The following is a 72,089-nucleotide window of genomic DNA, read 5'->3' as shown; positions in this document are numbered from 1 at the left end:
ACAAAAAAAAAAGTACAACAGAAAGTCAAGAAAGTCAAGTCAGAAAGTCAAGCACAACATGTTAATTCCGGGAACGGCCAACCAGGAGGAGGCCTCCGGGAAGGCACGCTGGAAAGACTATTTCACTCAACAGGCCTGGGAATGCCTCGGGATCCGCTTTCTTCCAGTGGATATTTCCAGACACTTCTGTGCCAGAATTCTAATGATACAATAGCAATAGTGCATATACTACTTTCCTATAGTGACTGCAAAGTATTAGCACCACCAGAGACAAGCAGAACTGGTGTTCCGTGGCTGCCAGCTGCAAATCAGTCCAACAAGTGATGTTACATTTCTTCTTGGGGCATTAGAAGCCACTTAGACCAGATCTTTTGAACTGTAAAGGAATGTAAATGAAGCTGCAACCCCAACACAAGCCTGCTCCTATTCCGGCGAATTAATATTCCGACAAAGAAGCCATTTTCAATTACTTAGGGGGAGTTCTTCTGTAACTCAGGCCAGCTGGTTAATAAATGCAATGCCTCAAGTCTGCAAAGATGCAGATTGAATATTATGGCCAGACACTCTAAAAGCAATGGCTTTCATTTCTCATAAGTGAAGGAGGAACGTTGGTTCTCAAGTAGTATCGATGACCACATAAAACAAGAAGCCGCCATCAAGCCCAGCTCGGTGAATTGTGAGTGTGTTAATGTGCGCTTTTGTTTCAAAGTAAATGTAATGCTTATCAAATTAAGTTACCACTCTGGTTGGAAACATTCCCAGCGATATAAACCGTGCGAGAGCTTTTCCTCTTCCTTCAGGGGAGAAATTTGAAATGGTATTCTTGTAGATGTAAATGGAGTTGAATTTTCAGTATTACAGAAAGTCCTGTACGTCTGACAGACCTATAACAACAACGACTTGGTAATGCAGAAGTCAGCGTGGCTGTTCTTTCACACGCATTACGGGTTAGAGTTCATGTCCGGCGACCTGACCTACATATGAAGAAGTAGAAGTCTGCGCCAGAAAAAGAAAAACCCTCGTTGGATTCTTCCTCACAACACTCGACCTGGTTGAACTGTTATTATTTGACACGGTCCACCGCTACCTCCTCCTGCCCAGCACTCATGCAGAACTTGGACACTGAACTTGGCACTGTCAATATGGAACTTTGGCTTTAAGTGTTTTTCTTTTTTTTAATTCTATTAAGTACTGGCTGCTATGACTATTCATACTGCTGAAGTCTTTAGAGGGCAATATGCCACATGACATTTATTAGATTGGGAAAAAGATATCCCAGTTGTAGCTCCATGTTCTTTTTTTTAACATTTTCTATTCAACATAACACCCCAGACACTTGTGCTTATGGCAGCCACTCATGAATTGGCATGTATGCTCTTCATTCTCCATAGTTCTTTTTTTGCCATTGCGGCTACCGTGATATATTTCCCATAAACACAGTCTGACAGCGCTGATTTCCCCGGTGTCATTACATGAGGTGAAATTGGTTCAAATTCCCTCGAGTATCACAACACCATTCTCCTCGTGTTCTCCACCCGACCTCATCTAATAACTCCTGTATGCACATATATACAAATATACAAAATAAACTTCTTCCAAATGCAAACCCACTCGGACAGCCAGATATGTCCAAATGTTGTTCACTTTAAGTCAGATTCCCCCAGTAAATAAAACAGTGGATCTAAATTTCAATAAAACAAAGACATAACTTTGCACCGCGGGAGATGTTCTTCTGTACCAAGTATGACCTCATCATTGCCGAGCAAAGGTCACAGTCCCACCAGTAGCAGTGACGCAGTGTTGGGGGGACGCCGCCTGCATTGCTGAAGGCATTGTATCGCCAAATGAGATGTGACAGCTGAACGACAAAACAGGCACATCTGCCGAGGCTAAAACGAGAACACTTGGTCCTTTGTATCCGATGCGCAGATGTACAGTGTGGACCATTTGTAATTATTGAGCATCTGCAAAGAGCATAAAGGTTTCATTTGTTTGAATCCTCATTATCGTGAGGAACAAGCAGGCAGCACATCAGCTCGGGGGCCGGACTTTGGTCGCCATGGCGTTTCTGAGCTTTGCTCAAACAAAAAAGCACCGTCCTGCTCACATACCAGAAACACAACGACGAGATGCACATGACCACACACACACACACACACACACAAGTTAGACACGTCCAGCTCCTCTCTTATATACGGGAGGCAAATCTGAAGGGCTTCCGTCAGTTTCCCGATTCTGAGACCGTCCTTGCACCTTTTTTGACAGAAGCGAACCGTTATCCTGTTTTAAAGTCTGGAGCCTCTCTTGCGTTTCTCCTTCCTGTCTGTCGCCTCGTTGGATCTCTTCTTTTGCTTCTCAGAGAATGGATTTGTCAGGCAGATGGTCGTTCAGGTGCTTATACCTCCAGACTTTAGGTTTACAGTGTGTCTGCCAGTTTCTTTTGGTACCAGCTTGTGCAGCATTCTGCATTCATCCCATACTACAAAACAAGAAATCACTATTATTTATGCGAAGTGGCCCATGGCCAATCTCTTGGCTCTGCAATCTTAAATCACATCTGGAAGTGCCTTACATCAAAAGCATGCTTAAAAGGGGGAGCACATGAGAGACGATTGATTTCCTTCAACCTTTCTTCAAAAATTGATGAGATAAAGAGGCTTTTATATGGACAGCTTTTGCGTAGGTGAGAGACGGGATATAAACCGGAAGCATCTCATCTTGTGGCTCAGCTCGGAAGCAGATTCCTGGCAGTTCACAAGAGCGAATTCTTTCTGAAGGTCAAACAGAGTTCCTTTTGCAAAATGCACAACACGACGAAGCTGGTAGGCAAGTCCGACTGCCACTGACCTAGGCCCAAATTACGCAGTCCAGTGATTATTGGACAGCGGTGCAAAATGCCCTCTGACCTTTTGTTCTTCAGCTTTTCAGCCTCATGCGCAAAATGTGGAACCACTTTGTATGGAATTATGGGTTTGCTACTCAAACTGAAGAAGCTATTTTTGTGAAGGTGAATATAAAACATTTTTGCAACATTTTTAGGAAATCTCTGCACCATTTTTTGGTCTGAAATAAGATACAATAAAATGATATAATTTTCATAGATTATGACCTCCAGAGGTAAGAACATATTCAGAGGTTTGTTTTTGCTATAATTAATTAGGGTAGCTCAGTCATGGTGGCATTGTTTGAGTGTGGATGCACACACACACACACACACTAAAAAATAGAGGTTATATATCAGTATATTATTAATAATTGATAATCATTTTCATCCAAGTACATTCGGTTCATTATTTTCCAACCGCTTTTAATCCGTAACAGAGTCAAGGTTGATGCTGGAGCCCGTCCCAGCCGTCTACTCCTCCCAGAAAGGCACCAAGTTGGATTTGAACCTGCGACCTTCTTGTTGTGAGGCTACCAATGTCCCACTGCCGGACAAAGGGATGAATACAGTTTTTGAGCGTTGGTTAGCAGACAAAGTGCTGGACAGGTAGCATGAAACACCCTGAAGAGAGCTGCAGAACCGGGGATTCCTCAGCTATTCTCATCTGACGCATTACTCATGTGAAAATATTGATTATGGGCCTCTACTCGAATACGCTGCATCACATGTCCTTGTGGCTGTGTTTACAGCGCAGGCCAACAGACTGCATCCGAGAGCTCAAGTAGTCCGTCATGGCAAACTATTGCAAATGGCCACTGGCCAAACATTTTCATGCAGCACATTAAAGGTCATGAATCTCGTGTCGTCCAACGAGCAGGGAGGAGAATCGATATCAGGGAGAGACTTAAAGCTCCCAATCCTGCGTCGGCATCACTGATTTTGAGTCACGACACCAGAAACCCGCAGAGTCGGCTTTTAATGCACGAAACTAAAAAAGATTATGAATGGAAAGCCTGACTTTTTCATAAACATTAACGTCCACATTACCATCAATGTGCCGCCCATGGATCGCTTGCTTGACTCCAGTTCTTGTAACAGATGTTTTATTCATTGTGACATCGTAGAACTAAAATAGATAAATTAGAAAGGCAACATTATTGTGAGAAAAGAAATTAATAATACTCAAACTCGAACAGAGACAATACTGACCACTTTGGCCTGCTTCAATACGATAAATGGGCAGTTTTATTCCGGTAGTAGTCTTAGAGTAATGAAAAATAAATCGAAGAACTATCAGCGTTGCAACTGAGCAACTGTCGCTCAGTTCCTCTCTGCCGCTAACTCTCGTACAGCAACTTCTCCTTGCGCTACAAAATAAGAGCGCACACGTCAAAATAAACGTAACGCAACTGCGCTGCATTTACAATCAACACACGGGATTGTCTTCCGGGGTGAACGAGAAGTGTCATGTCACCACACGACTGATTTAAAATAAATAAAAGGTTTGAGCTCTTGGTTTGGAAGCTACCAAGCTGGAGCCAAAGTGAAGACGTAGGCTCTATGACGGGAGCGATGACGCTCTGTCCGGTATGAAAAGGCAACCAACCAATGGTGGTTTAGCTGTTTTCTCACAGAGCGGCCCTGCAGCTTGAAAGCTTGTTTTTCCCTCACGCCACCCACCGCCTTACCAGTGACTATCTACCACTTGCACCAATTCAAACCCGGGAATGCTCTCATCAACTCATCCCCCCCCTCGTGTGAATGTTAGCTCGTGTTCACTATTGATGCGGATCGATGACTGTGCCATTGTGAGGCCTGGGAGACAATATCTCAGTGTTCTGAAACCCCAGTGGATCATGTGCTATCAGATTAGTGGCTCCTGTGGGAGCACAGGCGGTGTTTTAATAATTTCATGTGACTTTGTGTGGTAAATTGTACACACATACAATCCTAAATATATGTGAGGACAGTGATTACAAAATAACAGGCAACCTTGACTTATAAGACCAAGAAAAACTCTATTTTTGGAGTTGTGCTGCATGAGTGCTGTGACGTTGCCATGGTGAAAAATTGTGACATTTCTATCAACTTTGAGCAACATGAAGCATTTTACAACATGAATACATTTTGACATGTCATATTTTAATGGAAGTTAAACAACAGAAACAATAACGCCAACTGTCTCCAAATGGCTTCCCTGTGTCATGTGGAATGATTTACAATTATAATTTGTGACAATTGACGCCGTCATTATGAAACAAAAAGCGGACGCAAACGCTGATCTTCAATAGCTGCTAAACTGAAGCTTAATTTTCACGACCAATTTGACTCGGATAATTGCAATCCATCATTCCGATCGCCTCTGGGATCGCCGGGGAGAACAGAGCAGGGATGTTGTCTATAATGGCGGCAGGCATGCCGTTATGATGAATGGCTCAATCAGTTGAAGTTGGGGGGGGGGGGGCAATGCCACGTGAGATCAGAAAAGTTACGGAAGTTTAGCCACAACTTCATCTTGTGTTACGAAAAGTGTGATAAATGCGTCGCCTCGAGGGAATCACGGAAACGCCATCAAAAAGACGCTGTCGCCCTGAGCAGCAGATTGTTTGAAGGATTTGGTGCCATGTTTTTATTGGAACCAATGAAACATGATTTAATACATCAGAAAACATTATTTAACTTCAGAAACTTCCAATAGTGGCTCTACTTATATGAAACGAGAAAACAAGAAGACCGATGGAATTCAATTCAAGGATCACAAGGACCTATTTTAAATGATCCTAACGGCCCTCTGCCTCCACTTTCTACTCTCCCTGAGTTCGAACTCCGGCCTGCTGCGCATAATCTTTAAGAGGGTGTGTAACAGGAATTGCCATTAATCATTCTAATTAGTAGCAGATGGGACGCAGGTGGGGGGGGGGGGGGATAATACATAATGGTGTACAAAAATGAAAGCATTATTTATGATGAAATACCTTTGATAAGGAAAGTATTAATTACCTGCAGTGAATTCACAGCAGAGAAAACAGTAAATGCATCTCTGCCATCTGCGCCAGGGACAGCAGCTTCAGTTCATTCATCATTTAAAGCTCTGATGTGCCAGAAAGATCTAATAGTTCATAAATGTTCCTCCACGCATCCATGAAGTTACACGCACAGTCCGATTAGTGAAATAGTCTGGAACGAAGCGGGCCGTCCGCCGGAGTAATCCCGGGCAACTAACAGAGATGCAGTGGCACGTCTGCGTGGGTTTGAATCTCTAAAGCACACCAGGCAGGTGAAGGTACAGGGGGGGCGTCGACTTCCGACCACAATTGGTTCCGAGGGTTTTGTCGTAAGCCGGCTCGGTCGTAAATCAGCCCACGATAAATTACCGTAAGTAGACAGGAAGCTCCTTGGAATATGATGTTTGCAGATGACATTGTGATCTACATTCAGAGCAGGATGAGGAGAATTTAGAGAAGTGGAGGTCTGCTCTAGAAAAGAGAGGAATGAAGGTGAGCAGGAGTCAAACGGGGGAGGGGGGGGGGGTAGACGTAAAGCAGGTAGAGGACTTCAGGTACCTCGGGTCAACAGTGCAGAGTGATGGAGAGAATGTGGAGCAACGTGAAATGTCAAACAGTGGTTGAAAGTCTACGTGGTTCACCGTCGGCTACTAAAGTTCCACAATGAGAACAACAAGCCAGACCAGAATCATTCCTGAACCTGAGGTTGTGTGGTGACAAAATATCTCAATCAGAGCCCCCCCTCCCAAAAAAAGCTTCATTGTGATTATGTTGATGTGGTTTATCTGCCTCTGTGTGTGTGTGTGTGTGTTCATAAAGCATGTCTGCGTTGTTGTTGTTAAAGGGCACATATATTACAGGAGTAACCCGGTGAGCAAACAAGCAGCTCGAGCAGCAGGAGGTTCCACCTCGGGGGGGGGCAGAGACAAACATTTACCCCCAGCTGTGTGGCTCCAGATCGTGGCCTTTCTATTTACTGATTAATTCCGTTTGTCTTCATTCTTCTCGTGGCATTTTCAAGAAAAGCCCAAATCCTTCTCGCCTCATGGAGTCTGATTTGACTCTTGAAAAAAACAAGGTGGATGAAGCGGACATGAAAATGAACGACACAAGTTTATACTTGCATGCATATAGGCCATTTCTATTTTACATATATACATACACAATCATAATTTGTTGTCAAGAAACACATGCTTGTAAATTTCGGAAAGCCCCGTCATACCTCTGAGTCGTTGTAAAAAAAAAAAAGTACTTCTTTAGGTGAGGACCCACCTGTACACCTAAAAATGTTATTGTTCAATAGAGGAAAGAAAATCACTCGGTCACTGCACATTTCACTATTTATCTTAATTTTCCTATTATTAGTGTGTACGATATGGACAAAAGGTTAAAAACAATCCTGGGGAAAGTGAAAAAGTGATTTGGATCCACATCATTGATCTGCCTTCAAATCGAATCAACAGGTCCAACATCTACACCAACGAATAACAGCTGGAAGGAGAGAGTTGGGCTCTGCCGCCAGTTCTAAACTGCTGATCCAGGTTGGAGCCACGTAGCGGTTACAAGCATCTGTGTGTAACACACCCTGATATATTTGAGTTAAGGATCCCTAAAGCACTTGTTAGGACTCGGTAGAATAAAAGATAAACCGCATGCACCCTGCTGCATCACATTATTTTCCTCTGCATAATCTCCCCCAACATAATCCCTTCGAGAAGAGAAAACATTTCTCTCACTTCAGGTGCTCCCGGCACAGATTTGCATGTTCAGATGTCAGGCTCGTTTTAGGACACCACAGCTGGAACACCTTGTCTTCGGTGTCACCATATTGAGAATGGAGGTCAAAGGGCAATGCTGTCATTACACTATGGACACGAATCAATGCCAACAGCCACTAAGCACTTCCTGGTTGTCCATCAAGGACATGCTCCTTCGATATTATTGGCATCTGCGTACATTGTTGAAAAAAAAAAAAAAAACTTAATCAATATTTATTTCAAATTGCAGCTAATAAAAATTGATTTTTAGATAAACCCACAACAGATGCTGACTCTGAGGAAAGAAAAACTGCAGGTCACTTTATGCAAGCTGGTAAATGTATGTTAGGGAACCAGCCGGGGGTCACACAGAAAGCCCCTCTTATCACTGCATGTAGGAAGGACCCTCAGAGTTACACTGACAGAGAGTCGGAGTGTGAGCATCCAGTCCGTCTCAGTCGAGGACCCCTCTGCAGACGGGGGTGACGTAAACGCAGACATGCACACAACAACGCTAGAGCAGAGGAGAAGTCTTACCTGGGAACACGAGCTCAGCGAAGACCCACGACAGGATGATGAAGCACACCGAGTTATGCATGCCTCCAGAGCGGCTGGTCCTGACCTGCTCCTTTGCTGTTGTATCTTCCTTCAACAGGGTTTCAGAGAGCTGCCCTCTTGCTTCCCCCCCCCCTCCCTCCCTGAATGTCAGTCTGGACAGCTCTGCTTTCCCACTTGCAAGCTCCAATGGATATGCTTTAAATCCAGAGCAAGTAGTAGTTGGCAGAGCGCACACACAGAGGTTCTCCCTCTCCTCCACGTACTACAGTGCACAGAGGGACCAGCACTCTGCAAGATGGGGGGGGGGGGGGGGGGGGACCTAGAGGGCAGGCTCTGCTCCGCTGGCATTGGTGGAAGCTTCTGTCAATCGTGCAGGAACAGTCCTGGCTCTGTTTTTCCTTGCGTTCCTCTCTCTGCCCTCTGACAGAACTGGGGCAGGATTCAAATAGGCAGCACAAGCAATTCATAAAAAATATATAAAGCAGACTCCTAATTAATGCAGAACATGATCTTGGAGTAGAGCTTTTTAAAAACCATTCTTGATGCGATTTTTGGTGTTTTCTTAAAGGAAATTGCTTTATAATTTCAGTTACAAAACCGCAGTGCTGTTTGATGAAACTTATAAAACCCCAAAACAGTTGAGATGCTGTGAATAATTTCAGTAGAAACACATTCTGATGATTTGCAAAACACTGATATGAACATTAGGAAAGGACACATGGACGTAGTGAGGAAGGACATGAGCGACTGTTGGAGGACAATGCGAAGGACAGGGTGAAGTGGAGAAGGCTGATTTGCTGTGGCGACCCCCTGAAGGGACAAGCCGAAAGTAGAGTAGCAGTAGTTAGCAGCTCAAAGTCAAATTAAGTGCTGAAAATAGGAAATGTCACTGTTTCAAAATTGCATGGCCATTTTGAATTTGATGCAAATAGCACCGTATCAAAGACATGTAGACAGAAATGTATCTGCGCCTCCTCGTAGCCGCAACAACAGAAGTGTGTGAACGATTTCCTGTGTGTATTGTGCAACCCCTTGATGGTGATTCTCTCCGACCAGTCCGGTGGTCAGCACTGTTTGTCTGTTGGCGCATTCGAAGCAGATTTTTGCGGCGGTTGTTTTGTCTGCTCTTTGCATTTCATTTGCATGATCTAAATATATAGATCAATAAAGCAAATTTTCAATCTGCAGATAATTCTACAACTAATTCCGAGGATGGTGGAGTTTCAAGATTTGCCGACGCTAACGACTGAAGCTGCCCACGAGGCAACAAACATAATGAGCGTGTTTCCCCACTGCTTGGCTAATGTTAGCACGGGGAGCATGTGCCGCTAATTACACACATCCGCAAATCTAGCAGGCTCCATTTGTCATTAAAATGGAAATCATATTTGATTAACGCCATTTCCTGTTTGATAGGGGAGTTAGTGAATTAAGAAAAGCCTTCTCTACTACTGAGAAGCGTTGTTTTGTTTTCAGCATCGGTGGATGGGGAATGAAAACCAGTGTGAATGACCAGTTTGTTCCCAAATTTGTAGAAGATATGAATAGTGTGTTTTTGAGCTAAAGAATAAGCAACGAGCGAGCTCCCTGCAGGCTGTGTGTGGACGGCGCGGCGCAGCGTCTGGGATCGTAGGCAGGAGATAGAGACACCTAGCTTGGTCCATAGAGGTAAACCATCCGTTTGGCATTGATGTATTTATCATTACATAATGTCTTTATTCCAGATTATGCATGCGGCAGGTTGTAAGCGTTCGGCTGAAGGGACATGCTGGTCGGCTGATTTGCTGTCTCTGTAAGTTAATTGAAATTTACTCTGTTATCTGCAGGTCTTATAATTACCTCCCTCAGATTGCTCAAAGCAGTATGAGCTCGGCTGTGCGACTGTTTGATTTGGCCACGTGTGTGTGGGGAGGGGGGTTTGAACTGGGACAGCCACTCCTCCTCCCTTATAAATTAACTGCTGAACTGGCTTCCAAGATGTAATCGAAAGCCATCTCCCAAAGGGAGGGATTAGTTAAAGGTTTGTGTGAGTAATCCAAATAATAATGAAAATAATCCAAATCTTTTTTAATACGACAGGAAGAAGGGTCTGGAGGGCAGAGCTGGGATTGTGGGGGGGCAAAAGGTCTCGTACTTCACTAATCTGCATGTGAGTAGGGAAGACAGTAATTCTGTATGCAGATGGGGAAGCCATGGGAGGAGATTAATTTCATTATAAAAGCAATTCTACTCCAATGAAGGCGGGCTCGTGCTGTAACGTGTGAATTAGTTGTCTGACGGTCACATTTCGAATAAACTGGAGCTAAAAGAAATAAATGAATTAGCTGATGAGCAAAGGGGGGGGGGGGGGGGGGGGGAATGAAATAGGGTTTATTTATATTTCACGTACTGTTATTTTGATATAAACACACGTTAATTAGGAGAATTCATTTTAACATTCCAACATCTCCTAATTAGCAGGAAACGCAAAGTATGACTGATGCTGATGGAATTGTCATTACCGTTAAATGTATTAAATAATAAACATTTTAATTTGGGTTGAGAGTAGAACTATCAACTCTCTCCACCAGAGATTTCAGCCATTGCAGCTCCTCCTGCATCATTCGTTGGCACCATAATTTAATAATCAAATCAGCAGAAACGAATGTGATGCCTGAGTGATAATCATATTGAGATTATTCTTTCTTTTCTTGGCTGTCGTACTCCTGAGTGGCAACAGGAACACAAGGAGGTGCAACACGCTTCGGCTTCCAGCTGCATTTCTTCGCACAATTGAAGCCTGATGGTCTGCAGCAGCGTATTTAGAGAGTCTTCTAATCCTCCTCTCTAATTTGCCACCTCATTACCACTATAAAAGGAAATGCTCTCATTGTCTAAAAATAGAAAAACAAAATAAGAAAATGGCTTGCAGCAAGAAGGTCACAGGTTCGAATCCAACTTGTGGGCACCTCCTTTGAGGAGTTTGCATGTTCTCCCGGTGTCAGTGTGGGTTCTCTCCGGGTTCTCCGGTTTACCAAAATCATACAACTTAGGTGAATTGGTTGCACTAAAGTGAGTGCGAGTGTGTGCGTGAATGATATTCTGTCTATGTGTGGCCCCTGCTATGAACTGGCGGCTTGTCCAGGGTGTACCTTGCCTCTCGCCCGTTGACTGCTGGGATGAGGCTGCAGCAGATCCTGATTACATCTCTATTTATAGTTATTATTTGCCAGAACTCGGCTCACTGGGTTGACAGCGCCTGATGCTTTCTGTGTGAGGTAGGAGAATGGAAGTCCACAGCCTCACTATTGGCCTTTGTAGAGTTTTGCTCCTGGGAGAAGAAGCTCTCCTGATTTCCCATCAGCAACACTCCAGACCAACAGAACCAGGGGAGGCAGCCGAGAGCAGAATGTTAATGCCAACCTATTGAAATGTGCTTTTGTGTGTGTGGTAGAAAGACAGCATGCCAGTCCATCACAGGAAAACTTGACAACACCTTTACGAAGTACAAGGTAAATACAAGGATCGGGGGGGGGGGGGGGGGGCAGTCACTGTCAACCAAAAACAATGACAACATTCAGATTTGCGACTTTGTGTTTGAGTCTTCCTCAGTAACGATACAATCCAAAGTTTTTTTCAGAATGGAGCTTCATCAATCCCAGAGCCTCGTTCCGCTTCTCTGGGCAGCCGCGCATTGGAAGCAAATTGTTTGTCCAACTGAGGAGTCCATTCACAACTTGGCTCTTTCTTCACGGGTTCAAGAGTGATGAGATTTTGATCCCCTGTGCGGAACTATTAGCTCCACTCTACCCCCCCTGCACAGATGGGAGCGTGCACTTCACTCTCCATTTGGCCACAGAATGGGAAGCTGGAAGACGTCCAGACGAAGACAGGAAATTGAGAGCATGTGAAATGGAAGCATAGGGAAACACGACTTGCCTTTCTCCTTCACCTTTTGACACCGCAGATTGATCCACACTGATGGGAATGATGGAGGCTGCTGTGACGAGGTGATCCATCATGCCATGGTGTGTTGAGCTTCCCTGCTCGGCTCCCAATCTGTAGATATACTCGCCTGCAAACAGCAAACGCACGATTTTATCCGAAATCTAAAGTCTGGCTAATTCCATTGAAACAGTTTTATTATAATATTATTACAGTGCGTCCAATCTGTGATATCAGAAAATCATCTGCTACATCGATTACATTTTAACATTGGAAGTGGTCGATAAGGTGTTTGAATGAAAATGAAAAGTATATTTTGAGTCTTTGCGTTATTCAATTGAGATCAGGTCCAGTTATAAAATAAAAATGGAGTCACCTTTGAAAGTGGATGCAGCTGTATTTTCCTCACTCAGCTTGCCTGACTGAAAGCATAATGTGGCTGTTTTACGCCCCCCCCACCCCCTCCCTGCAGAGCCTATTTGCAGTCATTATTGTCATTATTCATTGTGAGCAATAATGGTCAAGAACAGCTCGAGAGCCGATGGGAGATGGCGGAAAATTTGATCCCCCCCCCCCAAAAAAATAGGACATTTGGAATGTATGCTATATTTACGAGCCGATGAAAATAAATTCACCAGATAATTTTCTTTTGTTTAAGCCACAGAAGCGTTCAACATATTTTCCTTCTCTCAGCTGTGTTGGCGCTAATCCCTGAAACCAATATGTTCTTTTATTCTTCACCCTGTGTGCACACACACACACACACACCAACACACACACACACAATCACACAATCCACTTCACTCTCAGCACTGACTGTGCTTGCACATTATGTGCCTCATGGTATTTACAATTGCAGTTTATAACAAAGGAATTTGCTTACAGAATAATTCCGTGGCATTCCAGTAGGCCGTCTGTGGGAATTGAGAGGGCGTGGCCATTGAGAGGGTGTGGCCATTGAGAGGGTGTGGACCTTAAGATAATTTTCTTCAATGAGAGTGCATGAAGTCATTTTTCGTTCCAGAAGAAAATGCTGACAAATGCCTTCTGACAAATTAGTCAGAAGGTTCCTTTAAGACCTTATTTTCTGGCGAGTGTTCTGGCGATTCATGGGGCGGGCTTTAAAGGGTTAAATATGCTGCATAACAAAACACACACCAGTGTATAAATCGTTCAATGTATGAAATGACTTCAGTTGAGCTTATGACCTATATGACTCGTCCCCTCATCTGGATTCAAACCCACAACCCTGCTGCCGTGAGGGGAAACCATTGACCGCTGCAAATCTGCGTTCTGTCGAACTCCAGAAACTGATAAATATCCAGTGGCGGCCAGCAGATATTGACCGAACTTTTATGCACAAGTGAATTATTCCATTAAAGGTCAGTGCAAATTCAATTTGTCCCTCGCTGCTTTGTAATTGTACTCGAGGAGGAAATAGATCCAGTTTAAAAAGAATTCTGCCAGCCGAATATTATAAAAAAAATAACACAATTATACAGCGAGCAAAACATCCGAATCGCTGCAACATGTAATGAATCTGGGCTGTTCCGTGAAGTTTGGGACCAGCGCCTGCGGAGCCAAGTGGAGGGAGCGCTAATATAATTACATGCACTTCTGTTTCCAGTCAAATGCTTTACAGAACCCCAAACTAGCGCTTATTAAATACGGAACACAAAGCAGATGGAAGCGGGTAATTGTGAAGAGTCACCGAAGCACACGGCCAACGTTTAAAATGGAATGAAATTGTGATCCTACTCTGCAGACAATAAATCCAACAGACCCCCCCCCCCCCCAGCTTCCGGTTTGCGGCTGCAGTGATGCAGGATGTGTTTTCATTCCGTCTCGGATTCCAATATGCATTATTATCACAATTATTCCGCAACAGAAATCACAGAATGATTATTCCTGATGCATTCGTCATATTGAAATATGATTTCAGGAGTTCAGAAAGCAATTTAAGCAGCTCGGCTCTTAAATTGCTGGACCAGAACACGGTTTTCATCCAGCGAGTCCAGCTCATTGTAATAAAGCACATTAATGCTGGAGGAGACGGCTCTCGATCGGAACCCAGGCCTGTGCCAGAGGCCATTACAGGTTCACATGTGGCTGAAGATGCAAAAATAAGTAGGTGAAAGAATCCACTTGGGAAACGCATACATCAAGGTGTGCATGTGTGAAATTACAGCAAATTCTATCCATTGATTTCATTGTTTTTTGTTCTTATATATCCCCTTTGGTAGGGCCATGCATTTTATTTCCAAAGTTTACAATGAGCAAGAACAAAAACACGAATCACATGCCAAAAACTAAATTAAGGTTCATATAACTAAATGCTGCATGCATGCACACGGCATTATCTAACTCGAGATTAATTTGCATTTCACCCGAGGTTGGAACTCGGTTAAGAAGACCGGCCCCCGAGGATGCATTAAGCTGACAGGCGCAGACTCAGCACAATGCGGCAGCGACGTGTCCTGCATGAGTCGTTTAGGGACGGGAGACAGAAGAGCAAAGGAGCGGCACTATTTGGGTACCAAAAACAAATTCCATCAAACTTGTATCAAATAAAGGGGATCTAAACTCAGACATCAAAGTCCCACATCTCGTTATCAGCAAAGCTAAATAGAACACAATAGCAGATTAACACAGCAGACAGCGGCTACGTTTACATGAACAAGATGTCTTTAATCCGATCAAAATTCGGATTAAAATTAAAATCGGATGCACTGTGTTCACGGACCCTAAACATATTGATCCGATTAGGACTTGCTTGTTCATGCCTCACACTTTCGATCGGAATAAATTGACAATTTTACCAAATATACCGGAAATAGTAGTAGAAGAAGAAGCCGTAGCGACTTCCGTTGTAAACAAACCATATAATAATAACAGAAACGCTGACGTCACAGACAAGCGCCACAAGGACGGCGTGTACCGAAACTTCGGAATAAGTGTTTCCATGCACGCTGATCAGATTATCAATCGGCACATACCACCCATCTCAATCGGAATAAAATCTTGATTGGATTGAGCTTGATCGGGTCAGACTATTCCGATTTGGGTGAGTACATGAAGCATTTTCATTCCGATCAGGCTTTTAATCTGATTAAATGTGTCCATGTAAACGCAGCCACTGACATGCTAATAAGATCCATCTTCTCTGAAGAGCAAAAATAATGTCTGTCGTTGCCCATTAGATAAATACAAACCCGCAAACCCAATTAGAGCCGGCTTTTACGATAGATGAAAGCCACGCACCGTAATGGCTTGTTAATAATTTGTGCAACTGCTGGTTGCACAACAATGGTCTCATTATGGGAGACTGTCGGGATGTGACCCATTTGTATCAAACATCTGCAACAGCTCACCATTAGTGCGATTCACTGGTGTCCAAAGTGCCAAAATTCTGAGAGATGAGAGGAAACAACAGTCGGAAGCAGAGAAGTACAGCTTAGAGACAGTGGCTCTCAGGAAAACCAGGTTGGACAGGATTAGAAATGAGGCAATAAGAGGGACAGTGAAGGTTAGATGTTTTGGAGATCCAACTTTGATGGTTTGGACATGTCCAGAGGAGAGACAGGGATTGTATCGGTAGAAGGATGCTGAGGACAGAACTGCCAGGGAACAGGACTAGAGGTCGACCCAGGAGAAGAGACATGGACGTAGTGAGGGAGGACATGAGAGTGGATGGTGTTGGAGAGGACGATGCAAAGGACAGGGTGAAGTGGAGAAGGTTGGGTTGCTGTGGCGACCCCTGAAGGGACAAGCCGAAAGTAGGTATAGAAGAAATTGATCGTGGAAAGTTTCACCCTTTTTATGAAATTGTATTGATTTTTAAATGCTTTCATACAATCATATTGCCTTCACTCCCTGTACTGTGAACACACACACACACACACCTACGCACACACACGTCCCACTCTGTGTCCTAGCAGCCTGCAGAATAATGGGGGGAACTGGGATTCGGTACTTTGAGAGGGTTGATCTGATTACTGTTACTGTCCAGAGGACTAAAGGACATTTCAAACGTCTCACTGTGATTGATGTGGCTCGACATGGTGGACAGCATCACGAGTCGGAGGTTTGAGTCTGTGGCCATTAAGCCAGCATCGTGTTGATTTGATTGGCTGACAGAAATTGTAACTTGTGTTATTGAAAATGCCCTTAGAAGACGAGGTTTTCACGGCGAGACACAATTGTTTCTTTTGCTCGAGACGCACTCTGTCATCCGCTCGCCCCCGTTTCTCCTGTGGAATCCAAAGTCTGGTAATTAGAGCCGAATCCAAGCTCAGCTTTTCGATGTTTCAACACATTTGCCAAATTAGTCCAACAGGTCAAACTACAGGTCTGGATAACTTTATACAACATTATAATTAGTAAGCTGATTTTTTGTATTATTATTATTCATCGCCGATATTGTGCAGATGGAATGTGTTAATTAGCAGTGTCCTTTCATTGAACTCCGTAAACTGATTCATGTGACGTATTTCAAATTGCCAGGAGACCTCCAAAGATCTTAAGACCACTAAAAAATGAAGTGAAAAAGATGCATCTGCACAGCGATGTCAAGAGCTCACATAAAGTTTGTGCATTCCAGTGAATTATATAAGAAGCGTGCAGCTCAGTCCTGCTGTCTGTCACATCACATCATGGTGCTATAGCCGTCATTCGTCGTAAGCAAAGGGGCCTGAATGACACGACAAGGACGAAGGAGGACAAGTGCATCTCCAAGGGAAAGCCGTTTCTGCCATCATGGCATTGGGTGACATCATCATCATCATCGTCACGTCCGTGGGCAGTTCTGCCTGCATTTCCATCAGGAAGTGAAGGCTGAATCCTGTGTCATGGACTATTTGAAGGTCAGCCAGAATAAATAGAGTACAAGAGCATTTTACTCAAGTAAATGTACTTTTACAATGAAGAAATAAAGTCCATATCAGATGCACAAACTATGTACACACTGTCTGGAGCACATAAACACACATTGCGCCGTTGAAATCTTTGCCTTCCAACCAGTCGTTGTCTTTTGGCAGTAGAGCTCTCGGTTGTTTTCTATGAGTGAGAACACTATCTCTCCACCAGCTTAATAACCCAGACCCAGATGCACTGGGAATCTTCACCACTGATAGATAACATGCATAATTTAAGTCACAGCAGCTGCTCTGGCACACATACACCAACGATACCTCGTGTGCGTGTGTGTGTGTGTGTGTGTGTGTTGGCTGCATTTTTAGTAAGAATCCGAAGGCAGGCATCCTTTTGGTCTTTGGAGGCAACTTACCTGTTGCCCTACTAACTAGTGTGCACGTCCTTGAAGGAAAAAGTGATGCAGGGCTTTGCATATTGTCCCAGAAATGAGACACTGCAAGCAGGATGGACAGGCTATCAAAAATTATTCCGAATTGATGCAGAGAAATTAGAGAATCAGTTTTTCCTGCTCGCCAGCATCATAACTGAAATGCCCTTTTCATTTTTGGCTGTCCTCTTTTCATTTCTTTCTGCGCAATGTCGGCTTTAGAGCTTATTTCATATTCCTTCTTCTGCACGTCTTATATGGCCCCTCTTGTTTCTGGGGCAGAAGGCTCTTTGCCTGTTTCCATCTGTGGAGAGCGCGAGATGGGAGCAACATGAAGGATGGAGCAGACGGTGCAGCAGTTAGTTCTCTTCGCCAATAGTTTCTGTCAGCCCCCCCACCACCAGACGGAGACAAAATGTGGGAACCGTATGCTGGTACTTTATAGGACATCGAGTACAGGCACCGACATCCAGGCGGATTTGCAAGCCGACGTTTGGGTGCTGCGCTGCGTATCAACTGATCTGATTTATTAGATGCATTAATACATTAGTTTAATAATCGTATTTGAAACCACTGTTCTGTCCAGAGGTTTTTCAACCAATTGCATAAGATTTGGACTGGCTGACGTCGAGAAATAACGAGAACCAAAATGGGGGCAGGATCCAAGTATAATGACGGCAATGAAGGGGAACCCATGTTCACGACAACCACTTTGTCAGTCTCAAATTTGAGCAGATGAATTTAGAATTTCAAAAAGAAGCCAGAATTATGAGATTAAATAATAATTCGAATTCACAGGGAGTTAGCGCAGATAAGGAAATATGAGCAAATAATGTATATCCTCCTGGGACCCAGCCCATCTGTAACGGACAAATGTCCACTACAGAGGACATGCCAACTGGCTGGGTCTCAGGAGGATATTAAAAGAGAGGTAGATCAGTAACCCTATTTCATCGCTCAGTTTACAATGTTCTACCATGAACTATTGCTCGTGTGGTTCGTCGCAGTGTACCTGAAACAGTGGAAGGAGGTGGATGATGCCAGAAGAGCAGGTAGAACTCCAGGATTATGCAACAAAACGCCATGAGGTGTTGGTGTCCGCTGAACTGAGACATCATAGAGAGGATATGGATGAAAGTAGAGTTTTCCCAGCATGCAGTTAGGCAGTCTCCCCTCGAAGGAATGCAACGTCTCAGAGTCATTTTGGGCTGTGGAAACATTAAAGAAAGAGAACATCAAGCCCCAGGTCCTGCCTCACCTCTGCACATGTGGGCGGGTGGGGGGGGGGGGGGCGCGCATCCTATATACCTGCCTCAAAAGGATTATCTGTGCCGAAAAAAGCATCGCACCTCACAACACAGTTACTGCTTGTTTACCTGGTGCACATTCTGTGCACGTATACAGGTGGATGCAGCCATATTTGTGTGTGCAGGTTTACCCGTGTGTTGTTTTTATGTCACAGGTGAGATTGCTTGAATGAAGGCCGAGCACTGAAACGAAGCAGTGAGTAACATTGAACTCCTCAGTGTGTGGAAATTCTTTCCTTGAGTTTTAAGACGTATCCCCGTCCTACACACCATGTTTAAAAAAATACATGTTGGAATAAACACATTTATTAAAAAAAACAAACAAACAAACAAACAAATCCAGCAGGTTACAAGATATAGGCTAACCCCCCTGTTTATGACAAAGTGAACCTCGGCTGTGCCTCAGGAGGAACAAAAAAACAAAAAAATTAATTGGTGTTTGAAGTTCAGACGTCCTAAGACACTGAACTAACATTAGTCCTCTGTGCCTCCGGGATGGGCAACCAGAGGACCGTTAGCTCGAGTAGCATGTGCGCAGGTCTAAACGCGAGAAAGTCACACATGTAGGAAGCAACACTGTAAAAACACCGAGGTAAAAGCAGCTGTTTGGCTGCAAACCTTTACATTTACAACATGTAGGGTTTCCACACGTGTCCTGTTTTCTGGATTTCAGCACACGTGACACAAATCTGACTCGAGTTTCATCAACCTAAACCTAAACTGGATTTTACAAACTTCACTGCTTTTCTTTTTCAACACCACATCTTGTACTCTAGGAAACTACACCTGCAGATCTACCATTTTACAGACACCCCCCTAAATGGAGTGAAGGAGGTGCTGGGGAGGAGGCGCGAGAACCGCTTGACTGCAATTACTGCTGTTCGACACGAGGGACTGAGCCGCGCTCGTCGATTTGATGGATGAAGCGTAAATATCATAATGTCGATTTCACCGCTCCGAGGAAGGCACGTCTTTATGCTCATCGCACCATCTATTGACGGCAACTATCAAGAGGGCAAGAACAGATTTCCAATTATATCTGGTCCAAAGACTGAACAGATGTCTGGATGTGGGATTTCTTTAAGATGGCTTGGTTCCAAAGTTGTATGTTCACAGATAAGCGGTTAGAACGAGGTGTACGAGTGTCTCTGGAGAATAGTTCAAGCAGAAGTTTAAGTTTGTTTTTTTTTAAGTCGATGTCTCTGTATTGGGGAAAAACATGGAACTAAAAATATCAAAGTTTTTGGCGGTTCAAGTTAGAAAAAATGAGGTCCGCCTCATTAAAACCTTCGTAGATTCATAGACTTCTATCAAATTTGTGACAGTTGTTTTTAAGGAGTCACCGAGTCAGTTGCAGCTGCATGAAAAAGAAGATGAAGCAGTTCATGCAGCAAAAGTCACCAAACTACATGCAAACAAGTGGCAATTAAATAAATACGCTGAAATGAAACGGCCATCTCAATATTCTGCAGAAGTGTATGAGCAGCCGTCAGGACGTGATGAGTATCAGGATCTGACAGCCCCCCCCCCACACACACACAGACAGACACGAACACATTCCTGTGTCCGCAGCATCCCAGCATCTTCAGCCTGGAGGTCAGACATGGCAGGATAGGAAAACCGGAGGGAACAGGGAAAGGTAAGAGAGAGAGATAGACGGACGGACACATACATAAGAAACTTCAAGGTGACCTTGGGGAAAGGTCCCCAGAGACAGACTGGCTGAACTTCCATCTGTCCTCTTGTCCTCATTCCCTCTTCAACAGTCCTGACCTTCGTAGCATGCATGTGAGCATTTCACTGAATTTGTTCAGACTCAGTTGTTTTAAAGAAAAACTGTTCTTGTACAATTTAAATAAACATCTAAATGTGGGTTTTAACCAGCTGATGCATTGCGAGGTCAGCCCCCCCCCCCCCCCGCCACGCACGACGATGCTTCTTGAACACAGAATGATCTAAACTGTACGTCTCATGCTTCACAGGGTTGTTTTTTTCTCCCTCATTTTATTTATTAATTTTGTTTAACCTTTAGAGGTTTCTCATCACTATAGAACTATTTGCTCTTGCATATGTCTCACGAGTCAAGTTAAACTTAAGAGAGTGCAAGGATGAATGTAAGAGAGTGATGAATGGACTCGTAATGAAAGCCACAGCCGGTTTCTAAAAGCCTCCTGACATGCCAAGTGTCAGGGAGGTCTTTGATGAGCTAAATGTGCTTTATTATATTTCATTTTTGTTATATTCAATGGTTGCGGATACTGTGTGAAAGAGCTGAAGGATGACTGCACAAAAAGCCAGGATAAAAGCAAGAAGAAACGTTGCAGTCAGGATTGGTTAACAATATGCTGGGGAGATTTATCTAAGTCATGTGATCACATGAGAACAATGTCAGGTTATTGAACACTGGAAAATATCAAGATGCGAGAGATCCCTCTTTGTCTCGATAGGGATCCCCCCTGTCTCTCAATTAGTCTAGCGGCTGCTGTGTCCCCCCCCCCCCCCCCCACCACCTCACCATCGCTGCCCAACTTGATCATTTCATCAACCTCTTCAGCCTCTGCAGAGTAATCGGCCGCCACCGCCACTACCATCTGGATTACAACTCTAAGGGCTTACCGTTCTTCAGCAAAGCGAAACGTTCTGACGGAATAATTTACACAAATGATCTGCTGCAATAATTACCTCATCTCTCCGGACTGAACGATCCCTCCTCTGTGTAGACAAGCAGCAGCATCCTGCGGTTAGCATCTCGCTGCTAGCTGGGGTATAACTGCACCTGTCTGTCTGTACCTGATGCAGCCTCTTCATCAGCTGACAACACTTAAAGTTTGCACCCAACTACCAGGCAAGGGACTAAGTGGATTATGTAGCTTCCCCTTCCAGGAGTGATGCAACCCTTATGACGAGGATACGGCCTCATGCCGTTATCCGCACAGACCAGAGCGCCAGCGCAGAGCGAGCTAACGATGCCTTTGATATCCTGAAACACTGAGTGGGGTCGAGTGGGTGTCCACCCTGCTGACATGGCTGACATTTTTATTTTTTGTATTCCAAAAGGCATCGCTCCAGTGACGGCAGAACCAGCCTCCTCACATTCAGTGACTCTGGGAAATTGGCCGTGGCCCAGCAGCGTTTAGCGACTCTGGCAGAGGAATCTGGGCCTGCGAAAGGTCTGATAAGGCTGATTTGAATGAGACTGCGTTCCCTTTTGTTTTGATTACAGGAATTATAAATACCGGCAGTGACCCCGCTTGTGATGCGGTCCTAAATTAATGTATAAAAGCAACCAAAAAAAGAATTAAAAAATACAGCCAGTTTGGGTCCAAAATGTCTCAATGATGCCCTCAAGTGGTCGGAGCAGGGCTGTTGCAGCATGTAGTTCATTTCCTTCTTCTTTCTGCTTGTCCCGTGAGGGGTCGCCATAGCAACCCAACCTTCTCCACTTCAGCCTGTCCGTTTCATACATGACAGTAGCTCAATGTGCTTTACAAAAAAAGAAGAAGAAATAAACAAAAACAAAATATAGAAAATTCGAGAAAAAGAAAAGTTATATATAAAAAAGTGAAAACACCAGCACTTCTTCAGACTCATTTATTTATAATTACATGGATTACAAGAATTCTTGAACTACATACAATTCAAAACACCTTTATATTTAAAAATTGTTTTAATTTGTGGATAAAGAAAACATGAATGAGTACAGAAACAAAAGGAGAGGAATACTCATTAGAGCATATACAACAATCACAATTCAATTATCCTCACACCAAATGCAAATTATCAAACAATCTACTTGAACTAATTGTCAATGTTAATGAATAATAAAAAATTATGAAACTTTGTTTGGAAAATCCTGTCCAATTAATTTTAAAAGTAATCACACAAGCCCAATCTCCCAATGTTCACACAAGTGGAAAGAATTCCCAGAATTGCCCCCTTTCTTCTACTGGCCCCAAAGTTTCAACTGAATCCATCAGGTAAATGATAAAGTCTATCTTGCAATGTTACAGTGATGGGGGTGAGAGGGGGGCTTGAACCGCCCCTTTATTAAACTTACAATATTCCCACTCATCCCACTGAGGTTTCTAAAATCTGTCAAGTTGTTTTTCTGTAATCCCGCAAGCAGACAAACAAATAAATAAACAAACAAAGAGATGCTAATAAAAATCAACATTCTGTACACGATGAAAAAAGAACACTGAAAAACATTTTTTTTGTCTCTGATCTGACATCTCTTTTCCCTTTTTTTGTGTGTATCGTAACACTTCACTCCTACTTTCTTTTTATTATCACGCCATCATTATGACAGCCGTTCTTCCTCCTCTCCGTTTGAGCATTAGCCGTCACAGACTTCTTTGAACATACAGATGCTGAAGACCGGCAAATCCCATTCAATGGCATTTCCTGCCAGAATTATTCAGTGGGTAGTTTCACAATCTCTCTCCCTCGAGACTGTAGTAACCTTTGATTGGTGTCCACGGCTACCTTCGACATCCCTCCCCCTGACCGCCCGCTATTATCACACTAATTCAGCCTGCAGAAGCCCTAGTAATGGCCGAATGGCGTAGTCTCCTTCAACTCATGGTAGCCCTGGTGGTTTGGCTCTGTGAAGAGACAGAGAGTGCAGTTAGAGCTATAGGAAGTACCACAGATCGTTCTCTTTCTCTTCTCTCTAGCTTGTGTTCTGCTTTAGCCGATGCTTTTAACAAGACCTTTTAGAAATGTTAACTATGTTCAGTTTGGGTTCAAAAACAGAAAGAACAAGTGATGAGGTAAAGGACAAAAAAGACAGAGAAAATGATAGAACAATGTTTTCACTTGGATGAGCTTACTCTGTATTCAGTGGGAGTATCTGAGTTACTTATTTATGTATTTAGAGGTTTCAAAGAGTTAAAAGACTCCCATTTAATTTCCAGAGCATGTATCTGTCCTCTGTAGGTCACTTAATAATTTTTTGCGCATCCCAGATGATGTAAATGAAAATAGCCGCTAGCAGGATGCGTTTGAGAGTGTAGATAACTGTTACGCTACCGAGGCTCATGTTCTCCTCCACGAGGGGCCTCTTCTCGCTGCAGTTCACCGCTCGTCCCTGAGCCGCGCCCAGGACTGTCATGATATCCACCAAGGTCAGCTTCCCTTCCTCTTTGGCCTCCTCCACCTCCTCTGATAGCTCCATTGCAGCCTCTTCCCGCTCCTCCAACTCCTCTTGGGTGAGCATTGCGTTCAAGCCCTGCCCTGCCGCGCCGTTCCCGACCTGAGGTGGCGCCAGCGAGCACAGCGCCCTCACCTGCCCGTACGACTTCAGGTGTGCTACGTTGGCTCTCAAGAAGAGCAGCAGAACATTGAGGTCATTCAGCGGGCAGGTCAGCCTGCGGTGGTTGACGACGTCCAGAGCCGGGAGGAGCTGGTACACCGAGATGAAGGAGGTGTCCCAAACGAAGAGCCGGATCAGGCTGAAGAGGACTAGAGGAGCCAGCAGGACGTAAATGGCGCCGTTGGCTACGCTGATCACCTGAAAGACCAGCTGGCCGATCATTTTGCACTGAACGAGCTCCGGAACCCAGCCCTGATCGCGCAACATGCCAGTCCGGACAAAGCAGCTGAATTCATCCTGCATGAAGGCGGAGAGGTGGAAGGAGGCCAGGTAGAGGCAGGCCGCAGTCATGAAGGTGAGGAGAAGGAAGCCCCTCAAGAAGAGCATGCTGACAAGGAAGTAGGAGTTCTGCTTGCACTGCATGTATCTCTCCAGCAGGGGGTACTCGAAATACCGCTTCCTCTTGGCCCTGCAATCAGACGTGGACAAGAATCAGGGAGAACGTACAAACTCCGCACAGATAGGATTTTAACCCGCTACCTTCTCGCTGTGAGTCGACAGCGCTAACCACTACGCCACCGTGCCACCCATAGAGATTTTAAAGGACAGGGGAATAGCTCCTCGGTACAATTTGTCACTGACAGATTGTCAATTATTGGAGCTGTGACATGTAAGTGATTAAATTCCAGTTCAGGGACAAATCAACACTTTAAAACTTTCTGAACTTTCCGTCCAAACTTCCACTAGGATGAGATTTTTCTTTATTTGGACAAAAACAATTACATCCCCCCCCCCCCCAAAAAAAATGAGCAGTGCTGCTCTGATCCAACGTGCACTGGACGCTCACCGTTGCAGTTCAGCTTGGAACGTCAGCGGGTTCTTCGTGTTCTGCCGCATGTCCAGGATGCTCCCGGCCAGACGCACCGAGCGGTTGTACGACTTGTCCAGTTCGTCGATTATGAAGAGGAGGTCTGAGCCCAACGTGGGCGTGACGAGCTGCCGCCATATCAGAGCTGGAAGGTACATCAGCACCGCCATGGCCATGAGCGAGTAAGGAAACATCTGGTGGATGAAGGAGGGAGATTTACAAATCAACAATGATACGTCCAGGTTAGATACGTTCAACACACGCACACAAAAATAAATCCACTCCTTACATTTATTACAAAGTTTTGCATCAAATAAACCATTTAGTTTCTTCCGCTACTCCCTGCGGGTATTAAAAGCGAAACGAGCTTGATCAGAATTGATTAACTTACTTTGTGTACCCACAGCGAGCGTTCCTCAAAGCTCCCGTTGCTGTCGAGCTCGTGATGCATGAGCGAGTCCCAGCAGTACGTGTCGACGTAGCCGGCCTGCTTGATGGTGAAATTGCTGGGAGGGAAACAGCTGATCTGAGGCCCTGCAGAATAAACAAACGTTGACGCGCAGCCTCGTTTGATCCTGTATTAACAATTTGCCTTCAAGCAGTCTCTAAGCACTTAATATCTCTCTCTCTCTCTGACACGCACGCACACACACACACAGCACAGTACTGGAGGTCCACGACCACACACACATGAGCTCTTTTCAGTTCTTTACGTTTTCACTCCGGAAATCGTGCACTTCTCGGTGACAACCTGGTATTTAGAAATGCTCTGGGATTCTAAAAACAGTTTGCAGCGCCTTATATTTAGTTCACCTTGATATAGCCGCATTCAGTCCAACCACATGGACCCTCTGCTTTCCAAAGCCTGCTCCACCCTTAAACAGAGGCTAGGAGGAGGCTTTGGGTGCGCCTGGATATTTCAGAGCAACAGAAACATCTCTTTTTCCAAGCCACCCTCACATCTGCTCTGCAAGGAGAAAAACTGCCTCTAATTTAGTGTCAGAATGTCAATTCTCCTGCCAGTCCACCTCATTATAAGCAGCCATTACACGGCCCAATTACACACGGATGTGTGCGTGTGATCAATTAGCTGCATTTTGACTTGTTGACAGTGAGGACTAAAATATAATTATGGCACTTGAGGTAATGATTGACTATATTAATTTATAATTCTGGCAAATTCTGGCAGTTGAGGTCATGTTGGAATACATGATTTTAAAAAATGACCTTTAACAAGTGTTTAAATTTTTTATGCACTTTTTTATGTGTTAAAAAAGTGTATAATTCTGTCCCAAGTTTTCTTTTTTCAAATAAATAAATAAATATTTAGCATAAAGAAAAACAAATCAAAACATTTCTTATTTTGGTTTAGGGATAGGGGCTTGATTTGAAACCCTGCTGGGAATGAAACACAGCGAGGATAGAAGGAACCCAAACATGTTGACATTAAGGTCCCATGTCTGGTGACAATTGTTTTTTAATCTAAATGCTTAATTGTAGAAAGTGAATGAAACCCATGAATCCTAATGCTGAGGTTTGCAAAGCGTTTGCTTATTTTGCACGGCTGCAGGAGCGCTGCTTAATCGGGACGAGGCACACCTGTCCCTCATCATCATCATCATCGCATCAACCTCCGCCTACTTAAGCCTTGCTCTGAACCTCCTGCTCCTAGCCAGGTTAATGCAGGGGTCTTAGACATATCAACGCATTTCCATGTGCTTGGTCACAGAATGATCAGCTGTGTCACCGGCCTAGAGATAAACGTTTCGCTTTACTTCAGACACGTCGGACGCTTCGATCCTCCGGCTGAGGCGCTGCAGTTCTGACACGAGCTGAAGCACGCGCTTCCAAGCAGCTTGGCGTTTCCACTTTGCTTGTGAGTGCACGTGTGTTTGTGCGCATGTTACACAACAACAGCCCGTGGCCTTCTCATGTGTTCCTTTCATGAAAGCTTGTTAAATGTCCCCCCCCGCTACTCCAGCCCCCGTAAGTTACTTGGCACAGAGACGGAGCCTAAATATTTGCCACGGCTCCTATTTGCTACTCCCACGCCACAATTACATCTTCCATATTGGCAGATCCCCCCCCCCCCCCCCCCAGTTTGTGAATGCTGTTCTCAATCTCTCCCCCCCTCCCCCCCCCAAGCAATTGGCATCAGGGGCAGTGGGCTGATTTCAGACCAGCTCAGACGAGATGCCGTTTAGTTCAAAGTGAGGAGAATCAGCCTCCTCTGCAGAGGAACTGTGCTCCACTGGTGCCACGTATGCTTTGGATTGGCAGACATGTGTTTAGTGAGCGAGTGTGGAAAGACTTGAGAGAGAGAGAGAGAGAATTTTGTTGCTGCAGCCAATGAAAGTGGTTTAAATCAATGTTTCTGTTTGTCTGCTTTCTTGAGCATCTAAAACGCATCTTTAATTCCACCTGTGTGTATTGTACTGTTTGTTTGTACACAAAAAAGTACAGTTACACAAAACTTGGCAGAGTTTTGGGCCAGGAAAGAGCTTGTTCCATATTTAGTTGCAGATTCAGATAAAATAAAATAAAAAAAGTGCATGAGGAGCACGGGTCAGACAAGCGAACCAGGTGTGTGGTTGCGTGACGGCGCTCTAATGATGCTAATGAAGTCAGCCCGGAAAGTCGTCCTCGTGAGAGGCGTTCGAGTCCCTTTTCCCTTTTGCTTCACGGCATCAGAGGTTTAACGCAAGTGCTGCATAATTACAGCTCTTATTTTTACTGCGCTCAACTTCGGTTTTGAAATGAGGATTAAGACTAAATCCTGCCGGGGAAACAAAAGGACTTGTGTGCAGGAGTTTTAACTCAACTGAGACGCGTCCATCCTTTTCTTTCCATGGGAGTTGCTGGAGCCGATCCCAACTTGCTCTTAGCCAGAGGCGGGGAACACCTCGGAGGAGTCGCCAGCCTCGTGGCTTATCTTAATACACTTGACATTTCTCATTACAGGTTCAACTTAAAGGCATAGTCAAGGAAGCAAATAATAAACAACGCGAGGACAAACGGGGGGGGGGGGGGGGGGGGGGGGGTAATTTTAAAGCCCACAAATAAACGATCAGTTGAAACTTCTAACAGAAAACTAAAGTTAGCGGCCGAGCTAAACTGTGGGTCCGATGGGAAAGGCAGGGCGGTGGGCGACACTAAAGGAAAAGACGGCTGCTCACCCAGAGAGACCTCGCGGGCGAAGGCCATGCACACGAGCATCAGGGGAAGGCCGACGGACACAAACTTGATGACCTTGTCTAGAGGCAGCTCCAGTTCCAGTGGCTGATCCGGTGTATCCCGGGGCTGTCCTGCAGCAGGGCATCAGATAGCATGGCCTTGGCCGCTTCCTTCGCGATGGACATTTTGAGTACCTGCCCAGCGATAAGAAGACATTCCAGGTTTTGTTTTTTTTTCTTCCTCAGATATGTGCACGGTAAATAGAAGCAGACTCTTGACCCCCACGTGCACAGCTAGTCTTTATATGCTTATTCTTCATGATGCGATATAATACAATCTACTGTAATCAGAGAAAACCTCCAGAACTTTTTTATGTTTATATATTAGATACAATGAAAGTGACTTACCTTTATGTCCTAACTTTAATTTTGTGGTACACGTAGAAGTGGATCTGCTATGCAGTAGAAGCCTGCTCTGTGTTGGACAGCTCTTAAGTATTCAGGGAGGAGGTTGGATCTGGGCTGGTCCAGGCCCGACCCGGACTGCCTCTAATTACAGGGGTGACATCTGGGAGCATGTAGGATGTAGGTGCCTAGATTACACTGAATGCAGCAGACCTCGAGTACGCAACACTGGGCCATGCAGTTGTGTGTGTGTTTTCTGGGTCTGACCACACTACAAGCCAGGGTGGCAGTGGCCCACTTCAAACAGCTGAACCAACGCCAGTGGCTTTTGCAGGCTCTGTCATTCTGAGGCTATTTTTTGCTGCAGCTGAGCCTCAGAGCTAAAGCTGCTGCTGGGATTCTGCACCATCCGGCCGGGAAGCATCGGACCTCTGCAGTACATGTTTCCATGTACTGAATTCTGATGCACAGAATCAGAAGAGCGCTGAAATTAAGACAACATTTTAAATGAACCCGACACGCGATTTGTGTGAGACGTATCTATCTATCGCAGTCGTCCCAGTTCTCGTTTGTTATGTAGTGATAATAATGATCATTTTTGAACAGTGCTTAAAATGATTTTCTTGCTATTTTTTTGCACAGCAATTCCCCCCCCCCCCCCGGCAACATAAAGTAGTTTATTGTTCACGCTTCCTGACGTGCAGACACAATCTTCTTTTTTTTCCAGGATGGCGTTGAGATGAAAATGCACAAGTGGACTGAGGGTCGCCCGTTTTTGTTTGCTTGTTTGTTTGTCTGCAGAAAACAATCTGAAAACATTATTAACAGATGTAAATAATATTTTCTGGGTCATGTGAGTCAAGAGCGAAGGAAGAGTAAAGTTTTCTTTTCTTGATGCGCTTTGCAAGGATTTTGTGAATTTATTAACATAAGTAACAAGAGTTGTCATAGTCTATGAATATTTATGAATATTCCATATGTCATGCGTCTTCACCTCCCTCTCTTTCTATGTCTGTGTGGGAGGGGGCGTGACTTCCTGTAGCTACGCACCTGGATGTCCTCCCCTCATGTGTTTGTGTTGACTTCTGGCTGTCTTCATTTCCCCCCCATCATGTCTTCTCCAATTTTTTTGCTCTTCTGTTCATATTCGTATTCTGAATATGAAAATGTGGAATGTCACAAATTATATTATAATATAGTGGAAAGTATAAATCTAAGTTCCGTGATCTGTACTTTAACTGAAATTGTTCGATGAAATTGAATAATTACACAAGGATACAAGCAGATGAGGAATTTTCTCACTTTTCTTTTTATTTTATGTTAAATATTTTAATTGCAATGAAATATAAAATAATTATATATATTTTTTTTACTTTCATATTTTTTTCATGGATATCTGGATCACTTAAATAGTAGATAAAGGTATTTTTTTTTAGAGCATTGTCTCCTCATTGCAACGCTAAATATCCGATCACATTATACCGTTTTATACCAAATGAAGAGAAGGGAACTGCTGCAATTAAAGATGGAACTTCTTCAGGAGCGCAGAAAACAAGTATGCAATTATGCAAACGTCGCAGCTGCAACAATAGACAACAGAATGCGGAGTTCTGCGAACACCCAGAGGGAGGATAACCCCCCCCCCCCCCCCCCCCCAAGAAACGCTTATACGTGGTAGCTGGCTGGAAAAGTGTGCGAACGGGCGTTTCACAGTCAGTTAAATGACAGGCTAGAGTTGTAACCAGTGGGTGGAGGGCCACGTGATGGGAAGGGGAGGGCAGTTAGACCAATATTTAGGCTGCTCGTGCTGTAATCTGTAAAGGCGGGCTACAAGCAGAGCGATGCTGCCTCCAGATATGTGCGTTATTGCGTGGGTTCTCTCCCTTCTGTGGAGCGATGGTGTTGCAGTCGGTCTCATCATTCACAGCCTCTCTCACCTGTGGGAGGAAGTCAGAGAACCCAGAGCGCACAGAAAGGGCCCCAGGTCTGGATTGGAATCCAGAACCTTCTGACTGCGTGGGCAAAGTGTTCACCAATGCAGGACTGTGATGTCCTTTAAAGTTTTAAAATGTAATGTGACTTCAGGTGGTGTGATGATGATGATGATGATGAGTCCTGATGCCTTTATCCAACTGATCTCAAAGATATGCTTACTTGTTAAACGAACACATGGGTCCATGCTGGACCGAAACCCCATTAAAGCATGCGGGGTTGGATGAGAGTGGGTCGGAGTGAGCATCCTGGACCCACCGGATGATGCCAATTAATGAGGTAGAGAATTCCCATTTGTAATCAATCCTTGCCAGTTGAATCTGCTGTGTACTTCAGGTTGAGTTGAGAAGGAGTTTCAGATCTTTAAACTCTTCTGACGTCACCGATGCAAACATTCCCAGTCAGGAAGGCAGAGGAACTCAACCGGCATCCCAGCGCACCTACAATGGGCACTTGCGCATCAGAACTGGACCACGGAGCAACAGAAAAGGGTCCGAATCCTGAATACCGCTTTCATTCACACATCGTGTGAATGGCTTACCAGGAGGAGAGACGGACCGAGGATGCACCATGCGGATGTTACTTAATGCAGCCTCATAGGTAGCACGTGTAGCGCGGTTAGCTGCTCGGCAGAGGCTTGTGCTCTGAGCGCTTTCCAAGTTCAGGGAAAATAAGCAGAATTTTGACAAAGTAAAACTCTGTACCTTTACATATTTTAATTATCAAAACTGGCCTATTGAAACACAATAGATTATGAGAACAAAGTGTACAAATGAAATAGAAATATTCCCTATAGTCTGTCACTTGCTCCCTATAGTCTGTCACTTGCTCTGGAAGATCCATTTAAAAATAATAATTGAGAAAATAAATGACATACTTCACGATGAACAATCAGAACATTCAATAAAATGTTTTTTCTTCTTTTTTTCCAGACATCTTCACATTAGAAACGAGCAACTCCATTTGTGTGTTTCAGTACAAAACAGAGAGACGCGCTTGTTTCACAGCTTCTTCAAAATCCTTCACATAAAATTGCAAGAGAAATTACTACTGAGGGTTTTTTTTTTTCTTTTCTTCCATTTTCAACAAAATTGTTTTCTTGTTTGAAAAAGTTTGTCAGCAAATGACAGCGGCTAGTGTGTGTGTGTGTGTGTGTGGGGGGGGGGGGGATCCAAAGTCTTTGTCCATCCTCTGTCTGCTGATGTTGGCGATGAGGGGGGGGGTGAGACAGTTTGTAGTGCCATGCTTTCATTTTGTGACAGATTCAACCGAGGTAAAAAAAAAACAAACACAAGCTAAATTTACTAAAAGGTCGATGGTAGAATTCAAGTCTGTGCATCGCCGCAAGATAATAGACTTATTCAGAAAGTTTGCAACATCAACAGAAGCCGTTGTCGTCGTCACGCTTTTCCTTCAGCTGCCTTCTGAGCCCCCGGAACATGAACACCCGATAAATATGCAACCAGAATGCAAACATAGGAAAGCGCTAATCTACACAACATAGTTGCAGTCTGTATGCACTGGGTTACTACTCGTGGAAAAATAAAGAATTAGCTCGTATCAAAGGTCGTGCTGGAGCGGTGAGTCGAGTGTTTTCACTCATGAGGAAGAGACATGCCGAGTGTTGTTCGACCTGAGAGTCATTCAAAAAGGCATAAATGATGTGGAGGCAACTTCTACACATATTTGGACAGCGCTCCTTTCTTTCAACTCCTCACATTTCTCCTAGTGAGCAAACTATCTCCTAGAAGGTCTTGCATAGAGCATACGCAGCTCTCACCCCCCCCCCCCCCCAGCAACCGTGTTTTTTTAAGTAGCAAGTATACTTGCATCCATCCAGGAGCCAATGGCAGCATTGGTCTTAACCCTGGGTGTGGTCAGGGGCGCTGTAAAGAAATAAAGTACGAGAGTGACGCATGGATTGGCTCTGAATCATCATCTGAATCCACGCGCACATTTTCACAGTCAAATTCTTAACCGCTTAATCCGAAATCCGGGTTGTGGATATCTACTGGAGCCTATCCCAGCAGTCTACGGGCAAGAGGTGTGGGGGGAGGTACACCCTGGACAAGTCGCCAGTTCATCGCAGTCACAAGCAAAGTTATTTTCGCCCTTTCTTTATATTTGCATGACATCAGGATTTGTCGCTGTGAACCAGGAATCCGTATCTGACATTTTTGAGAGTGGAAAAAGCAAACAAATCGAAGCGATGTTGTTTTACACACGTGCAGGGTCAAAAGGTTTCACACCTGAATAATCAGCATGTTGTACGTGGGACTCCTGGAGGCTCTTCTTTTTCCTGTTCAGTTCATTGCTATGCAAAAAAAAAACACCTCCTGGAAATGTCTCTGTTCTGAAAGCATCCACTTTACTGTAATCAGGAATAGTCTCGCCAGCAGTCCTAATCTGGAAGTAATCTGAGCTTCCACAGCGTTTGCGTCCACACTTAATGAGTCTCTGAGGAAACAGATGCACGACTGTCCAAATATTTCATGAGCTCGCTGCATGAAGACATTCAATGTTCAAATGACGCAACACGTAGTCCGGATTAAAACTAGCGCCTCCCCTCTGTGTTCCTGGTCATGATGGTCATGAAGGACGCCACCATGGCTGTGCAGAAGAGGAGTTCGGAGAACTCGGCCCTTAAATACTCTCATAAGTCACTCAGCATCAGAGTCCGAGACTGAATGGAGCCGCACTGAGGGGTCAAAGTTCACGCAGTCTACTCCAGTTCCTCTCGGTGCTCCATGCTCAGATCTCGTCTCCCCCTGCTGTTTTCCTCTTCTCCTTCCTCCTCCTCTTCTTCGTCCTCCATCCCTTCCTCCTCTTCCTCCTCCTCTTCCTCTTCGTCCTCTTCTTCAGTGCCGTCCATGGAGTCGTCAGCTCCCAGCATGGCTTGCTGCATGGCCAAGGTGGCCGAGTCCGATGACAGTGATTGGAGGCTGTCCATACTCAGCGGGTCTGGAGAAAACAGGAGAGGTTAGGAGGAGGCAAGTCCGTCCGTCCGTCCGTCCGTCCATCCGTCCATCCATCCATCCATCCTTCCATTCATCTTCTTGTAGATTAAACAATCTCATCTACAGCCTCTTTTCCACTTTGCAGATTGCGGTTCTGCTGGAGCCGATCCCAGCTTGCTACGGGCGAGACGCAGGGTACACCTCGGACATGTCGCCAGCGACTCGCAGGGTCACACACATAGACAACCAACCAACCACGCACACACTCACACTACATTTATAGTTTTAGGAGTCTCTGCTTTTCTGTTTCTGACTTTTGGCTTCACATTTTCTCAGATACATAAAAAGAGTCAGTAGTGCCACCTGGTGGTTACAAAGGATTACATGCATGTATGCAAATAGCAATTACTATTTAGGAAGATGAGAACACTTTCTATTTATTTTTAGGGAAATTCAACTTGTGCCGTACTGTCAGAGTTGTTCCCTGTTTGAGATCTGTGTGTCTGCAGAACTCCGGCCACGATGGAGTCAGGCCAGAAGCGCTGTGTTGGACGGTGCTGGGACTTCATCTTCTTGGCTTTAGGAGCTGGGTCAGGGTTACTGGCGTCCAGCATCGGCTGGAGAATGCGCCGACGTGCGTTGATGAACCTGTGGGAACAAGGAGAAAGGAAGTTAAATCATGGAATATGGAAGAAAGACTTGCACGTCTAAAAACGGCAAGGTTGGGAACAATCACATGTCAATGTCCAGAAGACTTTAGAGTAACACAGATTAAACCTTTGGAAAAAATATTTGCATCTTCTGGAATCATTTTTGAGAGTGATGTTCAGGCACCACTTTAAGGATATAAACATCATGATTATGTTTTTTACAGAAACCACTTAAGACGCACGATAAAATTTTACTTGCAAAAAGTGTTGAGGGAACCTCAATAAGTTTAACCTATTTAATACATAAATGCTAATCTACTTATTTTAGTAACAACCATCAGATTTTCCAGATTTAATCTTCATACATGACAAATATCCATGAGTATGTTCACTTTACAACAGAAATAGTTGAACTTGGAGGACTGTCAGAGGGAATTTATATGCACTTTTTATGTATGACCAGAAGATGGCGCTACATCACCACTATTATAAATGTTCATCCTCATATGAGCAAAGTCTCCAGTCATTTCTACCATAGCACTGTGAGGTGGACACCTTGTTTCACACGAGGACGGCATCTTACCAGTTGTTGACTTGCAAAAGGGTAAGATTTGTCTGAGCAGCAATTTGTCTTTTCTCATCTTCTGTTGGGTACGGGTGCTGAAAGAAGACGGAATCTATTGATAGAAGGGACTCTTACTGTAGCCCACTTATTACCATTTCAGATTAATGTAAACACCCCCCCCCCCCCCAGACACGACCCTCTGTGCCTCACCATGAGATGCTGAAAGAGCCAGGAGCGCATGATGTTGGTGGCGTGTTTGGGAAGGACCCCCCTCTTATTCTTGGACTTCTTGTCTTCGCTATCCAGCAGAGAAGACAGGTCCACATTTACCTTTACAGAAAATTCCAACGATGGGAAGAGAAAAAGGACCGGATGTTAGGGTAGTTATTGTTGCCAAGGAAACAGAGGGAGACCATCAATTACCTCTCTCTTTTGGTATAGCAAGGGCAGAAACACCTCTTCGAGTGTCACCATGGTAACTGAATTTGAGTAATTATACTTAAAATACAGCACCCTTGACTGAGTGGAATCCGGAGAGGGTCATTAGACAATTTGATGCTTGGAGAGCAGTTTAAAACGTGACAGGTCGGACAAGCCTGCGGTCAACAGTTTCAGAGTGGAGCTGAATCAGCGCGACGCTGCCGTTAAGTGCGGCTGTGTTTGCTCAGTTTTTAAATTGTGCTGACCCGAGCCCCTCTTCAGTCAGAAAGTGTTCGGGCGTTATTGGTTGAGGAGATCTCACAGTTTACAAAGTCTTTGACAAAGTGACGCCACGCGTTGTTGTGCTTCTTTGCTATTCAGACAGGTGATGGTCATGAGGGGACTGGCGTTTGATTGAACTTAATGTAAAGTCACAAGTAGAGATTAAAAAACAGGTGTTATCAGTCATGGAGCTCCATTTTTGTGCAACAACTAAAATGTTTTATTTTGACCAAATCCTGCTGCAGAACTTTCCTTCACCCTCTGCCATCCTCATTGGCTTATAAAATCCCTCCCAGCGCGCAACAATGTTCAGTGCTGCTTCATGTGCAGCTAAGCGCTCGCGCTAGCAGTAAGATAATAGCACACATTTTACCCATGACTTCTGTGTGTGTGTGTGTGTGTGTGTGTGTGTGTGTGTATAATGGTATCATCACATACTAATTGCATTTTCATACATATCTAATAAATAATATGAAAGTAGTCCTTAATTTTATTTGTGATTTTATGGGTACTAGTGACATTGAGTCGATAGTGTCCATTCCTGAAGGCTAAAATGCTTCGGAGGGTTGTTTCCTAGTCACACGCATAAGCAAGCAGCACAAAAAGTCATGAATAAATAAAAAATGCATTCCTACTAAAGAATATAAATTGATTAATTTTATGCAGAGGGAGAAATCCCAGCAGTCTCTGAACTAAATAACAGACAACCCGCCTTACCCCAACCCCAACACACGATAACCCATAAATACACATTCACAAGCACACACAACAAGGCTCATTACAGTTGCAGCTGGGTGTCACGTGGATAACCCTCCTCTCATCCCCCTCGACCCTGAGAGAGGTTCCGGGGGAAAGCTAGCTTGAATTAATTGGCAGCATGAAGCTCGAGAGTGTGATTACTCGGGGCTCGTCGTTAAATCAGCGGCGGGACTGTGTTCAATTCCCTGCCTGCATGTAGCACGCAGCCTCAGCTGGGTCACGGCTTCGACAAGGCCACCTCTGACTTAAAGCGTGGAATTAGCTTCCTGAAACTGAGGTATGGCTACTGCCCACGGTGCCCTGTTTACACTTTAGTTATTAATATGTAGAGGTGAATGTTGAACCTCTCAAAGCAAAGACTGATCTCACCAGCGAAGGGTTAAATCCAACCAGTGTGCTGTTTCTCACACCGTACAGTGCAGTCACCAGACAACTTGAAGTATTCTGTTTAGAACGAGGGAATCTTTGTCTTGGTGGATTTGCCCCTTTGAAATGAAGACGTTTGCGATTCACAGTCGTGTCTGCCAAATAAAATAAAACCGTTCCGTCAAACCAAACCAAACAATAAGGCAAATAGGAAGTTGCAATGAAATATAGGGCAGTAAACTCCAGCGCTGCAAAAGCAAACAAACCACAGCTTCATAAAGCTTTCAACAGGTGCATTAAATCAGGCGAGCAAAGCAACGTTGATGCCTTTGTGCGAGTGAACGATGCCATTTGGTAAAGAGTCTGACTTGTTTCCTCCACAGACCCAAATCAGTTTTGTTCCAGTCAACGTCACGATCAAAGGAAGGAAAAAACCTTTACAAGTCTTTACCGCCAATGGCCATAACTCTGGAGAATCTGTGAATCTCTGGGTACCACATGAAAACTTCAGTTGCATTAAATACTTTTTAGGAGGGGTATTTAATCATTGGGATCTTACCTTTTGGATTGAAAGAAAATCTGTGGAAGTTTGACTTATCAATCCAATGAAAGAATCAAAAAGGTATTTGAGGACCGGCCCTCATCGTCAGAGCATGCTTACCAAAGCAAACCAGCTCCTCGTGGGAGACTTTTGAGACTTTTCAAGAACAGAACAACTACTACTGTACCTCCAGCTTGCCCCGTGGGGGGTCGCCACAGCAAACCTACGTTCTCCACTTCACCCTGTCCTTTCCATCTTCCTCCACAACACCAGCCACTCATGTCCTCCCTCACTACGTCCATGTATCTTCTCCTGGGTCAACCTCTAGTCCTGTTCTCTGGCAGTTCCATCCTCAGCATTCTCCTACCGACTGTCTCTCCTCTGGACATGTCCAAACCATCAAAGTCTGATTTCCAAAACGTCTAACCTTCACTGTCCCTCTTATTGTCTCATTTCTAATCCTATCCAACCTGGTCACTCCCAAGGAGAACCTCAGCATCTTCATCTCCACCACGTCTAGCTCCACCTCGTGTCTTTACCTCAGAGCTTTCCAAGAACAGATAACTTGCGTATGCAGGCATTAGTGCTGATTTTGCCGTTACACCAAAATGTCAGGGTACAAGCTCGGCACCAATGATGCTAAACCACTTTCCCTGGTATATCCTGTGCTCGTGGTCATTTTGTGAATGAGGAGGAAGCATCTCCTCCAACCTCCTTGGTTGACCTCTGTCTGAAAGCGATGAAAAGCTCACAGATTAAAATCGCTGGTTTCTTAAGGTGATTATGCAATTAGCACGCAATCGCCTCGCTGGAATCTTCCCCTGGAGGTTTTGATAAAGGAGTCCCTGAGGTTACGGCTGCTTCTTCACGAGACGCTCCAAGCACTTCATAACAATGATGCCAGTGCTTCTGTACAAAAGTAATTGGGCCCTAGTGACCAAGGAATATTTTGGCAGAGGTGCACAATGAAGATTTTTCATTTAAAGGGGGGATTTTGTGCCAAAAAAGAGAAGGCATAAACATGTTAAATTGCAATTGTTCTTTCTGTCTGCTCTTTACTTTATAACTCAGTTATGTCTATTGCATATTATACTATGCAATAGACATAAATATACATATTATATTTTTATATTTCATAGCTTTTTAACAGGTGAATGTGTTCAGATTCCTTAACAGTAAAGTTCCGCTCTGTGGAATTTGTAAATGATCACAGGGTGTGCGTCTCAATCATGTCTCTGCGTTGGAGCCCTTCCCAGCCGACTCTGGGTAAGAGTTGGGAGAAGCTCTGACCAAGTCACCAGTTCTTCAAGCTGTACTTTATAAAATAAAATAGTTTTCTGGAGGGGTATTGTAAAGAAGATGTAAAGAAGCCTTTTGATAATGAGACATGTGACGGTAGACAGTTTTACCTGCGAGTTCTGGATTTGGATGGTTCCCGGCGGCAGTGCTTGCGCTAACACTTGCCCCTGTGATGTCACCATGGCAACCGGCTGGTACAGGGTCCCACCTGAGGGGATAATTTGCCATCATGACTATGGAGTTTCTTCAGCAGCTATTTCTATACACCAGAGACTATTAAATTCACGAGAGACAACAAAAACCAAGGCACAGAGATAAAACATTTAAAAATGCAAAGTGCATTAATGTCCCGCAACCCGGGTGTGTGTGTGTTGGGGGGGGGGGGGGGGGGGGGTGTTGCTGGCTTAATTAGTCTTGATCAAGACACCCTCATCACAGTCTGCCTGAGCTCTTCCAGTGTGTAGTGATCAAAGCCAGAGACATGGATTTATTTTGGGTTAAAAGGGATTTCCAGAGGGCAGGATTAACATTTCGCTCTACAGGCTTTACATTATAAAAAAGTCAAGCAGCTGGAGAAGAGAAGGAAAGTGTCCCGGGCTGTCCGCTTGCACAGGACTCACCGCAGACGCATTTAAAGAAAGGATATTAAAATATATCATATTTAAAGGCTATGATTTGTTTTAAAATGGCATGTGCTGATTATAGACTGAGCCTGTGTGTTTTTAACAATGACAATGATAATATGTACTGTAAGTATTGAAAAGAATATTAATATACACGACAGCATACAGAGAGCACAGATCTGCACAAACATTATTACTATTAAAACCGAACAGATTCAACATAAATGTTCACCAGAGACATTAAAAAGCAATGCCCCTCCCACGCGGCGTGAGGATGAAACTGGACAGGAGTGGAAACCATTAAATGCACGTGTGACCATGCAAAGTAGAAAAAAATCACACTGCTGTTACTTGAAAAGGGAATTTGAAATCGAAAATTTAAATAATCCATAATTTTGTTTGGACAAAATTCTCACCTGACACCACTTGAGAGTTGATTGTAGTCATGGCAACATTGCCCTGTTGCAGACCCCCAGCAGGCAACACAATCCCTGAAGGGTTAACAGAGCTGGAGACAGAGGTCATGGATGGAGAGGAGGTCTGAATTAGTTCCTGGGGGGGGATCACAGAGAGACACTGGTGAGCAGAAGCAAAGAGGCTGTTTGTGATTGAAGATCCCCAGCAAACTCTACCTGGTGATAAATGACACGGTGTATCATGGCAACTGCTGCTCGGGGGGGGGGGGGGGTACCATAAAGGAACTGCGACTCACCTGCTGCATGTTGAGACTGGTGTGTGAAGGAGAGTAAGGTCCTCCGAGGTCGTTACGGAGGAGGTTGTCGCTGTGCATCTTGGTCTTGAGGCAGGTGATGTAACGGTTGCAGAAATCTTTACACAGCTCATTGACCTTCTCTAATTCCAGCAGATGGATTCGCAAAACCTGAATGGCCTTTACCATCTGAAGGAAACAAGCACAAACCATAAACTGATCGCCTTTGTGGCAAATGGCAAGCAAGAATGTTCTTTAGGAACACTGTGACAAGAGTCGTGCAGGGATGTCTCTTACAAGAACCCTTTCATCCTTCATTCCCTTAAAACCTGGAGTCAAACCTTCAACCCTTCAGTGTGCAGTGGCAAGAGGTGAACGCGACGGAGAACGTGACGGAGCGGTGCACCAGAAACATTACGTTCAAATATGTACTTCAAAGATGATCTTTTTAGTCTCTTTTAAAGGACAAATCCGGGTCTGACAAGCACAAATTGATGCTTTGAATCTTCCGTTCTGCACCTCCTGTTGTGCTCCCAGCATCGTTGAAGGCTCTGTATTAATTCATGCGTCCATTAAAAACAGAGCCAAGAAGAAATGCAAATATACTGCATTTATTTTCATTGCTGTAGAGCCAACTATCGATCGTCAGTACTTGTCCTATAGTGGTGTGTTCCTGGCGAGCAAACAAACCTTAAAGGCAGCATTCCGACCATCATGGGGCAGCGCTGAAGGGGGGACACACGCGGCGACACTTAAACCAATGAAATGTTTCATCCGACAAAGGCTTGTCGCTGCAACGGCAGCAGAGCAGCTCTGCTGTGTTGGACTAACGCTGAGGATGCAGACATCGAGACTTCTCACTGATCTCCTCGAGTACGAACACATTTATTTTAAACTGATGCACATTCAGCTATGAGGCTGGGGGGATCTGGTGACTTGTGTTATGCTCCAAGAGGAAACCGTCTCCACGCCATCTGGCCTGACATTTTCAAACAACAATCCCAATGAATGAATGGAACAGCAAATAAACCCGCGTCATAGTGACTACAGATGACCTCTGAAACACAAAAAAAGAATTTTGAATTTTAAGCTGAATAAAATCCGAAACGCAGAGTGAATGCTCATCAGCTGTGTGATTCTGCATTCCCTCCCTTCAACGTACCCTCAACGCTCGGGCTTTCCTTGGCTTTTGTGCAGCCCGTCGTAGTACACTCTGTCAAAGTCACCGCTCAAGGTCAACAAAATGGACCGAAAAGTGCTTGGCGAGGGAGGAGATAAATCAGCCAATTAGACTGCACTCGCTTAATCAAGGGACCAGTAACGCTGTGCCCATTCCAGCCAGCCAGGCCCAGGGTAACATTACTGCTTTGTGAAAGAGTTAGTGCCCTCTGGGAGGGGCGCTCACACCCAGTGCCTCATAAAACACACAGATGCAGGGTTAATTGACTGTTCAGTACTTGTCTGTCCGCCATCACTACTGTAATGGCAAGAGTGGACTTTCACCCCCCCTTGCCTCTGTCTTTGTCTGGCTTCAAACTCCTCCCCCCTCTTTTCTCAGTGAGCATGGTCAGCATCCTCCTTCTCTTAAATTGCAATTAGTGTCGGCTGTTGTGTAAGGAGAGGAGGATGAGGAGGATTATGTGATAAAAGGAGGGAACGCCATGGAGTGGATTGTCTCACTGCTCAAGCAACGGCCGGGTATTCCTACAAGGGCAGGGCGTCATACTCTGCACTATTAAGGCTACTGTATTAATTAATCCCATCTGAGTGAGAGATTAGCATCGAGTATGGAGAAGGAGAAAGTGAGGGAGATGAGAAAAGACCCCTAAAAGCATGGCTACTTGTTGCAGGTATCACTCAATTCATTCAGAGTTTAAAATCCAAAAGCTGGTCGGGGCAGCAACTCTAACCTAAGGAAACAGAGCATGCGTCCAATAGCTGAGGAACGCTATGCTTGACAGCACGGAGGCTAGCAGGCAATGCTGGCATGTTTGAAGTCGATCCAGAGAGAACATACAACGTCCTCACAGAAAGGCCCCACGTTGGATTTGAACCTGTGACCTTTTTTGCTGTGAGGCAAAAGTGCTACCCACTGCGCCACCATGCTACCCCCATCAAGTACTGTATTTTCCGAACTACAAGTTGTTCTGGAGTATAAGTCGCAAGACCAACCAAACTACTGGAAAAAAAAGTGACTTATAGTCAGGAAAATACGGTAATTAGTTAGTTCATATTTGTTATTTAAATGTGGTATTTGTTCCACCAGAGAGACTCAAGATAAGGTAATAATAACGTATCTGAAGCTTCCATGCCATGACTACGGTGGGTGTGGCAGAACTTTGCTTACCAAGTTGTCCAGCTCTGGATCTTCACTGAAGAAGGGCTTGTGTTCCCGCTCTTGCTGGTGCACAAAGTTTTCAATGTCAACGTCAAAACTGGCTGACGTGATGCATTCGGAGCCCTGGGTGGCCTGCTCACATTTCTCAAACAACAAGGCCAGCAGGGGAAACAATGGATGTCTGAGGAGAGAGAGAGACACAATGTGTCAGTTACATTGTGATCTGAACTCATATCTGTGTTGGTGGTATTCATTTTTATCACCACTCTATCAGCATGGTAGCTCCATGACATTTCCCTAAAAAAGGACATCCTGAATATACAGACAAGATTCAGCGAGATATGAAAAACTAAAAATACATTCAGTGGATGGGACATGGTCCAGTGGCAGGACAAGTCCTCACGGTGTCACCTGCATTGTTCCCCATCTCCCTCTTCCAGGGAAAGTCATAAGATCCCCAGATACACTGTGCAACGGTCCGTACGGCGCTGGAATGTGTGGCATGCTCCAAATTATTGAGCATTTCTGCTTGGAAGGAGGCCGATCCCCAAACAGTCAGGGCGACAGAAAACTGCAGTGCAACAAAAGCCGAGAAGAACCCGACAAAAAATACAGACTGAACAAAACTGTTTGACATACACAAGCCCCCCCCCCCCCCCCGTTCGATCTCCACACAGTCTCCTTTCTTCCTCTCGCACGCCGTTAGATGAATTAGGTTTCTGTTAAATTCATTATGAACTCTTGCCAGTATTTTATTTGGGAGTGTGTCTGTAATACGGCTTGTGTGGCATGCCGGGCTGATGTTGCAGGAACAAGCATAAAAGTGTGCAGGGAAGCGCTATAATGGGAGGGAACGACGACGAAGGACGAGGCCTTGGTGAAGAAGACAATCACAAACTGACCCACGACTCGACGAAGAGGAATAAAGTCGGCTACAATGACTTCAAATGAGGGAGACAACCTGAGCTCTTCTTGTTGCTGCCATGTTATTCCATTTTTTTTTTAGAATGATGGGTTTGACGTACTCATCTCACGTTGCTATGGTTACGACATACGTCCTGCAGAAAGTGCGATAGCCCGGTTGCTAACATTTTGTCCTAACTAAAGAGGAAAGAGTAGCGGAGAGTCTGTTTAAAAAAATAAAAAATAAAAGCAAACCATGAAGCATGTAGCATGTAGCTGAGCTGAAACTGGCCGGCACTCAATGAGTTAAACATGGTTTTTATAACTGTAAAAATCAAATATCTCAGGTGTGTATAGAATATTGATTTCTGCACTTACTCCCCATTGTTCAGACGTGTGTGTGTGTGTGTGTGTGTGTGTGAGTGTATATTTCAGGGGGCCGCGCTGACATGGAGGGAGACTCATGCTCTAACCCATGGCTCCCATTTGCAGCCTTTAATAGTCGTCTACATTATACTCTAATCTGCCTGATCCCAATTTAATGCCGCTCCCTCGGTCCGACGTGGCAGGAATACTAAACAGGACGGTCACATGCAGAGTGGGGAGTCTCTGCCGCGTCTGTTTAATGTCTGCTGGTGGATGGGGGGGGGGGGCTCTCAGCATTGCAGCTGGTGTCTTAACAAGTTATTTGCTCACACATACAGCCTTTGTTTTTAGTGTTATTTTCAAATACAATAACTCCACCAATGAGATCAGACATCCTACAGTGTCCAAAAAAAAAGAAGCTCTTTATACACATCAGACATGAGAAATTCTGTCAAGGAGACGTCACGCTGCGGACTGGGGGCCCGGTGGCGTTGTGGCTATTAAGACCCTTTATTGGTGGGAGTATGTGAGCTGAAAAATAGCGACAGCAAAAGCTAATAACAAAGCAAGACATTACAGGCGATAGCAGAGAGACGTCAAACGTCTCATGAGAAAAATGAAGAGGGTGTCGTGAAAACTAGCAACGCTCTTATTAGCTCATAAACCGATTGGGTTTTATCCTTTCATAACATCTTAAGTCTTTAAAAGCTGTTAAAATGTCCAGTTACTGCTGGACGTTTTGATGTTGGTGACGTACACAAATACACACATACAAAAATACACACAAGGACAGGATTACTTGACCATTTCTCCTTCTTAGGTCGTGTTTTCAGTCACGTCTTCTCATTTTTACTAACTTTATCTATTTAGCATCCTTTCATAACATCTTAAGTCTTTAAAAGCTGTTAAAATGTCCAGTTACTGCTGGACGTTTTGATGTTGGTGACGTACACAAATACACACATACAAAAATACACACAAGGACAGGATTACTTGACCATTTCTCCTTCTTAGGTCGTGTTTTCAGTCACGTCTTCTCATTTTTACTAACTTTATCTATTTAGCATTGTGAGATGGGTTATTTTGTTTTGTTTTATTTTGTTGGGTCAATTACTCAAAACTGCTCCAAAGAATCCTTGGAGAAGGAAAGGCTTTGGTGTGGCAGAGACTTGGATTTAATCTTAATCTTTTCCTTTAAAGTGATCAGATCAACTTTGCCTGTGTGTCTCGGGGCAACCAATGCACAATCTGCATTAAATCTAGAGAGCTAAAGGTGAACAAAATCTACACATAAGAGCCTGATCTAAACCTGTGTGCTGATAATTTGCATAGATGTATTATATTAGCATTTTTTTCCTCACTTATAGATGCATCAGCAAAATTCTTAAACTTCGACAATTGAAACCAAGCAACATTCACCATCCTGTAGTTTTTGACTCTATTTTTAGCCTCACTGTAGTTGAATAAAGAAAAGCGAAGAACAAACACTTTTTTTTTTGTTTTGACATGTTTTGCTTCTGCAGGAATTAAGCCTGAATTCTCATTGGTGCTCTGGGCAGGTTTCGACTGAAGGATGTACGTAAAAGTCTAAAAGCTATCGAGGCAATCAGGGCTTGCATGAAAAAATATCCATCCTTGACCACGCACCATTGAGCACAGTTGGACGTTGCCAACTCAGAGTGAGGCCAAAAAGGAAAAGAAATGAAAACTACCCCTCTGTGCTTTCTGTGACCTTTACACAGGAAGTCGGGATTAAGGTAGATGGTCTGTGAAAAGGCATTCTTTCTTATGCCGCCTTGGTCTATGTGTGTGTCCGCGGGTGCATGGTCATGTGATGTGTGTTTTCCTGTCTTTCACTACCTCCTGCAACTAAACTGACCCCCACTGACCCCCCCCCCCCCCACCCACCCCTGTGGTGGCTGCCAGAAGTGGCGGGTTCTATCTGCAGTGCGACGGAGTGGAGATTGCCGGCTGGGGGATCATTACAACAGCCATAAAAGAGCGATTTACAGGAGGGCCAGTGAGTGGAGTCAGCACGGTCCCCCCCACCCTGCAGCACCGCAATGTGCTGGATTACCCACGGAAAGCCCGAAATGGAGAAATGGAGGCCAGTGGGGGGAACGTGATGACTTAAACATGAAGGTGAGGGACGTGGCAACGCCAGTGACATCTGCTTTATGGTTGGTGAGTCAGAAGCCGGAGAAGGAAATAAGGGGCCACTTGATTTTTATGTTGGATTAAAGTGCAGTGCACTTGAAAAAGTAAAAACGTGAGTTAAGTTATTATTTTTTTAGTGATGCGGAAAGGGAAATTCATTCTGTGCATGCAGCATCTAAGCATTACAGGCAGTGTCCAGCCACTACGCTGATAATTCCAGCTCTAAACCTGTGCCTTCGCTAAAGGCTGTGACTGGGAACACGTGTTTTCTAGAGATCGTAACACTAAAGAGAGAGAGCCCCCCCCCCCCCAACCCCCAACCCAACCCCCCAACCCAACCCCCAGACAGGACTCAACCCAGGAACTTCTGCTGCGAGGTGTTGCATCAAACCACAGAGTCATTTTAACAAAAAAAACTATTGTAATTGCTGTTAAGTGCAGACAATATTCGACAGCTGTTGTGGAGCTCAATACATCTTTGGGATTTGCTTTTGGTCAATTATTGCACCAAAGTTCAAACATCAAAATATCACTGAAGCTCACGTGACTTAATTACGCTTAAAGAGAGAGAACTGAAAATTAGATATCAATGCCCAGCATGCTGCCAACCGATCGCATCACATGGCGTTTGCTTTGTCACGTTATCATTCAGCATCTGGACTTGGCTCCCGCCAAACCGCCACTCTGACACATGCTTAACATGAAAGGGGCGCTTTGGTCAAGTTAGTACTCCATAAACTTTGTGGTTAGATCGAGGAAAGCGCCGGAGAAGTGTTTGCTCCCACTCAGGATGACTCATAGGTTGATTGATCCCCCCCCGGGACCCCTGTGTGTCAAAGTGTCCACACAGAGATCCTGACCTGCTACCAATGCTTTGGTGAGTGAGTGACAGTCTGAACCGTTTGCATGATGGATTGTGTGATTGTTGTTCTTCCACTGTGTCGTCCTCTTGGTCTCGGCCGCCGGAGCGAGCGGCAGCTCCGGCATAATTAGTTTTTAAGAAGGCCCTTTTTTGTATTTTGGCTATATTTTTCATTTCCTCTGCCAGGAAGCAGAGATATTGTTTTATCTCCTCCAATTCCTTTGACACTTCCTTGTTTTTTTCCTGTTTCCTGCGTTTGTGAAAGGGTGAATGCTGACTTTTGTTTTGAAGAACTCTGAGTGGTAAATATTAAGAAGGCCTATGTAAACGTGCCCCATTTTATTTTGTTTATTAGTTTGTCTAAACCCCCCCCCCCCCCCCCCCCCCCCCGGTAAAACAGGTAAAACTGCAGCTACAGAAGTGTGCATTTGAGTTAGCTCACAAATCAAAGCAGTTGGGTCTCCTACGGAACGAGCCATGATTGCCTACTTTCACGATAATCTGGCAGGCCACCAAGTGGGTACAGAGAGAGGTGTGTGTGTGTGTGTGTGTGTGTTTATATGAATCTGTGTGTGAGCTGGAGAGAAAGCCAGTGATGGAGGCCCCTCCCTCGCTGTCTCTGCTCCCCACTGTTCACCAGCCTAATCAGGCCTGCTGCACGCTCGTTTTATTAGAAAGCCCTTTGTGGTGGATTCCTGCTGAGCGTTCTCCCAACAAGGCCCCAGTTTCTCCAGGCTACCTGTCTGAAGCACCGAGACGGCACGCACGCAAACACACACACACACACACACACACTACCTGAATAAACCAGATTTGTATTTATTTGTTTACTTTGTGAAATCACATTTACACTTCACTCTCAATCAACAAGCTCCACCCATCAGCAGCACGAGCTGCCTGGCTGCTCCACAGCAGTGATATAACCACTAAATTGAATATATCCAGCCTTATTTGTATTTATTTTTTTGGATGATCTGGCTCAACGAACCCTAAAATCCCCAGTAGCAGGTAATAACCAGAGTAGTCGGGTGCATCATTGGACTCTCCTGCGGCACAAACTGCATGGAAGTTGCTGCTTCAAACTATTGTGAAGAAGTGCACCTCGTGAAGCTCTTAAATTACGAATGAATGACTTTGGTTCTGTTGCCGCGCTCTAACCGTCCCCACTGAAGAAAACGGCACCAATACCAATCCTCTAAAATAGTAACGTTGATAACTCGTAAAAAAACAAACACATTTAATGCTATACTATTTCCCGACATCAAGACAACATTTTGACAAATTTGCCCCAATAAAAAAAAAATTAAAAAGGGGAATGGAAATTCTAGACTTCCTTTCACATCCAAGTCAAGCAGTATGGAAGCTCATAAAAATGTCCATCTGAAAGAAACAGCCAATAAAGCCGCTTGAGCTTTGACACGGTTTCCTGCCTTCAGCGGTGGCTGAGTCCCGACACACACGCTGACCTGCTAAACAGGGGAGACACATCCTGCTTTGAGCTCTTCAGTGGTGAAGAAAGCACGGATGCATTGTGTCTGTGAGGTTACGCACGCCGTGGAGGGATGTGCACGGGAACACGGCCACCTATTGAAAAAGGATCCCACCATTGTCAAAAGATGGAACCAATCAATTTTGGATTTTTCCACTTTCTGAAATGCATTGAGGAACGACTCTTCCCTGAGGCCAGTTCAGTATGTTTCATGAACTGGTTCTTCTAAGAAAATAATCTGAGGGACAGAGTGCAGGTTTTTTTTTTTATTCTAGACCCAAACCCTCGTGCGATGATCACATCCAATGTCCATGGTCCAGACTCACAAACTTATAGCTTTTCTTTTTTCTTTCTTCAAGTTCATTTCATTGCAGCATAAGCGTGCAAAAACGGTTTCTGTTCAATCGACATTCATTCTCACAACATAACCCTGGGCTCAGGTGAGATGAAAACAGGTGAGTTCTGGCTCACTTCCTGCTCATCATGAAGGATCATCGATCGCCTCGGTTGTCGCTGGTCGTCGGAGAAGACGCCCTGCTAACCCGGGTGGTTTATGGTTAGTTACAACATCAACAAAACGAGATACGCAGGCATCCATCCAACCAGCTATTTTCTTATTTTAAATTCCAACTGAACAGTTGAGAGGACTGTGGTAACGTACATAAAAAAATAAAAAGGTCGAAATAAGCAATCAATTAATCAATCAAAAAGGGACATAAGAGAAGCAACGAGTTCGATCGTGAGGTCAAGTTTGTACGGCTGTAACAACACATCATGACTACTACTACTACGACTATTACTACTACCACTACTACTACTGCACTTCTGGCTTGTCCCGTGAGGGGCCGCCACAACCTTCTCCACTTCGCCCTGTCCTTTGCATCATCCTCCCCAACACCAGCCACTATCCGGTGTGACTTTCTTATTTATGTTGATTTGCTTATTGTAAGTTTGGCACATTTTTACGCCGGATGCCATTCCTGACGCAACCCTCTGCATTTATCCGGGCTTGGGACCGGCACAAGGGAGAAACTGGCAATGCTACGTTAGCTCCGGCTAACCGCACTACCCGTGCTACCCATGAGGCTGCATTAACAACACATCATGACTAAAATCGATGAAGAAAACTGTGATAAATCAAATGATCTGAATTCTGATGGCATTTTTAAAACAGCAGAGGGCGTGTTCTACTCTTAGCTTTGTTTGCTTCGGGTCATACATCATTACTGTTAACGGTTGTTAGACAAAAAGACCAGAAGTTAATTTCACATGCTTTACATTAGATAACATTACCCTCGGGTCTAATGGGCCTGAACGCTACATATGTATTATACATGTATATGGCTGTGGGGGAGGGGGGGGGGGGCAGTGTGTGAAAACAAGGTTTTTTACATGTTATTTTCAGACGTTTTCTTGAGGTCATTGTGTTTCAGGTTGAGAAAGTAATTAGATTCGTACAGACCCCACCAGCGCAGAGGGGGGGGGGGGGGGGGGGGGGGGTTGGACTGTAGTGAATGTGGCTCTTCTGTGTAAAACAAACTTATCTGACCTTGGCAAACACAACTTTGTCTTCCGAAGATGTTTCTGAGCGTCATATAAAACATTTCTGCTGAGAAAAACAACAAACTAAAACAACAACAAGAGCTATTATCATGTCGCTTTCAATTACGCCGGTGCTTCCATTTTGGAATTAGCTTCCAACAGCCGTGAACACTAAATCTGCAACCCGGAAAAAAAAAAAAAAAAAAAGACGCAGAGAATCCAGAAGGATTTTTATAGTAAATGCCACAACTCATTAGGCTAATTACTCCATCACACATTAACTCGCTCCTAATAACAAAGCCGGCAGAGAGACAGATAGAGGGAGAGCGGAAACCACACATCTCCTCGTCAAATTGGCATTCTTGCAATTAGTGAAGAGAAACATTAAAGCCCACACAGGCTTCCTGAGCAAAAAATAATTAAAGAATAAAAAATGGCTGCGAATCTCTCAGCTTTTCCTCCCTTCAAAGCGTGCAAGCACCCGTGTGAGCGCCGCGGAGAGGCAGATCAGACTCCCATTAAAACAACACTGCTATTTGAGTCTTTCTTGCATAATTTGACTCTCTGTGGGAGAAATGGCTTGTAAAGTCAAATTTAATTGCATTTATAACAAGGTAACAAGGTGCATTTAGTCATTAGCTCCTCACTCGGGCAAAAGAGATTCAACATTTTTTAAAAAAAATATGAAAAAAATGAGCATGTGCCCCCCCCCCCCCCCCCTCCCTCTGAATACAGAGCAGCAAGAGTTCCACTTAAGAGCTACAAATATTCGCATTAGAGCGGCTCCTGTTGTTCCCTGAGCTCAAAGTGTTGATCACAACATTTCGATTGGCCATCAGACGCAATCGCAGACTCGGTTGCGTCTATATTCTGCAGAGCATCATCCGGCTGCACTCGGATTCCCGACGATGCCCCCCTGCAGCCTCATAGAGAGAAACTGAAAACGTAACGCTTGGCTGACGCTAATGCTGCGTTTGATTTTCCATTCAACAGATTTCATCCTGCAGAAATAGAAAAAATACGTCTTAATGTTAGTGTCAATTAAATATGAGGAGGCGAAATATGAGCTGGCACTTGGGTTGGGTTTAGGCATGCAATCGCCCTGATGGACGCAAACTAACGACACACATTCTGTCATTAATATTTTAACTTTTCACCGTCAACCAAAGACCAAGACGTTCACACTAGTGGTTCAGATCCGGAGCCAGGTCTCTACCGCTGGAAGAGTGACGCTTACCTTTGAAAATGACTGATGGCATGAAAGAGAAATAAGTTGTCACACTAGTTATGTCTTACACTAAACAAATCCTGCGTATTTTTTAATGCGTGTGTTTATTTATTCATTCATTTATTTTTCATGTCCACTGGAGCCCTCGGAGACCGGCGAGCTGCACCGTCCTATTTCTGGTCGACTCCTTTTAGGTTTGTGAATGATGCTTCAATGACAAATTGAAGGTGACAGACTCCATGGTATGATTTTTAAAGGTTTTTGGAGAACACTAGCGCGGCGCTAGCCTTCAGGCAGCACATCAACTTAATGCAATTTCATAAAGCCCGCAAAAAGCACAGCGAAGAGACGAGGCGATAAAGATGTCAAAGTAGGAAGTGAATGACGAAGGGTCGGGAAACCGAACCTGGCTTTCCGAATCGCCACATTTACTTACTCTGTGGTGAATCAGAGGGTGGTAAACAGCATTTTCAGTCAAAGTAACCCGTGACGACGCCTGGGAGGTCAAACCAACCTGTAAACGGCCCTCTTGTCAGACTCAAGCTGGGCCTGGGGGTCAAGGGTCACGCTGACTGCGGTATTTCCAGCTGCAGAGGCTGCTGGGATGTGGACCTGCGGGGTCTTGGTGCTCTGCTGGGTGGTGCCCGTCATCTGGGGGACACATTAAAAACAAAAATGGCATCTTTCAACCCGTCTTCCTCGTCGTGAGAAAACACTTGCGCTCGCCAGGTCTTAGTTTTAATCACTTTTCAAACGCAATGCGCTGGACGCCAGCGGACTACCAATGGGAACGCGGCTGCGATGAATCACCGTCGCCTGGCAGGCCGGCGGCTTCGTAATGGAGCTGTTAGGTAGAACGAACGAGATGAGAGAGTAATTGGACGAGGCGCGCCCGCGTCGTATTTACTGTAGATTCCTGTTCGATGATAAATATTCACGTACGATTTAGCGGCTGAGCGGTGCGTTCAGAACGGGCCGTGCAGCTGATTTATGTCCCTCAACACGGAGTCATTAGAGAACGCGTGTCGCCTTCGTGCGACGCGATCTGTGCTGTTGAGTGGGCAGAGGCCGCTGTCCACTCCATCCCGCTTCCCTCTCTCGTTCATTTTCTCTGAGGAAGTCTACCCCCCCCCCACCCACTAACTCCCTACCCCTTCTTTTTCTCGTCAGGGTGGGACGGGAGGAATCTTCAAGTCTTAATCCCAGCACCAAATGGGAAATAAATTAGCTTCTTCACACTTAACTAGCTCTCATTTGCATTTGCCGAGCATGCAGGGGGGGGGCTCTGGAGCCCCCCCCCCCCCCCCCCCCCCCCGGCACTAATCCTCTGATGGCGGTAGACGGAGGCGGTGAGGACCATGCAGGAGGAGGAGAACTCATCTCCACCTGCAGCCCACCTGATGTTCTGGAGCGCTCAACCAATCACTGGTTCTGCAACAAGCATCCGACTGCAGAATGGGGCGGGGCTTCTTATTCCATCGTTCATAATGCGCTCATTAATTATTACATGCGAACCAACAGTTTGATGTTTACTATTTTTTGCAGCGTAACTTCAAGACGCCAACGGCTACTTCCGGAGTTTGAGTCTCATTATCTTGTTGAGGTTTCAGCTTTTTAAGCAGCCAATCAAAAGTGATGTTTTAGAGGAAAGACGACACCTGCATGATGCTAAATGTCAATTTTGATTATATTCATGTCACATTATATACATTCCTTAAAGTCAGTAACGTGGGATTTTTTTTTCTTTTTTGGGTAAATCTTAATTTTATTTATTCGTATTAGTTTTAAAACAATCTAAAAACGGTAAATTTAAGATTTCATTTCATTTCATTTCTAACCGCTTATTCCGCTATCGGGTCACGGGCCAAGCTGGAGCCAATCCCAGCAGTCTAAATTTAAGATACAGATTAATTAAAAAAAACACCCTTAGTCATCAATGACTAATCACCACAAGGATTTCTCATTGGCTTGCATCAGAATCAATCAGAATTTAAGGTAAGACACGGGGGCCCACTTCCAACAGCAGCGTCTCAAACATGAAAGCATCTTCATCATTTGCGGTGGTAAGTGTCTGACCTGTTGGCTCTCCTGGTACGATGGTGGAGGAACACTCTGGGTGGCCATCATTGTCACTGCAGCTGCTGGGGGCGCATGTTGCATCATGGGACAGCTTCACATTGAGGCTGGGGAAGACAGAAGAGAGAGTGTGATTCTATTACAGCCGCAGCCACCAGATGCTGCTGTGACTGAAGAATAAACCATCAGCCCCCCCCCCCCCCCCCCCCCCCCCCCCTTCCTCGTTTGCTAGGATTGCTCTTCCGATGACATCGAGGAGGATGAAAGCGACGCAGCAACGGGACACATTCCAGCAGGTCCATGATGAGACCACACATGCACGCACGCACACACGCACACACACACACGAACCTGGCTGCTTGTTTACTCATCACAGAGCTACGCTTGTTTGCTCATTTCAAGCCGGCTTTTAACGCCGTGCATTGTGGCGGAGTCGCCTTGGTCGTCTCGACGTGTCGCTGTTGCACTCTCACCGAGCCAATCACAGGGGCTAATTAGAGCTGTTGTTGGTGGGCTAATTGCTATTGGCCAGGACCCCACAGGGCCGAGCGCTGTAACCGTTGCCCCCCACCCACACTGAAACAGCTAATTGGTTCAGGGTTCCATTATGTGCGTGAACACACACACACACACACACACACACACACACAGACCACCTACCAACAGCCCAACTTACTACAGACAAGCACAGCAGGTGCTCCATCCTGAAGCTACACGTAACCTATGTGCATGCGCCACATGGAAATGCCCTCTAAATTAACTAATTAACCTGAGGGGGGGGGGGGGGTATAAATGTGAACGCAAATCGTTTTTATTTGTCTCTCTGCTGTTTTTAACCCCAATAAAATATGACTCTAACTCTATGATCTATGAATGTGGGCCAGTCAAATGATCATTTCTTCTATAGCAAATGTTGGCTGAAATTGAAAAAGAAAAGCAACCTTCAAACGCCACTTCCAGCTCTGTGTGATCATGAAAGGTTGGCAGCAGTTCAAGTGGGCCGGTGGTGCCGGCCTGGAGGACAGCACTCGATTTTAAGCTTGTGAAATTGGGACCGGAACATACGAGCGAACCTCTGCGTCGGTTGCAACATCCTCTCAAAGCTAAAGCCTCGGGAAATACAAATGGGCCCGGCTGACCGTAAAAGCTGAGGATTTGTGAGGAGGGTGAATCCTGGTGGAAACTCAAGAGTAGAATATTTTCAGGGATCCCTGAGATTTAACACAAAATGAAAACGGAACTCAGTATAAATGCATCAATGTGAGTGAGGTGGGATAAGCTCCTCCCACCCGTCCAAACTCAAACGCGGCCCCTTGTGTTACGTTTACCTCCAGAGGTAAATGGATGTGTTTCTAAATTAAGTCTGATCCTTCTCTATTGGAACGCAGTAAAACAAAAGGTCATCAGAAGCTAATAGCAGCTGATGAGCAAACAGAGTTCTGTAACCTAGGGAACGGCTGAAATCCCTTTCACCTTCTGTTTGTCTGTCTCTAAGGAACAAGGCTCCTAAAGATAAGATGGAGACATTTTTTCATCATTTCATCATCATTTTTGTCTTGCCTTCACCAAGACGCTGGACAAACGGATTTGTTGTATCTGCAAAAGCTCCGGATCTAGAATCCAGAAGAATCCTCCATTACTGAAAGTGTGCTATTTGTGAATAACTTCTAAACTAATAGTGATTTCAACGTGAATGTAATTGCTAAATGTTTGTTTTCACGGTTAAGGAATCTAAAAATAGAGATAAAATAAATGTCGGACAATAATTTCTGCTGTAAATCCGAGCTCTCCGAGTGCTTTTCTAGTTTATATTAACTGCCTACTTTGTATACATCCAGAAAACCTGCAGGCTGGAATGTGGCAGTAAACCCCCCCGCTGTGTCTGAGTGGGCTGTCGATGCCGGACCTTCCCCGCTGAGCTCACACCCACTGACTCATGGCTCAGACTCCTCAAAATCTCTCATCCACTGCTGGAGGTTGGTTCATTTCCACTGACGAGCTCTAATTTGGGCTTTAGCTCATCTATCAGGTCATCCTTTGCTTGTGTTTGCCGTGTCTGCATTCAGGGCTGCATCACATGAGCGTGTTTGCAATTTGCACTGTGTGTGATCACGCTTGTTTGCGCGCCGTGTCTCCGCGAGTCATCTTGTGCGCTGATTGCGTCTTCTGGTTTCTGTTCTCATTCCAACTGGTATCAGCTGAGAGGCATCTCCAGCGTTATCAGGCCTCATTTTAATTGCAAATTCAGAGAGCGTGTCGGTGATTAAAATGGAAAATTGCACATTAATTGATGAGACTGAAGATAAAGCAATTCCAATTACTGCACAGTATTTTAGGCGGCCTCTCAAGTTTCGCCGTCCCTCAAAGGAACGAGCCTCCAAACGCCAAATTTGAGCGGGCAATCGTGCATCAGTAAATATAGACGCACAGACACGCCGTGGCTGCTGAAGCGCGGATCTACATACAAGGAAAGACAAGAATACTCAACGACAACAAGGCATTTAATTTCGACAGCAAAATCAAAGACGTAAGTAAAAGAAAAACAAGAACTTGGACAAGAAATCTGTCTTTAAAAAAAAGACTGAAGCCATCCAGCAACGGTTCTCTGTGAACGATTACACAACAAGAGGTTCCTCAACAAAGGCCTTTTGAATTATTACAGAGTTCATAATAAATAAAGTGAAAAGTGCCTGTAGTGGCAATCAAAATTCCAAAAGTGAGAAGCAGGCATAAAATTATTCCAACAGACATCAAAGGCTTTTTTTGTGAGTGTGAATTGGAAGCAGTCACACTCCTCCATCGGGTTCGAGCGGAATAAGAACGACTCCTCGGCGTAGAATCAGCCTCAGCTGTATTGATGTTCGGTTCGTCGCCGTTTGACTCATTTCCCACCGGCATCGTCTGGTCACATTTAAAGACTGGAAACGGAATCACATAAAACGCTTCTCGCGGGCTTTACACAAGTCGGTTAAACACGGACTTGGCGAATGATTTTGTGATTTCTCCATCTGGAATCATGAAGACTTCCAGAGGTGGAAACGCAAACGAACCTGGGAATGAGGTCATCGGACCCAGAAGACACGTTTCATGACGGTTCATGTCGGACTGTGATTTTCGGTGAGTGAACTGAATGCCTATTTTACAAGATGTGATTTACTTAAAAAACATTTTAAAGCCTCAATTATAAGTAAATGGGGAAAATCCATTTTCCTTTGTATCCAGGCGGGCGTCCGGATCACTCTCAATGTGAAATGGGATCTAGGTTAGACCAAGACTAATCAATAAATGACATTTATTTCTGAGTCAATACAGACTATACAGAGTGTTGAAACCATGACGGCGCTGATTCTGGAACAGGCATCACAAAGCAGAAAACGGAGCTTCCTCTCCGCGGATGTAATGAGTTGAGGAGTCGTTTACGCATCCTGCCCTCAGAATCGCATTTAATCCGTCGTGTTTGAGTTTGATGGCGAAGAGGTTGACCTGCAAATGCAATGAATAATTTCTGGACGCCGCCTCGGTCAGACGTTATGCATATCGGCGGCGTTCAGGAGAGGAAGATGAATAAATAAATGAGTTGTTTTTGAATACGAGCGGGATCTAATCATTGGCTTATTGTCAGGCCTGATTTACAATGCAAACATCAGCAGGCCAGGCCTTGATGGCGCTGAATAGAACGGTGATGGGGACGGGCGGAATGGTAATCAGCTTGGGTTGGGAGGGGGCTGTGTACATATTTGTGATTGAACCCCAAAAACAGAAACCAAAACACACAGATCAGAGTGCAAACACTCCAAACACAAGTGAGAATAGGCGTGGATGCAAACATGCGTATTAATGCCGGCTCCAACCGGCGCCACCCTGAGGCCAAACACACACACACTCTCAAAGGTGCGGGTGCACACACAGCCAGAGGCAAAGATAGTCTCTGCAGTGGTCTGAGGGGTTCAGACCCCCCCCCCAGGCTAAAGCGAGCTCCGCACGTACCGCAGTCAGGACCCCGGTGTTCACTCCCAGGCCACCTCATTATCCTGAGCCGGCCTCACACCAGCCAGCTCCACGCCGCTAACTATTCACGCTAGTATCATTTATTCATCCGCTCTTGTTGATTGAGCTCATCCTCGGCCACAAGGCAAGACAAAGGCTCGGGTGCGAGGCTCATTGCAAGGGACGTCGTCGGCGACATCAAACGAGATTAGACGCTGCATCTGATGGAGGCAGTGAGACTCCACGGTGGAGCAGTGGTTAGCGCTGTCGCCACGCAGCGAGAAGGTGCCGGGTTCTAATCTGATCTGTGAGGGCTTGACTGTGTTCTCCCCGTGTCTGTGTGGGCTTCCACCCACACAGAGAACGGCGAGTCCCTTCCTCCTCCCACTCAAAGGCTTCCTCTGCCTCGTCTTCATCAATTCCCAATGACATTTTCTGCCGGATTTTAAATCTATAACCTTTCCAGCTCGTTCTCTCACTCTGAACTTCTTAATGAACGTCCTTCACGTATTCAAACCTGCCTCACAGCCGTAATGGAGGCGCAAGGATTTCCCCTCGGGTCTGGCAGTTTGCAAGATTCATGGCGTCCTTTCTCACCGCTGACAATGGCGCCAGCGCGCCAATCACAGTGCAATTCTTGTTTTCTTTGTATTTATGCAAATGTTTGTTTGGATTTTCTGTTTGATTGTGTTCCTTACTGCTTTTAAAGAATCAGATTAAAGTCTCGAGTGAAATGGATAGTGGTAAAACTAGAGTCGAGAGGAAATGTCTTTTGTGATTCCCCAATGGAGAGGTGGTTTGCATGCAAATAACCTCATTAGCATAGCTAAAAGCCCTTATTATAATGAGGAGAGGTTTCTTTCTGAAGAGGCTAAACATATAAGGCAACGACGAAATGGAATTCCAGGCTGCAGGTAAATCATAAACTGCCTTTAATCATCTGTATCAAGTTGTACCTGATTTTTCTTTCTTTTTTTTTTACTTTACTACAAAAAAAATATGCAAGGCAAGGAAGTTCACCTGTTCTTTATTACCTCTGCCAAGCAGGTTATGTTTCCCCCCTGCATTTGTCTGACTGTTAGCAACATAACTCAAAAAAGCTACAGATAAATCTTGAGGAAATTTCCAGGAAATGTTGGGAACAGATGATCGGGTTTTTTTTTGGTGATGATCCAGAAGACATCCTGGATTCTGGATCACTTTGTTCTAAATTTGTTTGTCAAATTCTCGGTTGATTATTGACCGATGTTTATAAAATTTGACACAAGTCACGTAGGGTCAATTGACCTCTATCTTTTATAGTGTAAGGAAATTCCTTACACGAGAAATGGCCTTCATGGTCCAACAATGTGGATAAAATAAAAGTTGGACAATAATTTTTGCTGTAAATCACAATATGGGGGTCTGAGCTCCTAAATAAGGCCATAAAACAGGAATTTAATTTTTTAACCTGATACTTAGGATTGAAGAAAAATCAGGAATATTCATATTCTCTGTGAAACAAACTATCTAGTTTGCGTCTGGCAAAGAAACCGACAGCTAAAAGAGCAGGCTGGATCATGAGTGGCCTGCATTCTTTCTTAAAGCCAGCAGGGGGCGGTTCTAGGGGTTAGTTTGTCCACTGTGATTCTGACTTGCCCAAAAAGACACAGGGGAGAACAAGCAAAGGTCCCAGGCCCATTTGAATCCAGGACCTTATTGCTGTGCCAAGAAGCATTACCCTCTGCGCTAACATGCTACCCCTGTGTGTGTGTGTGTGTGTGTGTGTGTGTGTGTGTGTGTGTGTGTGTGTGTGTGTGTGTGTGTGTGTGTGTGTGTGTGCGTGTGTGTGTGTGTGTGTGTGTTGTGAATGGACCAGAGTCTGCATCCGGAGGTTGGCACAGACACAGGAGGAGCGTTTCATGTGCTGACCTGATAAGCATCAGAACACCGTCGCTAGGAAGAAAAAGGAAAGCTGAATGTCCAAGCTCAAGGGGGGTAAATGTAATCTTTATCATAAATGTGCCTGCAAATATATCCTGGATGGATGTTACCATGGCAACACAGCTAATTCCCACCAACAGTCACTGGGTTCAGGTGTAAACTCATCTGAGGAAGAGAGGCTCCAGAAAATATCTGGAAACACTGCTCAAGGTGAATTCTATATTTACCTTCCGCCTCTGTTACAACATTTAACAAAAAACAAGAAGTTCAACCGAAAAGGGACATTTTAAACCAAAGAATGATATGAATAAATATTTCTGCTATAAATGTCTTGCTCAGTTAAAAAACAACAACAATATAACTTACAAGCAAAAACCAAGGAAAATTAAATTAGATTGAGTTTTTGTGTCTTTATCGCCAAATGTGAAGAAAAAAAATTAAGCTTTAGTGCCAATTCTATTCCCCTCGCCAAATTCAGGACAGAAGACGATTGTCTTTGTGTTCTCCACTGGGAACTCTTTCTTTATCTTTGTATCAGCCAACACAATCAGAGGACATCATGGTAACATGTCCCTCTTCTGTCTCCGGTGTCACCCTTGCAATGAGGTTGTGTTTTTTAATGGTGTTTGTCTGTTTGGATTATTGAAAAACTACTGGATGGATATTGATAATAAGGAACATAACTTGTTCTAAGTTAGAGCCCATCGAATGTTGAGAACAATCCGGATACCCGCCTATATATATATATATATATATATATATATATAAGAACATCTGGATGTTCCCATTTACTTATAATGAAAGCTTTTTGAAAAACTCATATCTTTAAAAAATATGTGTTTAATTCACTCACCACAAATCACAGTTATGAAGGGGTCCGATATGAACTATCATGAAAAATGTCTTCTGGGTCTGATCCAGAATGAGGTCAGGAAAAAAATATTCAATTGTAACATTAAAACCAATTTATGGATTCAAGAATCAGTTAAAAATCAACTCTGGTTCACTTTCACTTTTCCTGGTTGGTGTAAAAAGATACCAAGAACAATCCAGAACCTTTTGGTGATGATCCAGATCACCATGTGGACGGTGTGAATCCAGTTAGGAGGGGAATGAGCTGCTTGGCGGAGGTCTGTGCTCGCTGAGTGCTTTTCTAGTGTGCAGGGAAATAGAAGTTGTCCAAGCTAACTTCTCATGCCCGATAAAATGCTCAATAAATCTATAAACGCTCTTTGTTTTACTGATGACCTCACATTCCTGCACATGCAGATGCACTAAGCTGCTCTCTAGAAGCTTTCTAGAGACGAAGTCAAGCTGAGGGAACCAAACCGAAAACGAAGTGGAGCTGGAGTCCTCTGAAGCACGAAGGCCAAATAACGAGGCCAACACTGGCAATGTTTGCTGCTCTTGGCTGGATGGCTTCTGTTTGTCTTCATGTCGGATGGGGGGGGGGGGGGTAAAGCGAGGCGGCAGCTGAATGGAATTCTCGGAAACACCAAACAAACCTTTATTGAATTTCCTCTGAAATGCCACGGGGAGAGGCGTGGAGCCCGTGTGGCGAGGGAGAAGATGGACCGAGGGGTGGAGAGCTACGGAGGAGGAGGAGGAGGAGGAGGAGGAGGGGGACGGAGAGAAGGTGTGCTATGGAAAAGAAGGATGGAGGGCTGACAATAAAAATGTAAAGAATCACAGAATGTAGGAGGTAGACGAAGAGAGGCGAGGCTTTCAAGCTGTGAAGTGGACATAAAGAACAGCAGAATGGAGAGCCCCGGGTCAGGACAGCCGAATAGGAGGTCCTGTTCGAGGAGAAAATGAACGAGACGCACAAAGAACGATCAAACATGCATTTCACTTTCCATTAGACTGTGAAATATAAAAGGCCTCCCCTGCACCAGGCAGTGTATTAGATTCCCAGATCCTCCCGTCTGATAGAAACGCTCAAACTATCGGCAGAGATCTCGTAGTTTTACAGCAGTTGAGGGGCTATCTTTGTGTGCACACACACTTAATGCTATTCAGGGCGGAATGAATGAGGAAATAACAAAACAACAAAAAAAAAGCACAAAATTGCAGGTGCATCAACAACAAGCTCCCCGAGGAGGTTCGACAAGCCGCAGCAACAATCTGTGAGCCAGACCGAGGTCCGCTTCCAGGCTCTAAAGCCTCACATTCTCCCTCTCTCTCTCAGGGAACGGACATCTGGAGCACATTAAGGCTCTGAGGACATTGGATCTCCCCAGAGCGCCTGACTGGATGGGTGGGCCGCTGCAGACCCTTTTCAGCAGCAGGGCCCGGCCCTACCTGATTGATAGAGGGAGCCCCCACACGAACACTTAACATGCACACACACACATGCACGGACAAATCCCACACTGTTGATGTACAGCAAGACCAGTGAGACATCGGTCGTGCTGCTAACATGGATTAGCATGGACACGTCCTCTTTTCACTGTGCATAGTTTGTCCCATCAGTCACTAAGTGGGTATGAGACATACTTAAAGAGCCGTACATTCAACAATGTCATAGTCAGAAGTGCCTTAAGGGAAATATTGGAAGTTAAAACGGCGCCTAACTCCTGGAAGTCATATCCAAAGACACATTTAACAGCATTCAACTTCTTCCAAGGGCTGGAGTGCGATTTATTTCGCTCAAAAGTTGAGAATCAAAGCCTTGTCTTGTCTCTTGGAATTGTACTTTTTCATTAAAGTGGGGATTTTATTTTCAGCGATGAGGAAACAAACTTTTTTTCAAATGAGGAAGGTTCAAAGAACCTCCTCATTTCCGCTAAAATTGCTTTGCCTGATTTGCCATTTCAAAAAAATTGCAGTGTTGGCCAAAATGTGCAATTCACAGGAAGTCATCCCCTCATCCGCACAGAAGAAGAAGTTAATCCACATTTCACATTTGAATATAAGATGGAACCAGACAGAAGAAGAAGAAAAAAAGGAAGGGAAGGGGAGATAGGTAACTCCTTGCCAGGAGATGAGGGGAGGAAGGGGAGGCATGGAAGGAGAAGCTGTGGGAGCAGAGAGAATGGGAAGAAACGGGCGCCATTTAGAGTAAATGGCATCCAAAAACCCTCTCCAATTATCTTTGCCTGCCATGCCAGCGAGACTGACTTAATTAAAACGACTTGAGAGGGAGGGGACACAGGAAGGAACTGCCAGTGATTGAGGGGGCAAGAAGGCGACGTATCTGCACCGAAACACAAAGCTCAGGCGTCGCGCAGGCTGTCGACCACTCTCCCTTTTCAATTCCCGACTTCAAAAGAGAATAAAGAAATAATAATCCCAAAAAAAAAGAAAAAAGAAAGGGGGCTCTCACCGTTCGCTGCCATGTAATTGTGCTATTTAAATCCTATGTTTTTATCATTGTTGGAATATTCGCTGGAGGGGGGGGGGGGGGTGAAAACGGATAATAAAATTGCTTTCTTTTTGTTCTTGTCAGACGCCCTCCTTCCTATAATCCTCCTGCCTTTCCTGAGAAAAACCTTTGACAGTGACCTTTTCGTACGAGGTCTGTTTCTATGGAAACCAGGCCCAGCCCTTCAGTGTTTGGTGTTTGTAATCGGGCAGCCAAACCAGCTGACTTGTGACTCGAGAGGAAGATGCAAAGATCTGTGTGTGGCCTCGGCAACAAGACGAGAACATGGAGACGTGAAATCATGTTCAGCCTTTTCTGACATCAACAAATAAATAAACTACCAGCAAAGACAATTCATATTTAACACTTCAAAGAAGAGGTGAATGGATATTTTCACATCTTAATAGAATAGAATAGAATAGAATAGAATAGAATAGAATAGAATAGAGAGCCTTTATTGTCTTATGCATAGTGGATATAAAAAGAGATTAGGAATTGTCACCATTTAAAAAAAAAAGTGATTTAAAATAAACTTTCTGGCATTTGTTGGTCAGCAAAATCTACAGTAGAGGCACAATAATCAATAAAACGACTAAACTCTGCTTCTGAAACACTTCCGGCCGGGCTCAGCATTAATGATTTTAATATGCGCATTTATATCCCCGTGAAATCTCAAATGTGTTACATCTCAAACGGTTGTTGAGTCAATTCTCCACAAATGCACCTGCATTGAACACACACTCCTCTTGACACCTCGACCAGCCAATAGAGAGTCAGCGCTCATGCGTCATAGCTAACACCTGTTGCTATTATAATAGAGACGGCACGTCTCAACGCAACAGGCCGGATTCACCCACTGAAGGTGGGCGGGTGCTGTAACGTAAAGAGGAGGCTAGTTGTATACGGCCATCTTTCAGACGGAGCGACAAAACAACGCACTTCAGAAAAGGGCTCTGTAAACGCCGCTGTAAATGTTTTAGATGTTCCACTGATGGAGGCTTGCTGAACTAACCATTACTGAGATCTTATTCTGTGGTGTTGCTTTTGAAAGGATGCACTGCCAACTACTGGCCTGGCACGGATACGGCAAGCGTTCAGTCATTATTGTGGAACGATGTGCACAGAGATGCAAAACATTTTCAGAACCTGCAAGAACGCTCTCCTGTAATGAACGGGGTCCAGAACTTTACGCAGCTTTGTAAAGATCATGTTCGGCAAGCTAAGAACTATTTCATTTGATGAGACACCGACTGAGAGGTTTGAGGGGAAAATACAGTGTGTGTGTGTGTGTGCGTGTGCGTGTGTCAGAGGGAGGGAGGGTTGAGCTAGCATGACAACCTCTATTTTGATGGGGCCAAAGCCAAGTATCTCCACATATCCGCTTCCCCCCTTTCCTGCTTTTCCAACTCCACAACCCTCACTCCGCCCTGCTTCCCCCCCTGGTCTTCCTTCATATTCTCGCCATCACTCTCCCTCTTTCTTCCTAGACTCACATTTTTCTTTTCACTGACCCCCCCACCCTTCTTTTCCTTCTGCCCTCCTTTTCGTCTTTCCCTGCTCAGGGGAGTTTCGCCTTTCCTTTTTTTTTTATGGAGCTTGGGAATTAGTTACGGGGGAAAAGAGAGGCGGCGATGATTCCTCCTTACGTTTTGGTTTGAATGTGGCTGCATGTTTTGGTTTGCGGTTAGGTGTTGCTTTTCTGTGCTCCATGTTGCCTTGAACACAAAGATGGAGATGAAGTGAGGAGCGACTTCATACCTTCACGGTCAGCACTCTGCCTCTCAATGGCTGGATTGCTGTGGGGACACACACAAACACACACACACACACCACCACAGTCTCAGCTCCAGTTGCCAGGGAGACAGTCATACCAGGGCTCTGACCCAAGAGGTTTGGGGCTGTTTTTCAACCCCGCCACCCTCCCCCTGGAAGGAGCAGCGATGGCAGCTGTAGGACAGCTGTTCTTACCAGGCCCCCGGGCCTTAAACCACAAACCCTCATCCCACCATCAGAGCAGCCTGGACAGCATTTTGGGGACAAAAACACCCCAAAGCCCAAACGATTACACACATCTGCCTTAAATAGGGGATTCTTCAGACAGTCTGTGGGAACGGGCGGGAGAAGGATTCCACGCAGGACCATGAAGAGCTGCCCGAGTTTACCTTCTATTTCAGTTTGCGTCGCGCCTCCTGCTGCTTTCAGTGATTTTATGCACACGTCGAGGTTCTTGTGTTAGCTGCAGCAGCTCGCCATCGGAATACGTACAAAGCAGAGACAGGCAGGCATCTGGCAGAGGTGAAGACTGAGACAGATGTGAAAGAGCTGATCTTAATTCAGTCGCATTTACAGTGCCGTAACAAAACAAAAAAAGGTGCCCCAGCATCTAATCTGGTGCTTATTTTCAATATTCAGTCTGAAATGTTTTTAGATGTTTAAATTGAATGGCTGTTTTGTTTTGCTTTTTTTTTTCATTTGGCATGGTTACATATTTTCTGTGTAAATAATCAATTTTATTTGAATACAAATAAACGGTTGTCTCCGATGAGCTTTTATGAGATCATTTTGTTTTGGCGGGTCTGGGAATGAGTTCCTGATGGCGCCGGCCTTGGAGGAGGTTTGAGTTCTGAGAACATTCCACTCAAGGCTGTAAAGACATTGTGTTTTAGGATCAGTTCTACAGCACGGAGACCTGCGGTACCAAGTGTAGTCTTGGTGCTGGTCCAGATCCCAGACAAAAGGCATCAAAAATGGCGAAAATAAAAATCTTGATTAACATATGCAATATTTCTATTACTTATTACATTTCTTTTTCTGCATCGGTTTCAAGACAGTTTTAGACAGTTGGACTTACTCCCTGCCCCCCCCCCCCCCCACTCCAGTATCAAGACACAGAATACAAAAAGTTCTAAACATCGTCTTTTGGATTCAGGATGCGTCACATAAAGAGTCACTACAGGTTTGAGACTGGATAATGTGGGTCAAACGACTCAAGCAGGATCCCAGATCAGATTCCTCATCTGATCGTCAGGTAGAGGTGATCAGGATTAGTCTTGTAGTCTGAGCCCGGCACCATAAACTCGCTAAGCGAAGGCGAATTCTGCCATTTTCCTTTGACACTAGTCTCTCTCTCTCTCGGCCACATAAACGGACTTAGCAGATGCACAGCCGGTTTGGCTCGTGGCAGTACTGCGCTCGCTTTGCAGTCTCCATTACCCCACTGACTCTACAATGCCTGCGTCTCACAGGTGAACACGTTGGTTTATTCAGCGTGTAATAGAATTTGGCAGGCCTCTCATCTGCAGGAGCCAAAGAGGCCATTGAGCTGAGACCAACGTCGGGCGAACTGAGCCAGCCTTAAGGCGAAAGCAGAGGGCAAACTGATCCAGGACCTGCAGAGCGCACAATGGGACTGTATTTCAGAGGGAACAGGCAATTATGGTCACCTTTCAATGCACTTGAAGGGCAGGCCAGCGAGGGACCGTCACCTTCCTGAAGGCTTGAATGGAGAGCTTTGTTGGCTGCACTCAGCATTTGTGTAGAAAATATTCAAATGTAAGAATTAATACCAAGGAAAAATGTTATTCTCTCTAAAAAAAAGTTTTTTTTTTCTGCACTCTTCTTCCAATTATCTTTAATCCAAAAAGATCACAGTAACAGGAGCCAAATGTGTTCCAAAGAACCAACAATAACAGATTAAACAGTGCTGCATTAGCATTAGTGGCATCGGCTGGCCTTCAACACATATGCAGATTTACAGTTTGCATGAAGGCCTGGCTCTCATTATATTGTGTTTCAGGCATTTATATCACATTTGCACCTATCAAAGAATCTCTCTGTGCAAATGAAGTGTGGAAAAACGTGGGAGGATTTTGGACCGCACCGTCCACTTTCTTCTGAAATATATAATTTATACACATTTATTGCTGGTTTCATTGCCAAAAGACCGGACCGGTTGCCTCGAGACGGCTTCCAGCAGCATCAGACACATAAAAATAGCTGCTCTTCCCGTCCAGCACGCTCATTTACCGGCGTGTGTCTGTTTCTGCACTTTTTAAAGTCACTCTCAGTTTGTCTTTCTGTATAATTAGTCGATAGTCTTCTAGAGGAAGACTCACCTGCTCTTTTTTGTGCTGGGAAAAAGGATCAGACAAAGTTAGAACGATGGTGATTTGGCGCTCCCCCTCCATCTGTTTTGTTTTCCTTCCATCTCCCTCTTTTTGATGAGCTGGGTCTTCAGTCCCTCTTATAAAATCCCATTAGCTCTTAATGAAGTCAGGCTCCTAGCCTCTCGGCCTCACCTCATTTAGCACGATTGTCTGGCGGCCATTAGCATGGAGGCAATTACAGCCGTGCGACAAGAGTAATTGGAAATGCCGACAGGGGCCCTGAGAAATGGTAATAAATAAATATATATTAAAAAAAAAGAAAATATTCAAGCTAATAAGCTTCCATTCAGACGGCGGGGAAGGAGCCGCATGTGTCGAAGTTAAATCAACATAATTACAATTAGAGTTGGCGGGGTAAAGAACCCGGGTGAGGCGGGAAGGGATACGGAAGATGGTTAAGCATGGAGGTGGCAGGCGGGAAGGGATACGGAAGATGGTTAAGCATGGAGGTGGCAGGCGGGATGGAAATGTGGGATCACACACGGTGAAGCTAATAACGTGGCGCTAAAGCGTGACCCCAGTAACAGGAGGTCAGAGGAGAGAAACTTATTGATTTTCCTGTCTGTAGACAAAATAGAGCCTTTGTAGCTTCTTTTTTGTATTGATAAATCACATTCAGGGAATAATCTGTCTGATTTCATTTTCTCAGAACGTGTTCAAAACACGTTCTGAGAAAATGAAATGAATTCCGGTTCCGCAGCTGCAGCTGAATGAAGTGACGTGTCTTTATATTATACATTAAACTTGCATATTAAACGAGCTGTTTGTTTGCACAGAGATGCATTTACAAGTAATTTTGTGTCTATCTGTCCTATAAAGCTTTATCTTTGTATTCTTAGATTCTTGGCTGTCGTTTGACTGACTGAGAGTGAAACTGAGTAAAATGTATGTTGATGTAAATAAATATGTTAATCTATCTCACTGACATGAACACTGAACAGCAGTAATTATTACAATGAATGTCTTCCCGTGTTCGTGATGATTGGAGACTCGCTAGAGCGACCTGGACTGACTTGAAATTCCCAGCCTGAATTATAATCCAACTTCTTAATAGATTCTTTGCTCTGCCCCTTAATAGAGTCTTAAGAATCTATTATGGACTCATCCTGTGATTCCGGATCTGATTTCACCCTGTCTCTGCTTTTAAACCTTTGAATCTTCTTTTTTATTTCTTTATTTCATTGTTTCTCATTCATCTTTAATTATTGATTTAATAATTACCAAAATGGCATTTATTTTTTCTAGGATTCTAATTTGCACTCGTGTCTGTTTGTTGGTTCGTACATCAGACAAAACAGTGGAGAATCCGTAGGTGAAAGTTTTGCACCCGGAGAGAATCCCATTTAGGATGGAAGGAAAACAGGAATTTTTATTTTTTTAGATATGTGCGGTGGAAAGTGAGAAGATTTAGTCTGAAAAGATTGTAAAAGTGTGGATGAAGAATATCCGGTCTGAATATACATGAAGGAAGTTCAAGGAATACCTTTGGCCTTCATTTTCAGTAGATTCAACGCAACACGCAGCAGTTATGAACGTAGGGCGATGAATTCCATGCATTCATCTTCATCGGGAATGTTCAACAATCAACGAAACAGCTTTGGCTTTAGAGGCCAGGAGGTTCGCTCACTCCCTGGTAAAAGAATAACACTATTGAGAGAGTTGTGCCCACTAAGAGGCCGAAAAGGAGGCCGTGCTTCGACAACAGCGGGCTGCAGGCCGGGTGCCAGATTGCCATGGCACCTCTGCCGTTAGCCCCCACTCTGCACCCCGCCGCCGCTCTCCCAACACCACCCTCAACCACTGCCCCCCCTTCTTGCCTCCTAAGCTGAATGACAGGTGGCAGAAACCTGATCAGCAGGAGCCTTCACGAGGGGAGCGCTCCCATCTGAAGCGGGCACATTGCCCACTCACCCACTCGTGGGCCACAGCACAGGAGCTTAGGGGCTGTGTGTGTGTGTGTGTGTGTGTGTGTGTGTGTGTGTGTGTGTGTGAATGAGGCAAGGGATGGGGAACTGGACAACAATGGAAGCAGGCGCATGGGCGGGAGAGAGGAGGATGAGGGGTGTAATGCATTTTTTGGCTGACAAACTGAGCGGCAGAGCTGGCACCGGGTGTCCAGGGCTCGACCGGGAAACGGGAGTCTGGCTCCCACAATAGTCCGTGTGAGAATCCCAGAAGGGGAATCTACAATAGCAGGGCGGGTGGCTGCTGTCAGCAATAGCCGCCAAGGCCTCAGCGCCCTGAACCGAGGCGCTCCCACCCTTCATCGCTTCCCTTTTCAGCTCCACGATCCAGCCAAAACTGGGATTATCATTATTATTATTAGAGACGCAACTCTGGAACAAGTCAGCATTTTGGAAGTGAAGTCCCGTCACTTGGAATTCCCTTTTGAATTCCTGTTTTCCACCCAGCCTGCATTTGGAGGTGGCCAACAGTATGAACCCGAATATGTCCTGTAGCTCGATGACGAGCCGTCGACTCGAACCAAACCTACTCGAGTAGACTCCGTCTTCGTTCGTGTGTCTTCAGTTCGCCTCGGCTCCACTCGCTGTTCGAACTCCGAAAATGTGTTTGACTTCTGAGGCCATTTAAACAAAAATGTTCTGTTCGACTACCGAGTTGTTCGAGAACCGAGTCGTTCGACTACCGAGTCGTTCGACTACCGAGTCGTTTGAGAACCGAGTCGTTTGAGAACCGAGTCGTTCAAGAACCGAGGTTCCGCTGCATTCTACAACACGGTCTGCTTCTTTGTCGACGTTCCTGGCTATTTTGCGAGTCGGAAAGTTAGAAGTAACTTTACAAACTTTGTGAAATGGTGTCCCTGATATTCCTTTTAGTCTGACTTGATGCAAATTTAGTTAATGTTATGTATAAATTATGTTAAGTTAAGTTACACAAGTGTTCATTTGCATGTTCGATGAGGAGGTGAGATTTGACTTGAGAGCGACGGACTCGATGCCAGGCTCTATTCCCTGGTATCAACGGGCAGACCCTGCAGCAGCTTGTCTTTATGATGCAAAGACATCTTGATGCACTTCAGCAGGATGCACCAAAATCAGATTTGAAGCCCTATCGGCTATCTCAAGAGCAGCAGAGCGTCTTGGCGCGAAATTGGAAAAACCACAGCGAAGCACAGGCCTGTCCTTGTGCAGCCCACTGTCCCTGTTCTTCATGAGAACGTTTATTTGTCTAAAATAGCTTCACAAGCCATCTCCCCATGAGCTGGAATGATCGTATAGGCAAGGGGGGGGGGTGATGTAAGAGCGGAGATGGGGATTCTCCTACCAGGAGGAGATTTAATTAGTGAAATCTCATTAAGTATAACTAAATTAAGGGTAAGACAATCCTTGGTGGGGAATCATGCTTGACTTGGGGAGAGGATGAACAGGAGTGGGGGACACTTTAGGCGCTGCGAGGACATGGAGGCAGGCTGTGCGATTAGTCTGGCCTGTGTGCAAGAAGAGACAAATGGCTTAGTCTGACCAGCCCTCCAGTGGCAACCCACAGGACCCCCCCCCCCCCCCCCCCATTGTCCTGAGTCCTTCCGTACGCAGCCATTCAAGAATTCAGCTCAAGGCTAATTAGGATTTAATGGCAAATTGTTCACCAACAGCGAAAAACATTTCACATGGGAGGTTGATGTACTGTAACGAGAGTAAAAGAATTACTTGGCAAAGTTCGTCAGGTCTCTAGCCGAAAGGGAGAAAGCTGATCCGTAGCAACGTGAGCCATGTCAGCATCCAATGCCAACATTTTTATTTATTGCTTTTAACGGGCCGTTGAGGCTTCGGGACTGATCGTGAGGCAAACATAAGCGTGGCATGATGAACCAATGGCAGCGCTGTCAAACACCGTTTTGAAAAACCTGTGAGAATGATGAATTATTGAAATAACACATTATAGCAGACGCTTAAAATAGTGGGATAAATCAGGGACAGATGCTGCACGCTGCCAAGAAGTGATGCTCATATAACATTATATGGATTAAAGATGCATCAAAGACACACACCCGATGTTATGTCCCGTCAAATACAGGCGGTGCCGTTCAAAAGCCAATATTATGTCATGGTTCCAGCTTGATCCATTGGATTCATTTATATACCAGAACCAATCTACGACGGGCATGAGACACGAAACACGAGCAGAAACACCCACACATCACTCTCCTGCAATTATTGTGGCGTACTCAAGTCAGCAATAAGTAATATTCTTCTAGTCAAAGACTGCAGGAGCTGCTAATATACATCCAGGAAACACACGCAGGAAGGCAGCAGGGAACTTACAGTTAGCTTGTCCACGGCCACGCAGCAGCTCTCAGCGTTGTTCTCGCAGGATCCGACTCTCCACACGAAGCCTGCAAAAGACACGGCAACTTTTATATACCTCAGGAAGTCGATGGAGCAGCAGACTGATAAACTGATAACCTGCTTCTGACTAATCTAATACAATTCAGAGGAACCTGATGATACAATTTAAGCCATTGATGACGTTTCAATATTGATTGGTTGGTTTGATATTATTTACTGTCAAATTGCTTTTTACAGGTAATCCATCATTTTATTCAACTCTCCTTCACTGCAAAAAAAAAAAACAATCTACCCAATTATATTTGATATTTTGGAATAATAGGTGCAAACAGGGAGATGTGGGAAGCAGATTCCTTCGAGCGTTTTAATAATAACCGAGCTTCCCTGAGTGCAGCGCTGCAGGTATAGCTGCACATGCAAAGGATTTAAGTTCAATCAAGAATTCTGGGTGGGACACCTGATCTTTCGCTTAAAGCTCCTCCAGAACGGTGGGAGTGCGGTCCGGCCTCACAGCAGGCCGTCTACTAACAGCGATCTGCTCACACAGACGCTCTGGAGGTATTTATCCAGTCCTGCACAGCCCAGCGGGGACGCAGTGTGTGTGGTAGGTATCGGTACCACCGGAGGCCCGGAGACGATGGAGGGGGGGGGGTTAGAACGAAAGCTGTGGGGATTCAGGAGAGTTGGATGGAACATTGTTCTCTAATTTATATCAGTCTGTCTCCTAAAAGCAGGTACTTGACACTCAGCAATGTTTAAATCACACGGTTGCATTGATTGTCAGAACATTTTTTAATGTATTTGACAATGTTTTAGAGACCCCCCCCCCATGCACGATATCTCAGTTTGCTTTTTTTTAAATCAACAAAGACCTTTTGAAATCTGACTTCTAGAGTCACTTCTTTGCTTCGTAATTGAAATTAGTTTACTTTATTCAAAGGGATTTCCGGCTACAGTATTTGGTTGCCTGGCTTCATTGCTTCAAGGCTCTTAAATAGCTCAAGCTCAAAGCCTTGAAAGCAAATAGGGCTTGTTCATGATAGCGGAGATGATCTGAAAGTCCAAGAAAACCAGCGCGTCTTTATGATCCAGCTTGCCTTTGCCAATCCCCCCCCCCCACCCCCTCCCCTCAGATCAGATTTGAGTGAGAGCATTTCTTAGGTTTCTTTCAGCCACAAAGAAAACATTTTATCCTCGCAGTAATCCTTCCCGAAGCCCTCCCTAAGCGGCGAGGGCCCTTCCTCCCTCGGCGATCCCTCCGGACCCATCTGGGATCCTGCGGGAGTGTCTCCGTGCTGAAACCCGCCACACGCGCCGTGGACCACCTCTCTAGGATGCCTCTGGGATCCAGATGGCCTTCCTGTCGATGTCAAAGTAAATCAGAGCTGGGGATGGTGCAGCAAGGGGCTCCACCCAGGGGGCTGGAGGTCTAATCACCACGTTGCTCACTGAAGCCCCAGAGGAAACATTAGCATTCCTGAATCCGCACGCTGCAGCCTCTACTCTGCATGTGCACGCTGGCGCACACACTGCACAGTAAGGTAGCTGCATTTTACTCTTGTAAGTAGCTACAGTTACTAGTTACTTTGACCAGCTTGCACAATATCAAGTATTTGTAATATGTTATATTTTATCCATTCACATTTCACCTTTATTGTCCTGCAAGATGAATTTGCCTCTGCAGCAAGGTGGAACAAATGCAATTGATTTATTGTAGACATTCA

The 72,089-nt window shown here is 44.8% G+C and overlaps 1 protein-coding gene across 1 annotated transcript; it reads right to left on the bottom strand.

Moving 5' to 3' along the window:
* Window positions 1–23,673: 23,673 nt before the first annotated feature.
* pknox2 (pbx/knotted 1 homeobox 2) lies at window positions 23,674–52,705 on the bottom strand. Its single transcript, XM_068744498.1, is given in 18 exon segments — window positions 23,674–24,517; window positions 24,896–25,110; window positions 25,308–25,450; window positions 28,093–28,191; window positions 28,194–28,284; window positions 29,578–29,583; window positions 33,123–33,138; window positions 33,204–33,447; window positions 33,913–34,091; window positions 34,677–34,753; window positions 34,869–34,988; window positions 38,436–38,533; window positions 39,365–39,500; window positions 39,661–39,846; window positions 42,005–42,176; window positions 50,552–50,563; window positions 51,057–51,193; window positions 52,619–52,705. Coding segments are annotated over 18 exon segments (2,862 nt in total).
* Window positions 52,706–72,089: the final 19,384 nt, after the last annotated feature.

Source organism: Brachionichthys hirsutus, chromosome 10, assembly GCF_040956055.1.
Source record: "Brachionichthys hirsutus isolate HB-005 chromosome 10, CSIRO-AGI_Bhir_v1, whole genome shotgun sequence".
NCBI classification, from domain to species: Eukaryota; Metazoa; Chordata; class Actinopteri; order Lophiiformes; family Brachionichthyidae; genus Brachionichthys; species Brachionichthys hirsutus.
The sequence above is the reverse complement of the archived record's forward strand: the minus strand, read 5'-3'. Positions and strand labels throughout refer to the sequence as shown.